Genomic DNA, 59699 nt, shown 5'->3' on the forward strand with positions numbered 1-59699 from the left:
AAAAAAAAAAAAAGAGAAAAAGCATAAGAACCTGAGGTGGCCTGATCTAAGAAGGTGTTTATATGTAGATTTAAAAGTTGGGCTGGACTGTTGCCATTTTGTGTATTTTTCAATGGAAAAGTTCTGACTCGGAGAGAGAAAAAAAAAAGCCCCGCACCCCCAGCCTGATCCACCGCAGCACAACACTGGAGCAGCTTTGGAAGAACATTTACTGGTCCACACACAAGTTTTGCTGAGCAACTTCAATGACGAAATGGCAGGCACATGTCATCTGCTCTGTCACCGCATATGCCTGCTTCCCCCACAGGGCCAGAGAGCAGCCCAGCTCCTGGCAACCACCCCTGGCCTATCCCTGAGCACTGCAAGGCTCTACCCATCGGCATAAGGTCGTGGCTCGGCACTTCTTTTCCCCTCACTGCCATGGCAAAAGCAATGCTGTTGGGTCGCCAGATGCTGCACGCTGGTCCAGCTCCCCCCCGGCGCCCACTGTAGCAGCACAGGGCAGCGGGGATGCTCACAGAAGGGGTTTATGGAGCAGACATGTGGCCCGTGGGACAGATGCTTTGGCAAGGATTGTTGGAACAAATTTGGGGTGAGCACAATGTGGTGGCCTGGGAGGGGTTTGAGCAGCACAGAGGTGAACGGCTGCTTTCTGCCCATCCCGGGGGTGCTCACTCCTTGGGAAAAATGTACATAGCAGCACCAATCAAACAGTTGTGCTAACTGTGGCTGGAAAAACCCTTGGAAAGTGCATGTCTGTCCTCAGGTTCTCCATGAAAGTAAGCAAACAGCAGTCAGTTGATTCCCAGCCAGAAAAGGAAACAAAGGTGTAGCCTTGGACAATGGTCCCTGATCTCTCATGAGTTTATACCAACCACCTCCGCAGATGTACATTTTGCTCTGCCACTGTTTCCACTTGTGCAGTCTGGTTTTAGGGCCTTGGCTAGGATTCTTTCCTCTGTAGACATGCAGCTAAAAAAAAATTAAAAATCAGTGTAACATCTCAAGCCAGAGAAATCTTTTAACAAAATTGTTGTTAAACATGAAATTCTTGTTAAATGCTCATGACCCTGTGGCTTGGGCAAGACGACACTCTCCTGACTGCTAACAGAGTCACTGGCAAGGTTTCTTTCCTTCACCCTGGGCAGTCCCCAGGTTCTTTAGTCCTGGCTGCAAGTGAAACCCCAGCATGACCTACCGCCTTCACAAAAAGGACAGCAAATAGCCCATGGTTTACACTGACTTGTGCTGCTGTCCTTTAGGCAGAGGCATCTTTACTGGAGGGGAACAGTTTAATTTTTACATTCATGCCATTTAACAATAGCTTTTTCAGGATACGAAGCCGAAGGCAAGGAGGGAAAGAAAAGGAGAGTTTCTGTGAAGACCTTCCCAACATTTTTTCTCTTTCTAGGCCATAACAATAACTCTTCTCCTAGTCTAAGCAAAATATTATTCTTCCCCCACCCTCCTCCAAGATAAATCAATTCATGTTTTTTTGGGAACCTCTTTGTACAACAGGCTTGCTGAAAACTGCAAACATGCTATAAAGTACAAATCCTTTTTTTCTTTGGCTTAGCGGACAATCTCTGAAGGTGGCATCTGGCTGACAAAGCAGAGATCGGAATAATCCAGCAGCCCCACCTCTTCTCCCACATCAAAGTGAGTTCCACCTCCTGTAAATTTAGCAGTGAAGTCAGGGTAAGATGTTGCTTACCTCCATATAACCCAAAATACATTCCCAGGCACAGAAAAGTCAGGATAGGGTAGACAGAAGGGAGGTTCCCCAAACAAAGGATGTTGCAAGTGTGGCTTGAGAATTTTCCTGCCAAACCAAAGTGAGATACATCTGTTTGGGTCCCTCTTCATTACAACAGTAGTTGTGTTAATACAATGGTTGCTCACGTGTCTACAAGCTCTCCCCAGGTGGGGAGGGTTAAGGTTATAACAGTGCAGGAAATCCCCACGTGCACACACACGGGTGTTTAGCAGCACTTCTATATATGAAGAAGTGAATCCTCCAAGGAGGTGAAAGGGAATTTAAGAACATGGGCCCTGTAAGAGTGTCCTGGTTCCGGCTGGGATAGAGTTAATTTTCTTCCTAGTAGCTAGCATAGTGCTGTGTTTTGGATTTAGTACTACAAGAATGTTGATAACACACTGATGTTCTTAGTTGTTGCCAAGTAGTGCTCAGACTATTCAAGGACTTTTTGAGCTTCTCCTGCTTGGCCAGGTGCATAACAAGCTGGGAGGCAGCACAGCCAGGACAGCTAACCCAAACTGACCAAAGAGCTATTCCATACCATATAATGTCATGCTCGGGGTGGGGGGTCGGTCAGTCGGTTGCGGGGAGAGTGATCGCTGCTCAGGGACTGCTCGCGGCTCGGGGAGTGATCGTGGCTGGGGACGGGCTGGGCATCGGTCAGCGGGTGGTGAGCAATTGCATTGTGCATCATTCGTTTTGTATATTCTGTTACCATTCTCATTATTACTATTATTATTATTTTCTCTTATTAACCTGTCTTTATCTCAGCCCACGGCTCTAACCTTTCTTCTCCTTCCCGATTCTCTCCCCCATCCCACTGAGGGAGGGGGGAGTGAGCGAGCGGCTGCGCGGTGCTTCGTTGCCGGGTGGGTTAAAACATGCCAAAAAAAAATCGGTCAGCGGGTGGTGAGCAATTGCATTGTGCATCATTCGTTTTGTATATTCTGTTACCATTCTCATTATTACTATTATTATTATTTTCTCTTATTAACCTGTCTTTATCTCAGCCCACGGCTCTAACCTTTCTTCTCCTTCCCGATTCTCTCCCCCATCCCACTGAGGGAGGGGGGAGTGAGCGAGCGGCTGCGTGGTGCTTAGTTGCCAGCTGGGTTAAACCATGACAAAGAGATACCCCTAAAATAAGGGGTAGCTCATTGTTGGTGGTAAGAGCTTTCAGAGGCTCTCAGGATTGCTTTCCGACCTGGAAAGTAATATATCCAAAGATGCAGTTTAGTTCACTGCAACTTTGTTCACATGCAAGATAATTTTTGAAGGGTCCAAGAGAGCCATAGCAAACGTCTTACAGCTATTTATTACTCCCTGAAGAGCTTTGGTGGGAAGCATCTTCAGCAACGTTGTTCTAGTTGTTGGAGTCCTGTATTTCCCCAAACGTACTTCTCAGAACAGGCCATAAAGTCTGAGGTGGTGGTTTGTGGGAATACCCCAGCATTTCTGTGTAAAGTGGTATTTAAAGCCCTGCATCCTCATATTCCCTCTTGATGCCAGCTCATTTAACTGTCACTGGCTCCCACCCACAGCTGAATTTAAGAGACCAACCCTATGTTGCATCACTTGCCATTTTCTTCTTCCCATTATAACTTTTTCAAACCCATGAACCCTTCCCTGCATAGCTCTGAGCCTTGTAATTTTCAGGTTAAGGAGATACAACAGCTTTCTCACACCTGTGCTGTGCCGTACCTAGTTCTTTGCACCTGACAGATACCTGCATCCACTATAGAGAATTCATAGGATAAAGTCTGGAGTCTTTTTTTGAAGGCTCCTTATATGAGACACCTGTCCCCATAAACAGCTTTCTACTCTAAGGCCTTTGGGGGTGTGGGAAGAGTACTTCCATGAAAGCCAAGCTTGTAGTTTGATGTAAACTATGATGTGGTGAAACCTCAGGTTGTAAAAAAAAAAAAAAAAAAATTTAAATTGCCACACCTTGAATTTTCAAATTCCGTTAAAAGCTTTCTGTAACTGAAGCTAGAAATGTTTTTTCCCCAGCTATAAAGCAGCACACAATTTAGACTGTTTAAAAATCCTTCATGTTCATTGTCATGTAGTTTTTGAATGCTGGGCCTTAAACACAACTAGTTTTAGGGGCTCAGGAGCTTTGCCATCCTTTGCTTTCATTGGTGTCCCACAGGCAGGCATATTTGGGTACAGCATCTATCCTTCTTATCACAGACATTATACATTATGCATGTATCATTGCAGGTGGTCACCCTTCCATGTACACCAGATCCTTGTGGCTGTCCAGAACAAACATTTCTTTTACTTTAATGTATTCTTGCTCATCTCTGCAAAGCACAGGCATGCTGCTTTCAAAGCCACACCACTGCTTCTGGTGCCTGCACTGGACAGAGGATTTGGTCAGGGCTTACTAGTGGAGATACTAGTGATTTTGCCATCCAGGAGTATTATGAATAACTGAAAAAGTGTAAAAATAACTTTAGGTTGGGATATGAATATTATTGCAGAGAAACAGTCTATAATTTTTGAGAAATTAAGTTTCCTAGGAATTGACCTTCCTCAGGAGTGGAAATAAGACTTAAGCTGTGTTAGGTTCTACAACAGGGACACCCTCATCTTGACACACAGACTGAAGCACTGGGTCAAGAGAGATCTCAATGTTCAAGAAGTGCAAATCTCTGCACCAAGGGTGGAATGACCCCAGGCATCAATGCCAGCTGGGACTGACCAGCTGAGCAGGTGACCTGGTGAAAAGGGCCTGGGGGTTACAGTGGAAACCAAGTGAAACTTGAACCAACAGCACCTTTACATTGCGAATTGGGGAAATGGCATAATGGGCTATGTTAGGAGAAGCATGGCCAGCAGACCAAGGGAAGTCATTGCTCCTGTTTGGCAGGGAGTAACACTGCACTGCAGTGCTGTGACCTGAACGTTCCCAATTCAAGAAGAGGGATGCCAAGAAGATGGAGAGGATCCAGCAGAGAGCTACCAAGGCAGTGAGAAACCTAGAGCACATAAGCTGTAAGAAGAGGTTGAAGGACACGGGCTTGTTTGGCCTGGTGAAGAGGAGGCATGTTATACAACCTACAAGTACTTGAAAACAAGCCCCAGAGATGACAGAACCAAACTTGTCACAGTAGTGATATATGTGGTAAAGCAAGGAGCAACAGGGCAACAGCATCATGCTGAGGTTTGGGAGATTCAGGTTGGGCATTAGGAAAAAATTTTTTACCAGGACGGTGATGCCATGCTAGAAATGGCTACCCAGAGAGGTCAGAGATGCCTCATCCTTAACACTTTTGAGGACTTGGCTAGAAAAAACAGCACAGTAACTTGATATTTCCTATTCTGTGCACAGTGCAAATGGCGGCATCTCCAGTGCAACCGAGACAGTTGTTGACAGCGACAACATTTCAAGGTGCAAACTGAACATGGGTGCAAACTGAAACATAAAAGTTGAGGAAACATAAAACATGAGGAAAAACTTCTTTACTCTAAGGGTGACAGAGCACTGGAACAAGCTGCCCAGGGAGGTTGTGGAGTCTCCTTCTCTGGAGATATTCAAAGCCCGCCTGGACGAAGTCCTGTGTAGAATGCTCTAGGAGAGCCTGCTTTAGCAGGGGGGTTGGACTAGATGATCTCCCGAGGTCCCTTCCAACCCTTGCGATTCTGTGATTCTGTGAAGGGTGTTTCTGTGTTTGCTCCCCTTTAGTACCATACAATTTCTACAGGATTTTAAAAGCTCCTTGGCATAAAGTGAAAGAACAAATCAGTTTAGGTTCATGGGGATAGAAAGATAAAGTCTGAGCTAACTCTAGCTGAAGACTAGGAAATATTTTCTTGTTGAAGGCAATCTCATCCACTAGTTGGGGATTCAAACCCCACATGGCCCTGCCTAGCTACAAGAAGCAGACCAGAGCAACACTTGTTCCAACTAACATTAACATTAACTTAGTTTGGCCAGTGACACTAGAACAAGATTTTTTGACCTTCTGTTGCGGTTTAAGCCAGCAGGCAGCTGAACACCACACAGCTGCTCGCTCACTTCCCCCCTCCCTCAGTGGGATGGGGGAGAGAATTGGGAAAAAATGGTAAAACCCATGGGTTCAGATAAAGACAGTCAAATAAAACAGCAGAGGAAAAGAGCAACAACAACAACAATAATAACGTAATAGAATATACAGAATATACAAAACAAGTGATGCACAATGCAATTGCTCACCACCCACTGGCTGATGCCCAACCTGTCCCTGAGCAGCGATTACTCTTCCCCTGCCAACTCCCCCCCAAGCATGTTATCATATGGTCTGGAATACCCCTTGGCCAGTTGGGGTCAGCTGTCCTGGCTGTGCCCCCTCCCAGCTTCTTGTGCACCTGGCAGAGCATGGGAAGCTGAAAGAGTCCTTGACTAGTCCAAGCACTACATCAGGGCATTATCAACATTCTTCTAATACTAAATCCAAACCACAGCACTATGCCAGCCACTAGGAAGAAGATTAACTCTATCCCTGCCAAAACCAGGACACCTTCCAGTAGCACGAAGAAAGATCCTTTTCTTACTCTCTAGCACAAAGCTTGGCTTCACAGCAAAGCAGATAGTTTTCCACAGTTTTTGAATGCTTCTATACTTCTATGTTGTTGTTTTAATTAAGCCAACAGCTCTGCCTCTGTGAATTTTCATACAACCATTAGCTGAAAGGAAAAATACATGTTGAAGAAAAAAAAACAACACTAACTTACAGACTTTACTGAATTGGGTCTTAAAATCATCACTACAAAAGAGCTTCCCCGTATCTATTTTCAGAATCTACTGTACTTTTGTTTGAGCTTTGATTTTTCACAACGCTGACAGCTTCCTTTACCATACTTTTATCCTTTTGTCCTCTCCTTTCAGTATAACTCTCACATTACAGCTGTAACAGTCACCATCAGTCAGACTGGGCCAGCTTTGAAAATTCCTTTAATCAACTCACTAATCAGGAGCTTTTAAGTGAGCCCCACATCAAGGAGGAGTCTGGATCTCTTAAAGGACTTTGAGTCTTGCCTAGCTGATGAATGAGCAATGCAGTCAATTGTGAAGAAGGTCTCAGATAAGGAGGAAACCTAACCTTGTTCGTTAGCTGTTTTCCCCTGCTATAATCAACAGGTGGCTTCCAGACAGATTCACATCTTGGACCCTCACTGCAAATGGTTGCATAATGTGTCACCTGGTTTTCTCATTACAGTTACCAGGTTAATGTTGGTTACCATGTTCAGTAGGTAAAAATATTAGAGGTTATGATTAATTAAAACACTAGGACCTGGATGTATAGATTCATCTTGGTTTATGTGCCTTCATTCTTTTAATTGGGTGGGGTTTTTTCTTAAAGATAGATATTAAAATCAGGGAGGAAAGGGTAGAAGGTTAACAACGTACTGTAGAAGTCTTTGTTTGAAATTCTGGAGCATCTTTTGTAATTAATATGATAACTTAGAGATCATTTTTAGTCTGCTGCTTTTTTTTAACAGGTGGGCTTTAGAGATGCTAGCTCACCTGGGAACCTAGGAATAAACAAGCGATGGGTTAAAGAAGAGCCCATGGAGACTGAGCCTGTATTTTGAAACATATTTAGAAACTTAGTTCCTACTTAGGCAAGGGGAACAGGAAAGGACCTGGACTTGTGCATAGCAGTTAATAGATGGGTAAATTTTGTACTGCATCTGTCACTTGGTAAATGCTGAACAAAATGAAAGGAGGGAACAGCCCAGTTTTAAGGAATCATGAAAGAACATCATATTGAAATAATTTACTTGTTATGCCTCCAGGGCAGAATAACACAGTAATCTGCTATTCTAGCAGCAGCAATGAAGTTGGAGGCAGTTTGTTCACAAGATAAAAACCATGTTTCTTCCGTCATTGATGTAAAATTTAAAGAATATCTCCTAAAACACCCATGTCTTAGAAATTTTGCTGTATTGACCAGACTCAGTTATAGTTCTGTGAAAATATATGAACTAGTTAGCAGTGATTACTCATACAGGAGTTAGTTTTCTCCTTACAAAACTGAGGTGCCTGCTAGCCTGCAGAGCCCAAGCACAGAGTCCAGGTAAAAGGTAACTGAGTAAGTGGAGGTAAATATTTTAAGAATCACCAAAGACCTCGTTATGTAGGAAAACTTTACCCTGGAGTCTTCCTTTCAAGATGTTTGAGGCCTTAAGAAGCCTACTTGCCATCGTGAGCCACATATAAAAATTGGGATATTTATTCCTAAAGCATGTAGACACTTTAAGAAAAAATCATATAATCCCACCTGGGGACAGAATTACCCTTTAGTACTGCATAACTAAGCCTCTGCATACACAAAAGTACAGAGGCAATAACAACCTGAACACTGTGCTCAAATCTCATTCTCCGTATAAATGTTATGGTTCAGAACGTACTGCAGGAAAAGATCAACAAGTTTTACCTGTTCTTGATGAGTTTACTGGATTCCTGCACCCAAAGGTAATTTATTGTTGCTCACCTGTCAGATCAATGAAAGGCTCTTGGCACCAGTAAACTCTGTTACGAACTTGGAGCCCTTCAAAACAACCAGTCTTCCCTGGCATCCTCTAGAAGAGCAGTGGGTAAATTAGTTTCACCTGTGCCACTTCAAAAACCAGAGGGTCATAGCTCCATTCTACCCTAAAATATCCACCTCAGGTTATTCTCCAGTGACGACAATCCATGCCGCTTCCTCAGCAAAGTACTGATGTGGTAGTTTGTTCTTTAATACTTAAAAAAAGCTTCTTAAAAGGACGATAGTTGCACCACATGGAATTTTTTCAGTGTCTGCTAGGAGCCCACACGCATGTGAAATGAATGTATAGGGCTGTATGCCACATGGAGAAAAAAAAAAAGGGTCATAGCAACTCTGTTTTGGAACAGTGTAAAAGTTTAGTAACAAAACAATCCCTGTTCCTAGCCATACGCACTTATCCCTGTGGAGCTGGAGGCAGTGATAGCAGTGTCAATCAAATCTTTTCACTAAAGAGTTCACAGTTATATGACTGTATACCAACTTGAAAATCTGCTGTGTGGTTTGTTTGGGGTTTTTTTAATAGTCCTTTCTGGTTTCAGCCAACAGATCTCTTTGGATCTGCTCTTTACTGATGTCCTGTAGCAGCAATGGACGCTGTGGAACCCTCATGAGCATAAAGAACATGTGGGTGTGAGGCCATCCTTGCTGAAAGAAATACAAAAGGGAAGATCTGCGTAACTTACGGTTATAGAATGGACAGGCATAAGCTAAGACTGAAATGTGTTGGTTTAGTGGTTTTTTTCATAATATATGGTTTGTTCTTACTATTAAAAAAAATAAATCATAGGTTTTCCAAATGTATAGGTAATCCATCCACACTGCAGCTCAACATGCCTGAACTCAGCTGTATAAACCAGCTTGATGAAGACAGTCCTGCAGCCCAGACCCAACCTCAGACTAAGGCTACAAAAATCATGCAGTTGGATCTCAGCCATGTGACCAAAGACCTGGGGAAATTTTTCAAGAGATCAGAAAGGCCACAAGGATATTGATAAATCTGTCATCTACCACCACTTTTTTACAGTTTGGATGGACTGTAATTTTGGTGATTTCTGTCTGCCTGACTTTGGCCACTGAATAGTTGAAGACATTTGCAGGAGAGCGAAGCTTAGAAGTGCTGTGCTGCCTTTCCAAGGCGGCAATTGGCAGATGCACAATGTACCAGCTTATTTTCTGGAAACACTGATTATATATATATTGACAGGAATTGAAAGTACCTTCTTCAGATAAAGTGCTTTCTTTCACTTTTTCCTGGTAAATTATTTTTGATAGCTATTAAACAAAGTTGATATCAAAGAGCATCAATGCTCTGGGCAGCACTACCTGCATCCGTGAGCATTTGGACTGCTATAAGCACAGCAGGTTCAGGAGTTGGTTGGGTGTTAACTCCACTTTCAAGGTCAAATAACTATCAGCTACTTTTTTTTTTTTTTGCGATTTATTACTTCTGACAGACAAATGTAGATTAAATATATTCAGCAACTCCCACACATTGTAGGATCTTTCTCATGCTCAAGGACACCCTTTTGCCAGGAGAGCTTTCATATCACCTGGGTTGTTTCTAGAAAGGTGTGAAATCTACTCAGGGACACTAAATTCCAATACCTCTCTATATATACATGTGTGTGTTTGTGCATGTCTGTATAAATTTATGTACATTGGATATAAAAAGAATGTCCCCAGGACTGGGGGAAAAGTCAAGCATTGAAAGTTAGGAAGGACCAGCAGTAAAATTATATTTTTAAGTCTGTCCTCTCATGTTTCCAGCATGTGCTGTTCACTGGAACAGAGAGGAAGAGTTTAATCTTGAAATCAGATCACAGTCTTAATGGCAGTCTAATGTCTATATCCATAAGACTTCACCGTACTTTATAAGTAACTCAGCCTGTGTTGGCAACAGCAATTTCTGACCCTGCCTTACTGCTCACGAACACTTCATCTGGTTGAAAGGCTTAGATGCCAGCTGCATATTGGTAGCAGACTGTCGTTCTAAAAATTAGTGTGCTTTTTTCCTCAGCAATATTAGAAACCACACAGGGTAATTACGGCAGTTCTGCAACTCAGGCAGAACGCGGAACCTGCCTGAGCCATTCCCTCACTTGCAAGTGACATACCAATTAGAAATTTCATCTGGCTAGAGGCTTTAATTTATTACATTTCAACATTATGCTGAAGCTGTAACTTCATTTCACACTGCACAGGCCCATCCCGTGCCAAGACAGGGCCAGATGCACAGATAAATGCTGAAGAGAACTTACTTTGGCAACCCATCCTCACAATCCTGGAAGGAGGCATTTAGGTGCCAAGTTTAGATAAAAGCTTCTGCTGCATTTTAAATGTTGCCATTAAAACATGTCTGCAGTGCATTTACAACCACAAAGTCAAGTCCCATGCCAAAAGTTAACTGTAGAAAAGTGGGAACGTGATATATTTACAGCATTACTTTTAAATGCTCCCTGCATGGACAAGAGCAGCAGTGACTCGTCTACCTACCAGCTAAGCAAATTCAGCTGGCACCTAAAAAAATACAAATATAGAAAAAAAAACAAGACCCTGTTTCTAACTCACATTAGAAAGGAGAATTAGAAGGGTAAACAGCTCAAGTAAACTAGAAGAGCTGGTTTTTCTAGCCCGGTTTGGGCAATGAACCCCTTGTTAGAAACAAACCCTTTGTATTTCAGAATAACTTTCTCATAATGATAATAACAATCATACATGGAAGCACAGCCTTCCAAAACATATTTCTGCCAGAATCAGAAAAACCATACAAGAAAATGGATTCTTTTAACATGTGAAATGCTGAAGAAGTTAATGCTCATCTAGGCTGGTTTTGAACATTTCCAGAGGGAAAAAATTTTGCGTTGGCTGCACCGGAGATGTGTCAGCGCGTCAGAGCAACCCTCTGGCTCTCCAGACAGCCAGCAACAGTTTTCCCGCAAGGCGGGCGCCTGTACGTGTGTGCAGACACGCGGGCGTGTGTTTGGGGGGCTGACGAAGGTTGCCTAAAAGCAACACTGTCTTTATAGGCAGCCTCAGCACAGAAATCTGCACTGAAATATCACTTTGGTGATTCACTGCCCGCAAGGGTGAGACCCTGCCAGTGCTTCCACCGTGCTGCTCTCCCCTGGGAACAGGTTTCAGGCAGGTCTGCCTACCAGGGAGGACAGGATCCAACTGGGGTTTTTTTAAGAACTGTCTGGAGATCCTGACTGCAAACTGCTCCCAATTCATGCTCAGAGCATTTAAGGCTTTGTGCAAACGTAGCTGCTTTAATGACAATACTAAAAACATCTTGCAAGCATTCAAGAAAACTACATTTCTAGCTTGGCCAGAGTGGAAGAAGACAGCTTAATTAAAATGACTAGATTTTCAGACAGAGTGCATAGCATTTTGTATTTCAGCTCTATAGTTTCATAGCTCTGCAGAAATTATTTTGCAGAAGCTGAGATCTGCCCAGATTTCTTCTCGGGATGGTGTGTTTCCTTTCACAGGGAATGCTCACCTTGGTGTTTATGCTACTAAAATCATTCCTCATACTTTTATTTCACCTGTGCTGTATATTCTTTTCCAGTTGTAAACTAAAAAGGCAAATGAAGAAAACTGTTCCAGCAAGGCCTGTAGCATATCCAGCTATCTAAGAAGTTTGAACTGTATTCGTTTCAGTGGCCCAACTGCTTTCTTGTTAGTCTCAGTACAGTATCAGAGTTGGCCAAGTCAAATGTCTAAGCTCATCTTCAACTTTTCATGTAGATCAAGCAGTGCTCTGAGAGGACACATGCAAAATCTTGCTAAGATAAAGGAGATAGATGAAACAAGACAGACTGGACGAAAAACAAGTTAATCACTAATCTGATAAAATATATATTGCAGTTGTTAGGGTCTAGTAAAACATATACTAGAATACATAAACTGAAATAATCTCTGGAGATAACTAGTTATCTCCAGCACAAGTGGCGAGGTTCAAAAGGACCAGAGGGTGATTAAGCATAAGGCGTATTGTTAGAGAGGGTAAAAAGCAGGCCAGGAATTTATAAACCAGTCACACCAACCTAATCTCTGGTGTGATATATGGAGGTCCCTTCCGACGATAAATAAGGACAGAGACTGGGATTGCCTAATACACTGCCTGCTAAGGATTTACTAGGTGATCTCACAATGGCTTTTGTCACCCACATTTGAAAAATGCTTCTCCCTTTGAAATTAAGCTGGAGGAATGGTGAGTGAGTAGGCTCCCTGATTTGCCATCACCACCGTGTCTTCACACAAGCTCAACCAGAGAAGACTGACTTTGAGCAAAAAAATGTCCTGTGATTTAAGGTGGGAGTTAATTGACTCGGAATTGAGCCGAAAGAGAAAAAAACAGATGGATGAAACCAAAGTGAGATTGCCTCAAGGTATTATGAACCATCGGTTAATTGCACTTTGACTCTGTAGGTAAAGAATGCCCCTCCAGTCTGATCCGATTGCTGACTAGTTTTCAACCAGTTGTAAATTGCAAGTAGTTGCAATGCTTCCTTAGGGAGGTTATTCAAGACATGATCATTCAGCAGTTTTACGGAGCACTTGGAAGTCTGAAGCTTGCATTGAGGGATGTTTACTGTGGACAACAAAGTAAAGACAGGGAGCCACAACAGCACCATACAGGACAGGGAAATCCTGTGTTTCAACCTGGATGTCATTGCTGGCTCAGAGTGTGGTTTTGCAGTAGTTTAAACCAATTTAAATTGTTGCTGTTTCCTCCCTCGTGACTATACTTTGCCTTCTCTTGCATCAATTCTGGTATTTATTCAACACCTCCTTCTCTATTTTCACCTTCTTTCTGTGGCTTCTTTAAGCCTGGGTAGCTCTCCAGAGAGCTTGCCTGGGTGTCAGGCACATGTGGCATTATGCCAGTGCAGGCACGCATGGCCAGGGGCAGGCTGAGGCTCTGCCCACAGACAGGCTGGAGGGTTCAGTCTGGCATGTCACCAGCCTTGGCTATGGCTCTGACATGCATGACCTGATGGGCACCTTACTCATCAGAGGAGGAAGACTCCTGCCGCGGTCCTCAGGAGAAATCAAGACCACAATGACAGTAACTGGGTCTCCTAGCTATCCTCTTTCTTGCTGTTACTTCATGTAATTGATTTATATGTGCCTTTCAGTGAAGTTCCCAAGTCTCGTTACAGGTCTCCAGCCAGTCTCATCGCTGGCCAGTTTGTGGTACCACACCTGCAGGTCAGGGCTTTCAAGGAACGAGCCAGGTCCCATGAAATGCAGTGTTAGCTGATCAGAAGGCAAGCACTCCAGGAAAAGAATATCTCAGTGTTTGCATGCATGTCTATCATACCATGCCACCATGCTCTCTTCATGTGATGAGCCAGGAAAGTGGGTCATAACCTTATATGTTAGGGTCTGGAAAGAGGTTCTCCCTCCCTCTTTTCTTTAGAGGGCCAGAGGAGTCACCCTTTTCAAGTCTTCTCTGGCTTGAACCTGTTTGACTCAGGTCCCAGACCTGTACTTTCTCCCTAGTGAGATAAGAAAAACCAGAAGCCTTGTTGCTTTCATTGTTTCATGATCAAGGATGATGTTAATTGCCCCAAAAGTAATTAATTTCAGGAAGCATTCTCTTAGATTGCCCACTGAGTCAGGAACACAACCACTAAACAAGTCGTAAAGATACCTATCATAGCCCATTATTTCATTAATCTTGGAAGAGCTGCAGTAGCATGTATTACGTGCAACCCACAAACATAAGCTGTTTCAACACTACCTGGTAACTTAAAGCCACGGTTCTGAAACGCTGGCCAAAGCAAGCTCCTCCTTTGGGATTATCGAGGACTTGCATGGCGGAAAGTTGAAGCATCAGACCTCCAAGAGGGTACAGCACCCCAGCCACAGGTGTGCCATGCACTGGTAACCCCTAGTCAGAGCAGCCATCCCACAAAAGCCAACAGGATTTAGTGAAGGAGCTAACTGAGTATTTTGAGGCTTGAGCAAAGTGGAGATGCCCGAGTCAAAAGCTGACCTTGTCAAGGAGGGACCTCATTAGCTATTGCCAGGACTCACTAGGGTAATTTCTGTGAAGAAACGGGGACCAACATTTTGATCTTTATTAAAAGAAAGGGTTGTGTAATAGGCTGTGTGTTTTCCCCTCGCCTATACCTGCCAGTCAGGAGAAAAGCTGCAATTCTGTGCCCAAAGTACCACTAACTAGTGCTACCATGCCTCCCTGGTGTCCCCTCGGTCTTCTTAGAGGAAGAAAACTGAAAAAGCACCCAAGGGGAGCCTGCCCCAGCTGTGCAGGTTTCAGCCATTCCAGATGTGGGATGGGAATAGGGGGACAGGTCTCCAAGTGCTGCTGCTCAGGAGGGTGCTCTCCTTGCTCCATGGCCACCTGAGTGCAGGGGATTTAAAAGCTCGAGGTGGGGTCATGTTTACATATTAGCTCTGTGCACCAGGAGTTGCCTAACATGGTTTCACTCCCCTGAGTCCTTTGTCTATAGCTGGGATTTAGGTCTGCAGAGCACGGCGTATCTACACCTGACGAGCGATATCTGATTGCTCGTAGAAATAAAAGGCTGTTGGAGCTATTTTGTTTACAGCTGGCCAGCTGAACTCTAGACAGGAAAGACACACCCATCCTCAGTTTTGGTTTAGATGGGATTACTCTGGTTTTTCACATGCAATTTCCACTGAAGGTCTCTCCTGCACTTTACTGCAGCCACAGCTTACATATGAGAAATCAATGCATCCCTGTGAATTCACAGCTGTAAACTAAATCCCCCCACAGCAGGAGAGCATTGCCTCCCCCTGCCAGCCCCAGCCCATGCCTGGCACAGCCCTTCATTGCTGCTGGGACCAACCCACTGGGTTTGCTTGAAGCCAGCCCAGTGGAGCAACCAGGAGAAGGCGTTGGCCTCCGCCTGGGAAGTGCCACCAGGGAGTGTGCGGTGACTCACCCGGCATTGCTTCCACTGCCACACCTGGCAGTCTGAGGGCTTATCAGGAGGGTCAATAAGTTTTAGTAGAGTTTAGAGATGAAAGGATCCAGCCTCGGCCCTGGGACCTTGCGTCTGTTGCCGCCTTCCCTATGACGGCCACAGCAGCGACAACGGCGCAAAAGCAAAGCCGGGTGCAGGGACTGAGGGCGGAGGAGAGCAAAGAGGACCACGCCAAGGCCTCCTGCCCTGCTGCGCCCTGTCTCCCCAGGCGTCGCGCTGCGGAAGGGGCACAGCTCCAAGGACTGCTCCTGAGAGACAGGATCACCCCCAAACCGACACCGCACATGACAGGCGCTCAAGGGAGGGGGACACCAGAGGCACCCCCAGCCAGTCTGGGCTGCAGCCACCCCTCCCCAGCATGCCAGAAGGAGGGGGAAGAGAGGTGACCCTCTGCTCCTATCCCCACCGGTTTTAGCACAAGCAGTTCTGTACCCCCGACTCCACTCAACCCTGCATAATTTTCCCTACTTGCTGGGCACGCGCTCCCACACTGCCACTGCAGAGCAGATCCCCAATAATATTAGCCCTGGAAGGGAAAGCACAGTGATTTCTCTTAGAAGCCAAATCTCAGTAGCATTGGGTAAGAAACCACCATTTCAGAAACCCTGAAAAAGGTTCCAATTAAGATTTACAAGAAAAGAAAAATCATCACATTTTGGGGCGGCAAAAAAAAATGCTGTATTTTGGACTGAACAGAATATTTTCCTACTTCTAGCTTTCCAGCTTTTTCGGCTTCTGTGTTACCAGAAGCAAAGGGAAGTGGAAGACACAAAAAAATAAAAAGGACCAGAGATGCGCAAAAGTCCCTAGGGACCTCAGAGGTAACACACCCCAGGGGTGGGAGAGCCGCAGTTAAACCTCTGCGGCTCAGGTACCCTAGAGCACGTACCAGCGTGTCCCTCCATGATGCAGGGTGATGGTGCTATAAATATTTAGGCCCAAGATAACAAAAGAAATCAAAACAGGACTAAATGCCTCCAGGCTGCTGGCAGGAGGGACTGGGAAGTCCAGGTCCTGTTCCAGTGAACCTTTCTCGTGAAGGTGTGACCTAACACTGCCGCCGGGAGCAATTCGCCAGGAGCAATTAATCAGAATTCCTGTGCTGCTGAGTAGCAAATTTCCAGAGGTAACAGCTTTTTTCCCATTAAATCCTTTGGTTAATAAAGTACCACTAACCCCACCTTTCCTTAAATGAGTCCTAATTTCTTCGGTAGGGTGGGCCCATGTGTGCTTTCCTCATTGCCAACGCATTAATCACTTTTCCAGGAATTTTGCAAAGGGACATGTAGCCACATACGGCAGTTTTAGGGAATATGAGCTGCACCCAAGAGTGTTTTGACATCAAGGTTAGGAGTCCTGACATAACAGAATCAAACTATTAAAGGCATTTAGGGTGCGGATGCAACGTGAAACATATTTAGGAAATAAAACCTGACAGGCTCCCACATAACAAAATAAGAGTATTGGTTTGGGATCTCACAGGGTCTCTGATTCTGATAGGAAGGCATCCAAGTAAAACAAGAGGAATTATGACAATAAAATCAACGTTTACTGACCAAAAGTTAAGAACTGTCTGCAGTGTGGTGTGCAAATACCCCTATTCCAACTGTGAAAACTATCATTAAAAAAATAGAAGAAAGGAAAAAATGCATTCTGCCCAATGGGATAAATGCAATTTTAACTGAATACTCTTATTCCTTTTCATTATACAACACCTTTGATAGGTGAAACTCCTCCATGACAGTTTGACAATCCTTTCAGGTGGTATTGAGCACTTGAGACTTTGTGGGGAATGAGAAAAAAGTGTTGAGGCCACAGCTGCTGCTGTTCTAACGTGCTCCTGTTTCCTACAATACAAGCACGTACAAATGAGGAATTAAGCCAGAAAAAGATACTTTTGACCCTGGCACTCTAATCAACTTGCAATATTACTGCTGAGGAAGTAAAAGCAGTTTAACTACAAACTTCCTCCCACATACCAACAACTAGGCTTTTAAAGGCGTTGTTTCAGTGCCTTGTAGCAGTTCTGTAAGAGTCACTTTGGCCAGGGAAACCAATACAGGGTAAAAAAGAGAGAGTGGGAGAGGAGAGATCGGAAAATAAAAGCAGGATGATGAGGAGCAATACGGGACCAGGTAGACAGCAATTCCAGGTTCATATACCATAGGTGAGTTAGCTGAAGCCAATGGGCCTCTTCCTTGGAGGACGCCTTTTAGCTCAAGTGAAGACACCTGGCTGCGCTGTGGGAGCCTGAAGACCCAGGAGAAGACACTGGTCTGGCAGCCCTGAATGCCGCAGTGACTCCCCAGATGAATTCATGAGCTTATGGCCACACACAGCCTATGGGGGTGCCCCAGCCAGAGCACTTCAGTGGTATGAATCCTACCAACATCTTCTCTTTCTTTTGCTTTTTTCTGTTGTTTTTGGGGAGTGTGGTTTTGGTTTGATTTGGCTTGGTTCTAGGTTTTTTTAGTTTTCTCTTATGCCAGGTGCCTGGAAAACACCTTGACATTGTAATTTCAAATTCAGCAAGCTGGTTCAAGCCAATTGTTGCCTCCATTTTTCACGTAGTTTTGTGAATGACTGTATGTGAACAGGCTGAGCTGGACTTTGTTACGTTTTCCAATGCAGACTCAGGCTGCTGGTACCAAGCCAAGTGCCAAACATCCTAGAAGGCAAGAAACGGGCTTCTGAAACTGTTTTGGTGAGCTCTACAAAGATAGCAACTCTTTAGGGCAAGACTCCCTTCCCCAGTCTTCTTGTTGAGTGAGGAGACAACAAATGAATGGCCCAGGGCCACCTTTCCTTTCAGTTGCACAGAATTTGGGGAATTTTGGTTAATATGGGGTCTGTAAACTTTGGTTCTGAGGAGAATAAAGTGCCAGGCAAAGGAAAGAAATAACTACAGCCAGCATGACTTGGGCAGAAGGCCCCTTAACCAGGCAGACCATGGCTGGGTACTCCACATCAAGTTTATAGAGCAGGATTCCCATTTCCCATGGAGTAGAGCCTGGGGGAGAAGGGAGAGAAGAGGATGGAGGATGGGGAGGTGGGCTTTCCTCTTTCCCAGTCGGAGGCAAGTTCACTTGGGCTCAAACCATGGGAAGGGGTAGCCAAACAGAGAGTTACTGGGAAGGGCATCACTACCCAGCACAAGTGCTGCAATGTCTTCAGCTGGATAGAGAAAAAAGATAAATAAATCACATTTCAGATCCCAGGAGTGTTGTAAAAAAAAATGCAAGCAGGAAACAGTGGAAGGCTACAGGGAAGCTGCCTTATTAGCACTTCACAGTTGTGAGAGGAGAGCTTGAGGCTGGGCCCATCACCAACATACCTGAGGGGAATGTATTTATTGTGCTTAAACAATATTACTCAAGGAGGTCACCCGGGACAGATGACCTGGGAAGAAGTGAAGCAATAAAATGAAAACCTCACATTCCATTAAGAGATCTGCCTCTGCAATTGTTTTCTCTATGCCTCAGACTGAACTACGTTTCTGTATTGATGCCAAGTAGCTTTTCCTATATCATACACCTTTAGGTTTAGCCAGACAAAAGGGAAGTCATAAATTTGAGCATATAGAACAAGGGGATAAAATGCAGAAGTTTTATATTACTGTCCCATCAGCCTGAGAAAACATATGAGAACTTTGCTCAACCAGTGATCAAGAAACACACTGAGAAGCATTAATTCCCCTCAAGTGTTTTCTTGAGAAACAGCTTCTCTTATCTTAGCCCCAAAGTTACGTCTGTTCCTTGCAAATTTCTGCCTTAATCCCAGCAGAGGGATGGATATGCTTTCAGTAGTGAAAAATTATTTGCAGTGATAACAAACCTATTGTAAGTGAAATGACGGATGGAACTGCCAACCTCAAAGGGAGGAAATTCACAGAACTCAAAATTGCCCATTTTAATGGTTTTTGTGCATCTCTCACTCCAGCAATTTATTCCACATTAACACCGACAATGGGGTCACAACAGGTTCGAGGCATGCTTGCACCAACACCTGAACAAGGTTTTGTGTTGTAAAACCTGTTTTCTCTCTGGATTACAGGAGCAAACATAGTCTGCACAAGCAAAGTTTCTAAAACTGATGGGAGATTAAGACCGTTCTTATATGCAGCCCAACAACAGATTTATCTAGCTAGCCCCTGCCTCTTCTGGTTGAAACATCTGGGTTATAACGTCCCATGAGGAAGGCTGCGTGTCGGAACCGCAGCCAAAATTTTAGCCAGATAGGCACAAGCAGGTGCTGAGTGAGAGTCATGGATGTGATCTGCATCAGGTGAGTGTTACTAGTGCTGTTGCCAGAGCAAACTTGATAGAAGCTAGTGTACTGCCCTGGCGGTATCAGAGAGAGAGAGAGTGCTGCTGGGCCAGTCCCAGCACACTTCAGCTTCTCGGGGCTCCGCACAGGTAGTTCAAAAGACCAAAAAGAGCAGGATAAGGCCCTTTACAATTCTGCATGCACACACAACCTGTCCTGAAAAACCTCTCTGCAAAAAAAGAGCCCTTCTCGGTGAAGGGCAACCCATTGGTTCTGTTTACCTCAATAGGAAACTGTTCCCAAAGTTGGTCTCCATTTGTTGCAAGGAACTGACTTGCCAGGCAGGGCTTTTGGTATTGATTCTGCCATCCTGTTAAAATCACATTCCTACACAGCCTTTCCAAGGAGATCTATCATTTTAATACAGAAAAGCTACAATTCCAATTTTCACTCTCCTAAGATTTGTGTGAAACAAAGCACGGAGTAAAATGACTGTGGTTTGCATGGGGCACTGTACATGTTTGAAAGCAGACTTTATCTTCAATGTTTAAAATTGATATATATTTAATTTGCCATTTTTGCTGTACTTGAGAGAATGTAATGGGACCCTCCTAGGGCTAATTTAATACAGTTTTGTGAACAAAGCATCTGCTTCACATCTCCAAGCAAATGAGTTTAAAGTCTTTTACAGAGTGGATTGCATTAACCTTTCTAATTATTTTTCTCCTGAGAAAGCACTTCCAGATTTCTCCTGACAAAACATATTTTACTCCTGAAGCATATTTACCACCGATAATTAAAACCAAAATGGAGCAAACACACACACGCTCTTGTAAAACAGGCAGCCCAACAGCAGAACTGGAAACACTGAAGAGCCTCACGGCTCCATACAGCCTTGGAGCTGCCTGTAACTACGGCTGATAAGAAATTCCACCCAGCACAATATGTGTGCTAGCTACAGATTAACCAAAACAACCAAACCTCTTGACGTTAGGGTCTGGCACCAGGAATGTGTTTAGTCCTCTCATTTAGAAAGTCCTGTGTTTGCATTAAAAGCAGATGCTCGACTTGCTCCAGCAGAGCACTGTCTGCGCATTCCAGCGTGGCAGAGGAACAGTATTTATCACCAAAACAACCCCAGGAATATCCATGGGATCTTTAAATGACTGAAACCAGAGTGTGTGTCCTCCCTCTCTCCCCCTACCCCGAATTGTATACAACTCTGTTTTATGTTACTCCACAGAGCAGCTAAGCCATTGGAGCGGTGTCTCCCTATGATAAATACCAGCGCAGATATTGGGAACATGTTCACAAAAGCGCAATGAGCTGAAGCGACGGGGCAGTGAGTCACCCAGTGGCTGCTCCCTTTGAAGGGATATGGAAACCGGAGACGGCAAACCAGAAAGGATCACCTTTCCTCTGCCTCTGTCAGTGCCATTCACATACCACTTGAATTTTTAGCTCAAGTTTACAAAAGAAAAAATTCTTTCACAATGGCCACATTCAGCTGAGAAACAATGGAAAATTGCTGATTTGTTTCTATTATAAAACACACAGAATTATTCTGGACTCGGCACAATAACACTGAATTGTCTTTCAACTTGGTATAATTATAACTGGCCATTCATGTGCTGAACTTACATCAAAGAGAAATTTATTTTGAGTAATAGCACATAATTCATCCTAACGTATGTAATTAGAAATGAAATGCAAAATCTGCCCAGGCATCACATCGAGGGAAAATGGGAAGCACAGACTTTTGAATTCATACTTTGTAGGAACTGCTTAATAACACAACTGGTAAAGATTAATCATCCATCACAGCACAACAGATCAGGTAATATTGAACAACCAAACAAAAATCAAGCTGCTCAGCACAAAGGAAACCCATTATAAACACAGTGGAAATTATACATGCCAAAGCTAAATTAATTCCTGGTATAACTCCACTATTAAGGGAGGGGGGGAAAAGAAAAAAACCATAAAAAATGCACTTGGGCCTCTGTTCCTGCGGTGCCTGGTATTCCCAAAGACAGGCTGAAGCTCTGCCTCGGCCAGAGGTGGCCACCCAGCCTGCCAGGACCACAGCCCTAGCATAGCACCCCTCTTGCTCCCCAGCTGCGCATTGGGGATGGCAGGAGCAACAGGACAGACTGACAGCAAGGGCATGCTGGAGCCCTCCACCCACCCCCTCAGCAGGACCATGGGGGACACCACGATGGGGAGGGTTAGGGTGGCCACAGCCCAGCACCACCCAGCACCCGCCTGGCTGCAGGACCCTCCAGCATTCCATGTGGGGTCTCAGCTGAACCACTGGCAACCGCTCGGGCTACAAACATCTCCTGCGTCCACAAGCAGCGGTGGGGTTGAGGCTCTCCAGAGGCCCTGGATCAGTACTGTTGCTGCTTTTCGCATGTTATGGCTAGCCAGGTGAAACAACATCTTCATTTCTCCAGCAAAGCCCTCCACACCCTAAGCCTTTTTCCACCCCACAGTACTGCTCACTGGCAAGACAGCTCCCCCTCACCTACTATTTGCACATAGTTGCCATGATCTTTTAGGTAAGCATTAAAAGATACAAGAACCATGCTACTGTGTACCAGGCAGCAAACAAAAATAATAAATAATCCAAAGGGAAGATGCTGACAAGAAAACCACTCTGTAAAATGGAAAGAGCAAGTGGAATGCAAATGAGCAAGAAGCAAAAAGGCTTTCAACTGTCGAAGCGCAGTCTTATGAAAAAAAAAAGCTGCCTGTATAATATGGTGAATTATCTGCTTCAAATAAAATAAATGAAGTAGAAATGTCACTATAATAAAACCTCTATATCATGTAGCACATGGAGAACAGGCACGATTCTTGGCTAATGACTGGCTACCCTCCTAAGTACATTTGTCCCTCCTATTTTGAGCTGGTGTGCCACTGAAGCTTTTGTGACTGGTTTATAGTCTCATAATTCTGATTGTATTAGGTAGATTTACCACATACCTTTGAAAGGCTACATTTAAATCCTTTTCTCCTGATTGTTTATTGTTTATCAATGTATTCTTTGGTTCTGCTTTGCTGTCATTCGAATCAACAGTGAAATTTGGCTTCAAGAAGAAAGAGGGGGGATCTTTATCTACCCTGAGACACACACGTTACCTTACCTAGGCAGCCAGTCAAGGGACTACAGTGAACAGAAAGGTCTCCCTTCAGTTTTCAATGCTTTTTTACCACAGGAGAGGAGCCACACAAGGGAAATACAATGGTGATGAAACACTGAAGAGATCCTGGTCAGACAAAGACCACTTTTCTTAAATTTCTCAGGTAAAGAAAGCTTCTCTGAAGTATCTTTTCCCCAACTGGTTTTCCCCCCACCTGGCTTGACTCTTCTGTACTCTTCCCATTCCCCAGCACTGACTTTGTTTGCTCCCAGGACTTCTCACCAGTTTAAGCTGAAATAATACTTTGTGGAGGGCACACAGCTCTGATCACCTCCATTTCTTGTAGTTGGAAAGAGAGGGCAAGAGCAGAGGATTTTTTGGAGGCTGTGGTGACTGGAGATATGGAGCGAAGAGCTCCGAAGAACCAAAAGCAACTAGTCATAGTAAGTGAAAAGGTGGGCTTAGAACATTTGTCAGCCCCTAGTAAATATCTCAACTTATTTTGGAGGTAACTAAGAGTTGCTGTGGATTACCAAGCATTCTGTAGCACTTGAAAGACCCTTCAGGGTTTTTTTAGTTTGTTTTGGTTTTTTAAAAGTTGCCTTCTAAAGTTACCTGTGCTCTTCCTCTCTACTCAGATGACCAAATAAATGTCAGCAGGCCATAATCCTATTCTTTGGAAGACAGATAGCGAAGAGCCAGCTGCATTGGTTTTAACCAGCTGGGAAATTCTCCATCAGTGGGGTTAATCTCACGTGCTTTGCTCTTCCTTCCCCACATGAGCTTCAGCATATTTTAAAAGGGCTACAGGGTTGTATTTGTGTATATGTATGTGTGCATATTTATTTTTATACACACTTTAAAAAAACCCCAACTTTCATATGTATGTGGACAGATATAACCTAAAAGGTTATATAGTAATCGTGGTTATTGCCAATAAATGTTAAAAATGATCCACTGGTTGTCCGTAACCACGATATCAAAGCCACACATGCAAGAGGCTCCTTTACCTACCACTGCCAATGAAATTGCTATTTATAGAAAACATGTTTGTTTATGTGCTCATGATAAAGACTGAGTAATAAATGCCTCAGGGTTATTTGAGGTTCACACACACAAAAAAATTAAAGTGCTTACACAGCTGCTCCTGGACTTCTTCCCTTCTATTTGGCAGTCAGAGGTAATCCTGGGCTCTGAAAGAGCTTGTCTTGTTTAACATTAAAGTTAAGCAATGCAAATGGCTAACAAGGCCCTACAGTAGGTCGTAATGCTAAGATACACGCGGTACTGAGGAACTGCCTCTCTCCTTACTTGCAAGGGTAATTAAGCAATTGCAGACAGGGATATACAGGGCTTGGTTTTCATGACACGAGTCCCACAGAAATAAGGAGGATTGTCCATTGCCATGATATGTTTCAACAGGTTAAGGAAATCTTTAAGTCTCCATTACCCAAATCATGACACAGCAGCTTCAATTTCCATGGATGTCTCCCAGTCTGCAGCGGCTGCATAGTGCTGGATTGGCAAAGGGAAGGTAAATAATGGGCCATACCCCACCACTTTACAGCTCTCGGGACATGTGGGACCACAGTCGTGCTTTCAGCTGATAACGAGAGCGAGCACGAGATGAGCTAATGCTCTTTAGCCTGCCATATGAGGACAGGCTGAGAAAACTGGGTTTGTTCAGCTTTGAGAAAAGGAGGCTTAGAGGGGATCACCATGTACCGCTACCTAAGGGGTGGCTACTAAGAAGATGGACACTCCCTTTTTACAAGGAGTCACATGGAGAGGGGGAAGGGACGCAAGTTGCTCTTGGGGAGATTCTGATTGGACATCAGAGGGAAATTTTTCACAATGAGAACAGTCAACCATTGGAATATTCTCCCCAGGGGAGTGGTTGACTCCGCCACATTGGACACTTTTAAGACTCAGCTGGACAGGGTGATGGGCCATCTTGTCTAGACTGTGCTCTTGCCTAGAAAGGTTGGACCAGATGATTCTTGAGGTCCCTTCCAACCTTGGATTCTATGATTCTATGAAATTTACTGCTCAATTGCTGCCTGCCCTGGACACAGCAAAGTCCTCTGGCTGCACAATGCTCTTTTGCCAGTAAAACTTCCCAACGCATGAAGATCTTCCCCAACAGTTCTAGAAACACCAAAAAACCCATGACAATACTAGAAGTCCCAGTGCCTAACCCAGGAGAGAAAGGCTAGACATCCCTCCACCCGTCCCACCAGGAGGCTCCCAGACCTTGCATTAGAGGACCAGAGCACAACACACTGTCCACACATCCCCTGGGTGCATCCACAAGCCCAAGCATTACCAAACTCTCCAAATATCTCTTTGATCCCTCATCGGAGCAACTTGAGCCTCATGTCCACATCATAGCTGAGAGCTGCAGTTAATGGGGTTTTAGGTAAAAGGGTTACACTTAGTTACACTTGCTGGTTACACTTGCTCTTAGACGGAAAGACCCAGTGCAGGGGCTGATCTCCAGGAGAGAGCAGGCCTATCCCATCTGGAGATAGATACACCTTCCTCCCACACAGTACCTAAATACCTCAAGGGCAGGCTTTAAGATGTCCCCAGTTCATACCTTTTGCCATTTTTTTTCTGGTGGAGATTTACGCACTACTGCAAGTCTGTTCATTACATAGGACTTGATTTTACTGGAAGGATAGACAAAAAATGTCACTGGCATCAGTTTTCCCGTGTTGCACAGATGTGCAACAGGAATTTAAAGCATTTCGTAAGCCTCAGCTGTTAAGAGCAGTTAGGCATTGCATCTGTACCCAAAAAACCCTCCTGCATTGTGCAAAAACCTCATCAAATTCTTGGACTATTATTCCAAAAACACTGGCATATCTCTCCAAATAAAAATGAAACTGCAAAGATACACCTTTATTAATTAGACTAAATATATTTCCTGTGGTGCTGCAATTTAGCCTATGGCCGTCCATCATTTCCCATTGTTTCTTTATATTCTATGTCTGTTTGTAGCAACTACTGCTTCACTTTGTATTTAAACTATAAATGCATTTGGGCACAGACCACCTTTATTTTCCCTGTTTGTAACTGGGCCTTGTAACAAAGCATTTCTGGTAACAGAAGGAACAAGTGGTTTTCCTCTTAGTGGATTCTGCTATTGAAACAAAGATTTTTTTTTTCTTACAAATCTAGTGGAAACAATTTTAAGGGCTCTCCTCCTCCTGAATTCTATTCAGCCCTTGTTCTGATATCTCTGTGATGTCTGACAAGCCAGATTATATATAATAGCACCTTGATACACAGCAAATCTCTAAATGTGATTAGATTAGAGCATCCTAATGTCTTTGGGAGCTGATACCATCAAACATTCACTAACCACCTACTTTTCTACATTGTTTATAGGTATTTCAAACAGCACTGAGCTTAATGTAGATCCATAAAGGATTCCAGTTGGTAATTTCCCTCCATCGTGAAAAATGAACATTTTTTTCTCTATCGTTTATCAGTATTTGCAGTTTGCCTTATCATCTATGTGAAGAAGTCTGTGATATGTTGGGGGAACTCCCACAGGCCTAAAAGATTTTAGGTAGAATCTCACTCTATAATTTCCCCTTATCATGTGGCAATACACAGGGTATGAATAGCCTGAGCAGAGTGCATTGACTAGCAAATTCCTGGGAAGAAAAAATTAGCATCTTCCTTCCAGGAGTGGAGCAGGAATGTAAATCATTAGCATTCAGACCACAAACCCATCAAATTAATAATCTGTGAACGTCAAAGACAGCTATTTATATATGTGATGCAGTATAAGGAAAATAACCACCAACCTGGAATGAAAGCTGACACGCTGGTCTACATCAGGGAATGTAGTTTTTCATCACAGTGGTCACCAGGTTCCTGCTCTTCAGCTTAAATATATACTGAATACCTTACATCAGAAACAGAGATGTGCAGTACAACAAATGTTCAGGATCCATGTCAAGATCACACAAGAAAAAAAAACTAGGCAGTAAGAGAAGACACAGCATCATCGTGTTCTGTACAAATGCCAAGGGCTGCAAAATGTTCCAGGTGTCCCGTGGAAATACGGAGACATGCTATTGATAGTTAAAGTTTACTCAGTTTGAAAACTCTAGTTTGCTTAGAGTTTGAAAACCACACCTTGAGATGTAAAAGTGAGGAAGGGAAAGGGTGGTGGGAGGGAGGAAAGAACATTTTGTCATCTGTACTATATCTTAAAGAAGATATTCTCACCCCAGATCACTGAGTATTTTAATATGTCAGGTCAAAGTAGCATGACATCTTCTGGTACCAGATAAACACAAGCTAAGTCCTAGCAGGATTTTTTTTTGATGTTGCTATTTAAGGTCAATTAAAATGCGTCTACTGACTTCATTGAAAGCTGATTCCCATCTCAATACATGCAGAGCAGATAGACAGAAGACTGGAGGAACACAGGCAGAATTAAATTTGCTGCTCTGAGTAGAGCCTGGAAAGCACTTCACTGCCACTGCCCAAGCCCCACTGAAACACCTTGGTAGAGGCTGGGAGGATTTTAGAGATACCAGAAAGATTTTCTGGGTTGTTCCTGGCAAGATAAGCAGAAATATTACAGTAAAGCTTTCTGTGGCTGCCTCTGGACGCTTAGATCCTTTCCTCTTCTCTGCCTTTTTCATATCCTAGCCATGCTAATGAGCACCAAAATTTAGGGAAGAAAAAGTGACTGTGAGAGGAAGCAGTGCACTAAAAATGCTCATTCACAGAGGAGAATTTCCAATACAGAACCCTGGGCATTTCCAAGAATGGCTTTTATTTTTCTGGAAGAAAAGTATATTGTGTGTAGCCTCTCTCTCCTTAACACTGTACATTCAGGCTAGCAGTCGTTTTCTGCTCCTCTCTTCCCTCTTTAATTCTCCCTTCCCAGGCATACATGTTATTCTGTACAGTCACCGTTGTCAGGCTGATGCCCCAAACCCATGGATTAATAAAAGTTGGAAATTGCCCTCTTCATTTGACACTATAGAACAATTTAGGTGGATAGAAATGCTATCTTATCAACTACAATCAACGCCGAGCTGAGTTAGCCTTCTGCACCTACAGCCAAGTACATGTGATCTCTGAGAAATGGCTCCCGTGGGGGTTTATAGCCAACACCTCACCCATGAGCTGGCGAATGTAGTAGGAGAAAGCTGTGAGAGAAAAGCAGTAGCCACCCAGTTCCTCAAACATCACATCCCAAAGCTCACTTTCATTTCTTCAAACACCAGCCAGCCTTTTAAAGCTTATTTTATGTACCCTGCTGGGAGCAGGGCCTGAGGTTTTTGTGGCTGTAGGCTGTGCAGTATGTAAACAAGAAAGCTGGTATGTGCATGGATACAATCTCCAGAAACAGAAGAGGCTTGAGGCACATTTTTCCCAGAAGAAATCTGCAGTTATCAGCTTTGAAGACAAAGTTTCTTTATCAACTGTCTACTCAGGCAGCTTGATGCAAACAGATAGGGTTAGAGATACACCACAGCCCAGGTGTCTTTCAAAAGCACGTGCCCCTGCCAGATACAGGTCCCCATTTGTGTTAAACCCCATGGTCAGTACTGTGCAGAGGGCAGATCAGCCAACTGTTTCCTTCAGGCCTTAGAAATTGTGAATCTTGAATTCTGTGCCAATGCCCCTGGCCCCGCAAAGGGTTTGGACGGCCCAGGCTGTGGATGGGCTTGCAGGAGTTACGTTATCTGAACTACACAGCAGTCTCAGTACACATGCCCACAGCAGATCTGATGATAGCCTGAACACCCAGCTCACCGGCAGAATCTAATCTCAAATCCTTCTGATGATAGAAGTTCACACTCAAAAGTTATTTACTTTTTCAAGGCTTCCTACTGCGTTCCTCTCCTTTACGTTGCTATTTATTTAATAAACCACGAACTTTTGTGTGTTTGAAAGATGTATTTGCCAACACACTGACTTCACAATGTAGCATCTGATTGAAAATAAGATTTCCCATAAAGTGCTCACAGAAAAATTGTTACCATGTCAAGAGAAAACAGCAGCAGACTGTTATCAGTTTTGTGTGAAATAACAAAATGAGCATCCATAATAACTTCATGTCCTATTTTTGGCTGGGACAGAATTAATTTTCTTCCTAGTAGCTGGCATAGCGTGCTTTGGACCTAGCATGAGAAGAATGTTGGTAACACCCTGATGTTTTAGTTGTTGCTAAGCAGTGCTTACACTAGGCAAGGACTTTTCAGCTTCCCCTGCTCTGCCAGGGACACAAGAAGCTGGGAGGGGGCACAGCCAGAACAGCTGACCCCAACTGACCAAAGGGATATTCCATATCATACAACATCACGCTCAGCATATAAACTGGGGGCAGGGTGGGGGTGGGGGGGTTGGCCAGGGGGGCAGTGATCGCTGCTCAGGGCCTGGCTGGACATCACTTGTTTTTTGTGCATTTTATTTCTCCCTCCCTCCCTCTCTCTCTCTCTCTCTCGTTTTCCTTTTCATTACATTATTTATTTATCTAACTTTAACTTTTCAATTATTAAACTGTTCTTATCTGAACCCATGAGTTTTCTTACTTTTGCTCTTCTGATTCTCTCCCCCATCCCACCAGGAGTGGGGGGGAGGGGAGGGGGGAAGGTGAGCAAGCAGCTGTGTGGGGCTTGGCTCTTGACTGGGGCTGAACCAGCAACATGGGGCATTAAGGGATTGAGATGATAACAGATTAACCAGAGCTGATAAAGGAATTTGTATCTGTTAACAGTTGGGGGTCACAGTAGTGATTCGTCTGTTCTTGATCTTAGTTTATCCGCTCTGCACCACACTTTTTCTTTTGCTCTACATGTTAAAGACTGGTGTTGGTTTTTGTGGTTTGCTGTGCTCTGCAGTGATTAGTGATGTTTTGCCTGGGAAGATTTGTTATTAAAACACTGGCCTTGAGCTTTATCTGTTATTTAAGCTTTGTACTGAAGCCATTACTGTACTTTGGGTACCACCTCGTGGAGACAATTAGCAATTATACTTCTTCCTCTGAGGTTTTTTGTGGAGGAAATACAGAATGGAACCTTTGCTACCTTCCTGTGTGATGTTTCCTCCTTCATTACGATAACATTTCAGTATCTTGAACATCCTAGGACAGTTAAGATACTTGAATTGGTATTTCTTGGGAATATTGTTCTGGTTTTGTCTAAGGTTAATAAGCAATTTAAGAATATTGTCTAGAGATCTGCCCCAAGGCTGGGTAGTTATAAGTGGCAGGGTGTGTAGGATAGCATGGGCAAATGCTTAGGATGGTGGGCACCTCCAGTGTTTTGGAACTTCACCCCTAAACAAGTGCAGAATCCTGAAAAAATTAGTAGAATATTTGGGAAAAGTATGCTGTTACCCTAGGGCAATTCTAGGGGGACACAAATCACTGCAACTTGCTGGGGCTTGGTCCATGCCTACCGAGCCCTACTCAGTACTATTCAGTACCCTCAAGGGGAAGAGAAGGTCTCTGGATCTGATGACCGTGCAACAGGCTCTGCAGCTACTCCAACCCTGACCACAGGTATTGAAGCTACTCCGAACCCCATGACAGGCATTGCAGCTGAACCAGAGAACCAACCTGTGCTGGTATTGGTTGCCCCTGTACTCAAGAAGAAATCTTGGAAGCAAAAGTCAACTCATTTAGAAAGGGATGACGAGAAAGCAGGGCTGTCACAAGGAGAGGAGGAGGAAGAGGCAGAACTCGTAAACAAGATGGAAACCACCTGATCCCTATTCTTGAGTGAGCTGCAAGACATGCAAAAAGATTTCATCCTGGCGAGCACATTGTCACCTGGCTGCTCCAATGTTGGCATAATGAGAGCAGTGGCCTGGAATTAGAGGGTAAGGAAGCCAAAGAGCTGGGATCCCTTTCTAGGGAAGGGGGCATTGACAAAGCAATTGGAAAGGGGGCACAAGCCCTCAGCCTTTGGAGGTGACTACTGTCAGCTATGAAAGAAAGATCTCCCTTCAAGGGAAACGTTATCACCCAGGCAAATGGACCACCATGGGGAGACATATCCAGTACCTGAGGGAATTAGCCATGCTGGAGGTGATTTATGGTAACCTGAACAATGAGCAGCTACCCAAAGATACAGGTGAAGTCCAATGAATGTGACCCATGTGGTGGAAGTTGTTACAGAGCACACCAGCATCATACACCAGTTCATTAGCAATACTGACCTGAAAAGGTGAAGAGGCACCAATGATGGATGAAGTGGCTTGCTGACTCCAGGAATACAAAGAAAGTACCTCTTCCTCCCTCATCTTGGCTGTGGAGAAGCTGTCCTGGGAGTTCAAACAACTCAGGGAGGATAGGTTCTGCTCTCCACCTGTATGGACCAGTGTCTCAGCGATTAGAAGTCAGTATTCTTCTGCTCAAGAGAGAGGATACACACCACGGGGCATCCTATGGTTTTACCTGCGTAACCACAGAAAGGATATGAGGAAGTGGGATGGAAAGTTTACCTCAACCCTAGAGGCATAGGTACGTGAGTTCCAAGGAAAAACAATCACTCAAGGGAGTTCTTCCAGGAAAACTGCTGCTCCAGTTTCCAGTGGGCAGTACCCCAGACAGAGTAGAAGAGCTGATCCTACTTCCAACCTCAGTAAAGGGACTTCTGATTCATATTCACAAGAAGTGAGTAACAAATACTATGACTAGGACCAGAGGGGCCCTGCCTCCACCAAGGTGGAAGAAGAAGACAACAAGATTTACTGGACTGTGTAGATTTGATGGCCTGGCATGTCAGATGCACAGGAGTATAAGGCTCTACTCTCTACTGGACACTGGTGCACAGTGTACCCTAATGCCACCAACCAATACAGGGGCCAGACCCATCTGTATTTCTGGAGTGACAGGGGATCTCAACAGCTAACGGTATCGGAGGCTGAAGTGAGCCTAACTGGGAATGAGTGGCAAAAGCACCACATTGTGACTGGCCGAGGGGTTCTGTGCATCCTTGGCATAGGCTGCCTCAGGAGAGGGTATTTCAAGGACCCAAAAAGGTCCTGGTGGGATTTTGGTGTAGCTGCCTTGGAGACAAAGGAAATTAAGCAGCTGTCCACCTTGCCCAGTCTCTTGAAGGACCCCTCTATTCTGGGGTTGAAGAACAAGTGCCGATTGCCACCACAGCAGTACACCAGCGGTAATATCGCACCAACCAAGACTCCCTGATTCCCATCCGTAAGCTGATTCATTGACTGGAGAGTCAAGGAGTACTCAGCAAGACTCGCTCACCTTTTAACAGTCCCATATGGCCAGTGAGAAAGTCTAATGGGGAGTGGAGACTGACAGTAGACTATTGGGACCTGAATGAAGTCACGCCGCTGCTGACTGCTGCTGTGCTCGACATGCCAGAACTTCAATACAAACTGGAGTCAAAAGGAGCCAAATGGTATGCTACAGTTGATATTGCTAATGCATTTTTCTCAAACCCTTTGGCAGCAGAGTGCAGGCCACAGTTTGCTTTCACTTGCAGGGGCATTCAGTACACTTGGAATCAACTGCCCCAGGGATGGAAACACAGCCCTACCATTTGCCATGGACTGATTCAGACAGCACTGGAACAGGGTGACGCTCCAGAACACCTGCAACATATTGATGACATCATTGTGTGGGGCAACACATCAGAAGTCATTTTTGAAAAAGGGAAGAAAATAGACCAAACCCTTCTGGGAGCTGGTTTTGCCATAAAACAAAGTAACATCAAGGGACCTGCACAGAAGATCCATTTTTTAGGAATAAAATGGAAAGATGGATGTCATCAAATCCCAATGGATGTGACCAACAAAATAACAGCTATGTCTCCACCAACTAGTAAAAAGGAACACAAACTTCCTTAGGCATTGTGGGGTTTTGGAGAATGCATATTCCAAATTACAGTCTGATAATAAGTGCTCTCTACCAAGTGACCTGTAAGAAGAACAATTTCAAATGGGGCCCTGAGCAACAACAGTGCTTGGTTGCCAACTGGGGCTAAAACACGACACTTCCCCGTGTACAAATAAATACTGTGGTGAATAGAGACATCTGCCAGGTCCACAGTCCGTTTCTTATCCTACAATTCTTATCTGAATGAGGAAAAACAAACAAACAAAAAACCCCACCTTCTGAAAAGCTGCAGCTTTGACTTCTACTGAAAGAAATAAGGCTGAAATAGAAAATGTCTTAAATTACTTTCTCCATTACAGTCGGTGGAAAACTAGTCCTCAAAAGTAAGTGTAGAGAACAGAGATATTACTACTTTCCCTATGCCTTCAAAGGACACAAACTCTTTTAATTACAAGAAAGGATGGAAAAGGCTGGAAATGAACTATTTCCACCTGACACCACTTCTGATTCACTGTTGTATGCACTGGTAATGCAGGATAATAAACATCAGCCATGCTGAAAAGTGAATCAAAACCCTGGATGACAGAAACAGATTTTTAAGAGAATGAAGCAATCAACTATCTGGGAAATTCACACATACGAGGTGTCCAAGTCCCTTTGGACCTCAGGAAAGTCAGGAGTTAAAGGCACGAGAAGACTGACAGAGGGACGGCTGTATGTCACAAGCTAAATCTTCCCTAAGATATTTTGCTTTTAACAGCAGCTGAGTTCCTAACATAACATCTCTCACTGGCTACCAAGCCACTTCAATACAGTTATCAATTATTAGTGACATAAAAGGCATCAATTACCGATCCAGAAAATCAGCTTCGTCTTCCTTGGCCTCTGCATGAAGTCAGTGAGGCAGATGTGGAGCACACATTGCACACTGGCACACAGAGGCAAATACATTTACTCAGCTGATACCACAAAGCCCAGACTCTGGATGCTCCGAAGACCAGCAGAATTTAGCATCTCCAGCTCTTGCATTGCCACCTCGTGGCTAATGCGCGTATAAAGTCACTTTGCGGTGGGGAGAAGGTGAGGTGACGTTGCCTTGTACTGCGTAACAAGCACAGAAATGCTGGCATAAATCAAAGCAGAATTTTAACTTTAGTTGCATTTAGTAATGATATTTGACGTGAAAACTTCAGTAACGCACCATCCCCGTCCCCCCCCAAAGTTGTGATGTGTCAGTCGTGCAGTCCTCACTTTGCCTGGCACTCTTGCTGGGGAGGGGGGGCACAAAAGGCAATGTTGCCACTAATAAGTAACCACAAAATTAATCCGATTAAGTAATCCTTCTGGGAAATTCTTGCAATAGTTGCCAAGGCCTCTGGGAGATTTGAAATTCAATAGTTATAGAGACAATTGTGGTTTACAGGAAATGTTACCTTCTTTTTGAATTAGACCCTACAATACTGTAGTGGTTGAATTTGATTGTGTCCACATCTACTTGAGAATAAGGAAAGGCAGAGGATCTATCCACCCAACGAAGAACAAGGAGGAAAACATAGGTGAAGGGCTGCCTACCACTGGCAGGGACATCAGTCACTGACCAGAGAGCTGTGTGGGCACTCACCACTCTCCACAGAGGCCTCTCATATTACCTTTTTATATTGACTTTATGGCAGTTCCCTGAACTCTCCAAGTAATTTTCTTCGAACGACCAAGGTGGTTATATACCTGCACTGGCAAGCAGAGGGAGTTTCAGCTTTCACATATGTTTTTACAGTCTGAAAGCAGAATGTTTTCTTCCTTCCCTTCAGTCTCAGCACCATCCCAAATCCAAAATCAGACAGCCAGGATAAAAAGCTCATCCTTGAACAACTTGTTTGGAAAAAATAACATTCTTGTTCTCATTCTCTCATTATTAGCTCTTGTTAGTTCTTGTTCTAATTTATGTTATTCATGTAATTTATCCATGTTATTGTCATGAAAATAATTATCCTTTTGTGGCTATGCTATTTATCACAAGGAAGGCTAAGCCTTTATTATCAGTTCTGTATTTTTTCATGCAAATGCTTGCAAAATGCCTGCAAAACCCATTTGCTTACAAGGCTAAGAAAAATTGCTTTATGATTTATAGGAAGACGATCACACACAAAACTTGATGACTTATAATAACAATGCTAAGCACCTTAATCATCCCTACCTAAAGGTATCCACATTTCCTCTCCTTAGGCTTAGCCTGTCTTCTAAAAGGATTAAGTCCTGAACACTTCCTGCTTTCCCTGGTTATGTTACTGGTTTCCCATAAAAGAAGATTACCCTAGGCTTTGTCTTACTCTTTTAAGTGAATGGTGCTTAGAACAAGTAATTTGACAGTTGCACTATGGAAGCGTGGTGAAACAGTTGTAAAAATTTTCTCAGTAGTGCCACAAGCAAATATTTTGCTAAGAAGTGATACCAACCTCTGAGCTTCGAGGGAAAAAAAAGCTCTCTGTGCATATACATGTTGTGTGATTACCTAAACCTCAGGGTCTTTAACATACTATGACACTTCTTGTTAATTATACATTATATCCATACACATAAAAATATACACAATTCAGTGATTAAAAAGGCCAGCATCTGACATGTACAAACTTCATCTCTGATCGGCAAGTTCTAGCATTGTGAAGTGAGTCAGATGCAGTCTAACAACGTTGGCTGGAAGAAAATTAGTCCTTTCAGCAGTCTAGCATTCTGTGCGAACTTCTCCTGCACAAGTTCGTGCTCCATCTTTTCCAGGGGTGATGGGCATGCACTTAAAAGATCAGACTGGGATGCAGTTACAATTGTGATTACATTTCTGATGGTTTCATGGGTTTCTGGATGACCATGGGGAAGTTGCTGCAGTTAAAATGGGAGATGGACAGCATTCTTCAAAGAGTTTCTTTATCTTACTCAAAAATTAAGCCTGTGCATGCATGACTTTGCAGAGAATGGAGAAATTTTGGACTTAGGATACTATCATGTTATTTTCACATATAGCATTTAGCTCTGTAAAGGTCCTCTTACAGGGTGCCTGTAGCATGGCTTAGTCACACCTACATCGTATAATGAGTGGCATGTCCTTGGGAATTCCAGCCACAATTCATGCCCTCGCTGCATGCATACACACTCACACACGCACTGCTCTGCTGCCCTGTATGAAAATCTTCTTTCTGCTGCTGCCTTCCCAGTTTCCACGCTAAGCACAGAGCCTACACATGCCCTCATACCAGAATACAAAGGGAAAGGGTGAAATGAAGAACAGAGGTTTGTCCAAGACTCACACGTACCTTGTGCGAGGGAAACAAATACATGCCCATTCACAGCAACATCCACTCCAACATGGGTACCAAGTACAATCATGGCATGGGCCTTGCCATTTGGTTTGTGATGGTATGGTCTTACCATCTCCAAAGGGAACACAGTCAGAGGACACATGTTGAGAACTGCAAACAAATTTATTTGTTTTAAAGTGACATAACCTTCCATTTAATCCCATGCAAAACACTTAGATGATCTCACTCTAAAGAGGCTGCGTAAAAGGAGTAATTGCTGAAAGCTAACAAGCCACAAATAATAGCATTCACACAATGATTTTTAAAAATCCAGGGGATTTTCATAGTTGATTCTGGGTTTGGGGTTGTCCTAGGAAATCCCAGTATTGAAACTGCAGTTGAGGGAGTCTAAAGGCAAGGACAAAAGCAGCTGTCAGCACCATAATCTGCAGCCCCCTGGCTCATTTAGAGCAAAATTATTTAGCCTGCAAAAATACAAAAGCACATTCTACATTAATTGGTCTGGTGTTTCAAGGATGGAGATCAAATTTAAGTCTAAAACACTATCAACATGGCACAAAGACCGATCAAAAAAAGGTATGCGCCTATCAGAGGACATATAAAGAGGCTCATGAATAAGAAACAAAATTAAACAATATAACACACCAGAGAAAAAGGGGAGAAGGAAGGGGGAAGCCACAAAAGCACCAAATACCCCTGGATGGAGAGATACAAGGAAACAGGGAACTAGTGACTTTTCAGCTAAAAAAAATGATAGGCTAAAAAAATAGATATAGTGAAAAAGAAGAAGATCAAATGAAATAAAATAAATGGGAGGGAGGGTGGGAAATCACAATAAAGGAAAAAGAAAAATCCTTATTCAAATGCTCTGGCTAATCCAAGAGAAGAAAGGCTGCAGAGTGAATGAGGACTGCAGAAAACAACCACTGCCTTCATGGCTACAGGCACTGCACAGTTAGGCATGACTACCCCTTAGAGGTACATCGAAAGCAAATGCCTTTCCCACCTTTAAGCCACAGACAGAAGCAAATCCCTGTAGAACACAGCAGAAGCAATAACAAGAAAAGAGGTGGCAGGGGGAATGGTATGAGGTGTGCTTCTGAAAAGGAGTGGACACAACCAGAGAGGCCACCATCGCAAGGTGATTATACCACCATCACTGAATATACTGGGGGGCCTGGGAGCATTGGATCCTAAAGCTCCTGTTGATGTTGTGGAGGTTTATGAGGTTCACCATCAGCAGCAGCCACAGACTGCCCCTCTGAAATGAAAGGAGAAGCACAGGCGACATGAGTAAGGAACAACTGGCAGAAATGAGCGCTATAACTGAATTAACTAGTTCATTGCAAAGGGAAGGTTGCTAACAAGATGCAGCATCTCAGAGATTTCAAAGAAGTAATTTGGTACAATCATTGTATCTTTTCCGCTTCCAAGTTGGTGTGAGCTGTCCCTGTTCCAACAGACTGTTCCTCACCACCTACGTAATCAAAATGCTCATGGTCTGGGTTTCACAGTTAGCACAAGCCATGATCTCACTTGGTTTAGTTTCTTCCACTCCGCCTCTGACATGGTCATATTTCAGAGCCAGTCGTAATTGTAGTTAAAAATTAATATGACTTGCCCTTTTCATATTTGCTGTTATCTTATTTGGACATCATTACCTGAAGGATCTTCAGTTTGTTCTCTGGATTGCTGATAAGAAAAGAAAAAAAGACAGTGAGTGACAAACGTATAACACACACCATTAAACAGTATGAAAGACTTTTCCAAATAATTTTCTGATTTATTATTTCTATTTTTATATTAGCTGACAAGCTTTTTTTTTATAAACTAAATCATCTAGGATGTATGTTAATAATGTGCTAAAAAGCCTCTAAAAATCAAGCTCATTGAAAATAATTTGTGTTAGTGGGCTGTTTTGGTAAAAGAAAAAATAAATCTACTTCACTAACTCTCTCATATCAATAAAACTATGGTCTCAGTTCTACAGAGATCATGTGTAAGAATGAAAACCAGTGGTAGATGAAAACCAGTAGTAGTCTCAATGCGCTCCATCTATTAAATACAGCTGTGTTAATGCAGTATCAGATTTGTGACACAACTTATGGCCAGTGACATATAAACATATTCAGACTTAGATTTCCTGCGGCAACCCCGTTTGACTGCTTGAAACTGAATATCACTTTCTTATTGGAAAGGAGAGGCCTTGAATGCAATACATTTCCATGTTTTAATGTTTAATGCCACTTTGGGGAGAAGTTGTCATGCTTTTTGGCTCACAGACCACCATGCACCCTGTGTTGCTAGTGAGAATTTTGCAGCTTTAGGAAATTATGAATTCAGAAGAGAGCAAGCTGTGGCACTGCCTGCCTTGCACTGCTTGTTTGGCATCGCTGTTCTTGGGCCAATGCACCTAAGAGGCTTCTTACCTTGCAATGGCATATGTGTCATGCTGGGTATTTTACATCCAATCCTGTTCTGATCTACCCAGCCTCAAGAAAAGTATTAAAAATGTCTTTACTCACAAAAAAAAAAATGTTATTCTTAGCTTAGATTAGGTGATGAACCAGTAAAACACTTGTGAGTCATCCTATGTTTTTAATACTGTTGCAAACTGGAGTGAATTTATGAAGTTAATTCAGGAAGAGACAGTATGAACAAAAGGAAGAGTAAGCAAGGATTATCTGCAGTCAGTGACCCCTACCAGCACAAAGGGATCTAACCATCCACTCCAGCTAGGCACTCACCTGAACCTACAGCAAGTAAGAGCTTTCCATAGTCTTTTGCTTTTACTAACAGTTAAATGTGCTACAGAATAGCAACTTCAGCTGAGGGTGAGAGCGGTGCATGGGAGAACATTATCAGGCCTTTCACAAGATAATGGTTATTTTTTTTGTTTTCTAATGTGCAACAGCTAGATATTCTCTTCTTGTCAGTATCATTTGGATAGTGAATAATCTAAACTTTTCTCATTCTGTACAGTATTTTCTCTTTTTGTTCTCCCCATTGTATTATCACCTCTACACATTACTTCTAAGACAAAACATACAAAGATTTTAACAATGTTCTTAAAGTCCTTACCACTGTCTCAAAGGTAAGAGCTGCCCCTGCTAGGGTATTTAGACTGTAAGACAGGCAAGCAGGTAGACCCTGGATTTCTAGAGGGCCGTACAGATGCCTTTAGCAGAGCATGAGCTGTTCAGAAAGAGTATGTGGCTTCACAAAGAGGGAGGAACTGCCACAGCCAGTGCTGTCCCTATGTAGGTGGACAGGAGAGCAGAGCCTACTTTTGGAGGCAGGAGGGCAGGGTGGGCCCCATGAAGCTCCATCTAAAGGCTGTGTGCCTTGGTAGGCAGGACCTTCCCCACTTGCTGAAGGACATGAAGGACAACTTGTGAGCATGACCTTTCATCCCTGTCCCCTTCCCCTTCAGAGTGGGAGCAGCCATCTCTACACCCATGAGAAGTACCCTTCCCTTGGCACTCAGCCTACCTCCGGTGGTACAAACAAGGTGGAAGCTGGCAATGCAGAATAAGGCCCAGCCTGAAACTGTGAAGAGTGTGCAGTTCCTCCCCAGCAAAGGGAAAAGTACAAGGTTTTTAGGAAAATGTCCTCTGGAAGGGGACAAAGGAACAGCAAGCCTTGAACCATGACACACGTCTCTAATATCACCTACATTTCCATCTCGGCGAGGCCAGATGACTTTTGCTATATTCTTTGCTCGGATCAGTTTCAGACAGTCATGGCAGGGCTCACGTGTAGTGATGAGTTCAGCATTACACAGGTCTCTCTCAGAACTGGAAAAATACAATATTGTCACAATTACAAACAAGACGTGTTTGCAGGAGGAATCATTTCTCTTGGAACCTAGAGGGGGTTCTCCTCTTTTTTTTCTCTTCTATCACTGGCCAAGGGAGGTGAGTAAAGGTTTTCCAGCCCATGATAAGCAAATACTTGCAGTACGGTCCATGAGCTTGCCAGCTCAGGAAATGGATCCACCTACTTTTTGGGTATGCACAGCACCGTAAAGACTGATATTCTGGTTTATGAAATGCCTGTCCAGGGATCATTTCACCACCAAACCATAATGACCTAAGTATGAGAGCAGATGACAGCAGAGCACTCAGTCAACACACTGCCCACTAAGCAGTTGTCAGAAGAGGGACCATCAGCTAGGGCCATGTGCACATGCATTTGCAACAGCACTGTCAGTCTGCAGAGAAATTTCCCATAGCCAGGAAACTTCATGAAACTCAGTTTGCCTGCGTTAAAGGAGGCAGTTCAAGTTGATCACTCAGCTGTGATGCCCTGCATTTCCAATGGCAAAGTAATACCAGAGCCCACACAGAAGCAATAGCTCTGCTGCTGGCTACTCCTGCCTCCAGCACATGTGAAGACCCCTGTCCGTGACTGCCCACGAGGTCAGAGAGAGGGGACTAGCAGGAACCTCTGAGACTCTGCCACACGTTTGCTGGGTGTATTAGAATATAAAATCACATGGACCTTGATCTCTGTAAAAAACAATTGTACTCAATGCTTTATAAGACTAAATTCCTTCCCATGCTATGTAACATTACTTCTCCTTTCTACGCTTTGGAAACTCCCATGGTAGATTAGTCAGAGAGCTATTTCTTCATTAATGAAGCACCCAACACCAAGACTTTTTTCGTCCAATTCCTTCAAAATATTTAATGAGTTCCTACCTCATAATAATTGCATTAGCTTCTGCACATACAATTGCATGCTCGTCAAAATCAACATCTCCCCTCTTGCAAAATAAATTGTTCATTGCCCCTTTTGGATATCCACTGTAGCCCAGCGCATCCTAGAAAGAAACAACAGAGAAAGAAATGATTGAGTGTGGATCCTAATCGTATATTTGTATGACGTGAACTTTCAGAAAATCATGAATTTTTTTTTTCAAAAGGATAATTTGTCTCTGTTTCCAAAAATACATTTTCCTATGAACATGAAAAACAATGGTTATAAAATTCATCACAGGAAAAGTTGATTAGGAAATAAAAATTAACACAAAAGAGGCTGCTAAACACAAAGTCACCGAAAAGATTTGGAAAATGTTAGCTACATTTTCTTAGCTGTGTCCATTTTGGAATCATATAAAATAAAAATAAGCATGGAATTTTAATATGATAATAGTAACAATGTCATCAGGCACATCAGCTCATTACTTTAAAGTTTAGCAAACATGGGACTTCATCTCTTCTAACTGCTTACTATATATTAAATAATCCATCAACTTAATGTTCTGGGACAGAGGGAATATAAACTTTTTTTTCACAAAATGTTGGTTTATATTACTGCAACTCCCACATTTTTAAGAGAGTTCATACGATGCAAGTTAACTTCCTCATCTACATGCGTAAACACAAGCCTAGTAAACTTAAAGTGCATTTCTTACGGCAGAAATGGGCTTTTAAAAACATTTCTGTGCCTCATAACATATTATATAGCAATCTTACAAGTGTTATTTTCATATGACAATAGATCAAAATTAGGCATTTTTATAAGAAGAGCACAATTTCCTAGTCCACATAAACTTATACTTACAATGTTGTCTTCCTTGTAAATCAACGTCCCCACTCCATTATTATTGTCTGAGGATAAACAGTCAAATAATCAGTTATAAATTCATACAGCATTAAAATATTACAACGAACCTGCTGGTCAAAAGGTATGACATTGTTACTCATGCCTGCTGGTCCAGAGAGATGCAGAACAAATCTGTTGGGACAAAATTTGCTGTTCCTTGCTCAGCTGCCTCCAGAAAATGTTGAACCAGGTAAACTGCTGACAGGAAGACTAACCAGGCTAATCAATGCAGTTACCTCCAGTCCTCGTAGCTCTCTGTCTCCTCTAGTCCATCCCAATTGCCTTATCTAGTGCTCTTGCATAGAAGTACCAAAACCATTGGCCTTCCCCACTGCTGAGACTAGCATGTCTTACATCGTTGCAGCTCAGGAGGAGTTTAAAAACTGTTTTCTTTTCCTGAACAGCAAGTTCTGTTAGATCTTACTCAAGGCACAGGCACATGCAATGGCATCTACTGCCCAAGATCTCTCCCTCTGTCTTCCCCCTGCAAAAGGAAACAACCCCCAAAAATTGTCTTTTGTGAAAAAGGGAAAGTAAAACTAGAAACTTTCCACTTTCTGGTGACCCAGGGGAGCTGGTGCAGGCGTGATGCTGACGGTGAGTCCTGATCTGTGATAAAGTGGAAAACGCCTGTTGTGCTGCTGAGCGAACCCTATTCTTAACCTGTACAGGTGCAACTGAACAAAAGAAACCCAGCCTAATATCTTTGGTGTAAACAAGGACAACCAACCAGACTAATGGACAAGATGAGAAAGTAAGAGATAATTCTGTCCGGTTTTGTTTTCTTTTTACCTGTTTTAGCAGTGTTTCAGTTTTGCAAATCTTTAATGCAAGAATAGGAAAGCTCTCCAAAAATGGAACTGCCTGCCTGCCATTTGATACCACAGAGAAACTCTCCCCAACCAGAGACTCTTGCAATCAGCCTAAGGAGTTAGAAATCCCCTCCTGGTGAGGAAGACAGGAGAAACACATTCCTCCAGTTTGGCTAGCAGTATGGAAAGAGCCCAACTAAGTACCTCTGCACTGTGTTTCTTTGGGTCTTACTCAGCCCTGGGGCTTGCACTGGAGCAACTCTACCTTCAGCAAAGGAACCTCTATTTGGTAGTAACGATACACTCTGTTTTTTCTTAGGGAGATTTTTGCCTCATTTGCACTACCAGCCTTCTTCAGATAACCTGCACACATGTTGTAAAACAATGATGCTACACGAATTAATTTTGTAACACAGGAAATGCCACCATGATACTAAAGTTGACTAACTATGTAGAGTTTAATGAATTAGCTAACAGAATGCAATGTTAGCAATTAAAGATTTTTTTCAGTACATCTCCAGGAATACGACTAACAATTATGTAGGATTTTTCTACACTGTGTGAATTACTGAGCTAAACTTAGTAATATTAATTTACTTACCACTTCTGGACGCTAATAAATCACAGAGCTGTAATGCATGGGTGTATTTAGGATTATTCTTTACAGTGGATTCCTTCTCTTCTAAGATTATTATTTCTTCATCTTTGCAACTTGCCAGAGTTTTAAAACAAATCTTTGCTGTATTGAGATTTTCTTTGTATTTTTTCAGTTCGTTGTCTTTCAGGTGTTGCAAGTTAAGGCACTTTAAAAGATCCACATCAATTTTCCCATCCAATACAGATGTAATTTTGATTAGATTATCATCAGAAGATGCTCTTTTATTTGAATTAAGTATCTGCATCTTTTTTTGATTGTCTATGGTTGGTACATATACTGCTGCAACAACATAGCTTTCTGTGAAGATGGCTAGATCATACCCCTGGTTCTTTTCTGCCATTTTCATTTCAAAATTTGGCCAGTAATATACTTGTGAGACTTGTGCTGAATAAAGAAAATAGATATACAAGATTAATATTAAATAGGAAATATACTAGTACTCATTTTTCCCATTAATAAATGTAAAAATACTACTCTAAGAAAGCTGCAGCTTTCCCCCCATTAGTAAAATAACATATTGAAATTTTTATTTACTAACACATTATTTTCACAGGAAAAAAGGAAACTCTATATACAATTTATGACTTTTTTTTTTTCCCAGGTGGTTAAACTTTTGTCTCTACTTATATTTACCAAATGGTACAAATTTCCAAAACAAGGAGAGATACAGGAAGTTATTGAAGTTACTGTAGAGGAAAAATATGTATATCAATTAGGGACCTAAAACCCCCAGAAAATTCAACAGGTAGGTAGGGCGTTACCATTTGTGAAGTACTACAGATTAACTTTTCTGCAAAAAATCTACCTACTACCCTTGTTATCCTGAACATTAATACCTGAGGTACATTTCTCATCTGATGACTTAAATGGGAATGGCTGATTTCTTTTTGTTTATTATATTGGGTTGATCATCTATGCATTATTTTTTCAGGATTTCCACATCCCTTGGGACCACTCCTTTAATTTTTTTTCTCATTTAATAAATGTCTCTACAAGTTCTGGTGGCTCCTTCTTTGTTTAATGATTCGCACTCTTCATGATTCATGTGTTAGTAAATACCAACAATTTGTACAATGACATTATGAATCACATCTTAATATTCTCTAATAATCACAGCTACCTATTGGATAAGATATTGAGCTCCATCAGTTTCTGACAGTGATCTGAATGATTCATATAGAACCAACTGAGGAAAAATGCAGAGAGCAAAATGGAAGAAAGTAAAGAGGAAGAGAAATGGCTGGCATGACTAGCTCAACAGCCTGTGAGTATGCCACATGTGCAATCTTAGTCTAGGAGATATTTCAGTTCTGACACTGACCTTGAACCAGTAGTTTTGCACAATTATTGCAAGGCATCCGAGACATGTAAACTTCACAGCCTTTCAGTGCATTAGGAAACCTTAACAGCACTTTTGGCACAGCATGCAGTTCCCCTGTTGAGCAGTCCATGGCAATAATCCTTTTTGGCTTGCTGGCTTCACAGACAACAATTCCAGTTTTGCAATACTGCATAGAAATACACAAATAAATGCACATGTATACAAATGAATGTATAACCATTCACTGAATGAGAGTCCCTCCAGATTATGTGTATGTAAAGTAACAGAAACCAAAAGATCCCAAAGAAAAAGAATGGCATTTCTTGCAAACGGGTTGTTGCAGTCTAGAAATGTGCTGATTCCTATGGATTTTCAGTCAGTTCCAGTGCATCTACAGCACATAACTCAATTGTTGTATTCTAGCTCAACAGCACAAGTACTTTGACTGCCATCCAGAAAGGGGTAAGAGGCAGACATTCGAAAAGTCTGTAAGTCTGTAAAATCAAAAAAAATGTAGGGAGATGAATATCCCAACAGCTGATGTAGCAGACTACCAAAAGAGGACAAAGGAGTGACAAGGTGTAGTTTCAAACAAATGCCAACGCTACTCAAAGGATACTCACAGTAGGAACCATCAGACATCTATGTAGCTTCAAAAACTCAAACAGCTTTGATTTATCAAAAATTTTTAGAGTCTAAGCATACAATAGATTAAAATCCTAACTGCGGGACTGTGGCCCACAAGCGACCCACACTGGGGCAGGGACACTCCTGAGGGACCACAGCCAGCTGACAACTCATTCCAGGACAGGGACAGTAGGAAGCATGGAGGAGCAAAGGAAAACTGGAAAAAAGCACAGAGGAGCTGCAGACAAATCATCATGCACACAGCCACAACGTCCTGCACCACCATCGCCTCACTGAAGGAATTGGGACCGACCAAGAGTAACCTACGGTGAAAACAAGGGAAGTTCAGACTAGAAAGATGGGATGGTATGTGGCTTAAGCTGAACCTGAAAAAGATGGATGGAGGATGTTTAAACTCCTTATGTTTTCTTTCTTTCCCTCCATATCCAATTCAGCAAACATAAGTTTGTATTTATTGGCAATAAATTCAATTAAGTAAAAAGTCCCCAAATTAAGATCATTTTTCCCACAACACCAAGTCAGTAATTTTTGAATCAAGATCCTATCGGACACTATGGCTTGATAACAATGAATATGCTTGAGCTGACTTAACTCACGGATTTCAGTGGTTCGCCTGGTGAGTTTTCCATATGTAGTGCTAAGAAGATGCACAAGTCTTCTTTCTTCAGGTGAGGAATAGGAGGATCTAGAAAGAAACAATGGAAAGAAAAGTTAATCAAAACAGTCTTGGAGAAAAAAGTAGGGGATATCCTAAAATTAGCAAATAATTACTGGTAATGAGATAGAAAGGATAATTTGCTAGCTCTCTAGTCCTAGGTGAAAACTTGGGGAAAAGGGTTATAATTTCTGTGCATGTTGAACTAAAAAATTTTTTCTTAATCATGTATCAGACTTCGACTGGCCAGTTACTCTGCAAATAGCCTTATCTTTGCACTTTATTCATCAGCATATTCATTTATGCCTGCAAGTTCTCTGAGGCAAACAGTAATGACTGTCGCAGGAGCTTTTGCTTGACAGAGTGCAGAGGTATCCTGGATCTCTTGTTTTCTGGGGGTTTTACGCTATCTACCCTTTTCTGATGGCATAAGGAATGATTTCTACTGACTTCAAGAGGGACGAAACAGTATGTGAATATCCAATATCTGGAATGGCCAACTCCATTCCCCCATGTCATACTATTCTTCAAAATTTTATCTTCCAACTATCATAGTACAAAACCTTCCCTTTCATGTTATATTTTCTGCTAAGATTCCAATAACATTAGGTAAGACTGAAAAAAAAATATACAATTACTTTTACTTAAAGTAAAATTAAAATGAAGACAAATATGCTGCCAGAGAGATATGTCAGAAGTTTGTGCATCAGCTCTCTGTGCTGTCTTATATCCAGCTCACTGCTTTCACGAAAATTACATTTATTCAACCCTGTTTAAGGAAATGAAATTAGGGAAACCAAAACCTATGATAGTGAAAAGTTTACTGAATTTATTTCACTTTGCCTTCATCATGGCTTTCTTCTGCTCCTCCATTGTCATTTGAATCACTGGGTACTGGAAGACAGAAAAGAAAAAGGTCTGATTAGGAATATCACACAAGAAGAGATTACATGAAGTGTAGCAGTGTATCAGCTCTCCTCCTCTCATTATCAACACTGACAGACTATCCACTGTGAGTTGGTCAACATCTCAGAAGCCACGATTGGTTTGGAACAATGTTTGACAGTCAGGACATCAAAGTCCAGGCTCTGATACTTTATTCAGATAGAAACTATATTAAAATTAATGGGAATTTCCCAGACATAGAACAGTTAACTAAATCTCACGTAGAAATAAATATGGCTCCCTAGTGGTGGTGGTGACAAGGGGCTTGGGGTTCTGTTGTTGGGTTTTTTTTTAAGTTTGAGTTCTGCCTTTTTAACCTACAATCCATAATGCTTTCCTCACATACAGAATGGCCAATACCTACAGTGTCTCCTCTCTCCCTTTGCTTTCAGACTCAGGACTGCCTCTTCTTGTCTTTGATACTGAGTTTCTGCTTGTTCATTCCTGCCACCCTGCCATCCTCCTTATATGAACTTCATCATTCTGGTTCTCACTCTTCCCATCAGTTTGATTACATTCTACTGCAAATATATACTGTTCTCCTTGATTTTAAAATAATCTATCCCTTACTCCTCTTCAGTTACGTAGTTTTCCCCAACTCACTTGTCCATCATATCTTCACACTCCATGATGTGGTCAGCCACATTTTTGGAGTTTCTAATTTCAGTTTTACTCCAATTCTTGATTTGATTTCAAATACCTATTCTCCCTCAGTAAGGGCAATCAGGCTTCAGTTTATAAATCATTAAGACTTCAAAATTTTAGTTCAGTTCTAAGTTTGGTTTTGCTTAAACCAAGCAAAAAGCATACAAGACTTTGTGTATTCTCAAAATGTTGTGCAAACTTCTGTTACTTTTTACTAGTGGTCTAGTCTAAAGAAAATTGTAAGTTATTTGAGAAAATTTCAGTATTAATGACATTATTCTGTGGTAGGAGACCCGACTCCCCAGCTGGTATAACTCAGAAGAGTGTAAAGCCAGTGGCATGAGGAGAAGACTCAAGCCCAGTATCTCCAAGGATTTGGATATGTCCATTTAAGGCTAGAAGAAGTGTTGGAGCCAGTTCTGTTTAACAACTCTATCAAAGACCTGGACGAGGGGATTGAGTGTACCCTCAGCAAGCTTGCAAATGACACTAAGCTGGGTGGAAGTGTTGATCTGCTCAAGGGGAGGAGGGCTCTATAGAGGGATCTGGACAGGCTGGATCAATAAGTTGAGGCCAACTGGATGAGGTTCCACCAGACCAAGCGCCAGGTCCTGCACTTGGGTCACAACAACCCCATGCAATGCTACAGGCTTGGGGAAGAGTGGCTGGAAAGCTGCCCGGCAGAAAAGGACCTGGGGGTGTTGGTCAACAGCAGGCTGAATATGAGCCAGCAGTGTGCCCAAGTGGCTAAGAAGACCAATGGCATCCTGGCTTGTATCAGAAATAGTGTGGACAGCAGGACTGCGGAAGTCATCCTTCCCCTGTTCTTGGCATTGGTGAGGCGCACCTCAAATACTGTGTCCAGTTTCGGGTCCCTCACTACAGGAAGGACATTGAGGTGCTGCAGCATGTCCAGAGAAGGGCAACAAAGCTGGTGGGGGTTCTGGAGCACAAGTCTTATGAGGAATGGCTGAGGGAACTCGGATTGTTTAGCCTGGAGAAATGGAGGCTGAGGGGAGACCCTATCACTCTCTAAAACTACTTGAAAAGAGGTTGTAGTAAGGTGGGTGTCAGTCTCTTTTCCCAAGTAACAAGTGATAGGACAAGAAGAAATGGCCTCAAGTTGCACCAGGGGAGGTTTAGATTAGATACTAGGAAAAATTTCTTCACTGAAAGGGTTATCAGGCACTGGAATGGGCTACTCAGGGAAGTGGTCAAGTCACCATCTCTGAAGGTATTTAAAAGACAGGTAGACAAAGTGCTTAGAGACATGGTTTGGTAGTGGACAGGTACAGTTGGACTCAATGATCTTAAAGGTCTTTTCCAACCAAATGATTCTATGATTCTATGAAATTCACAGAAAGGGCCTGAAATAAGAAAACTGTCATGAAGGATGCTGATTAGTCATTTGGGCAAAACAAAAAATAATTAATGACTACGAGAGAGAGCAGAAACCATTAACCCCAGAAACTTGCTATGTCATTCCTCTGTCTTTTCAGCTGTAACCATTTACAGGGTCTGGCCACTTAGAGACCTCAAAGGCAACCTTTCTGTATAATTCTGTCTTCTGCATATTCAGAAGTATTGTGGCAGAAGTGGAATCTGCAGGGTACACATATTTATAACATATAGTTCCAAAGGAAGTTTGGAATGAGCAGAACCAATTTAAGTGTAACTCAATTAAACTTACATTAATTAGATGCAATTTATAAACAGATTTTATTGCATTTATTACATGCTGTAACAGAAAAATACTTAGTAATATACCGTGCTTCTAAGTTTAAACACCAAATAATACCAAAAGAAACCAAATGGAGCAGTACTAAAGGACAAGGAAATTAATCTTAATCATACCTTCTGTAAGTTGAGTTTTGCACAGTTTCCACTGGAAAAAACAAACAAACAAACAAAACCAATTCAATAAATTTATTTAAAGCATAAGTGAAACTTATTTAATAATTTCCACAATTTGTCTGCTCAAATCTGCCATTATATCTGTCAATCAGCTATTAATCAATCTACTGTGAGGATTTGTTGGACCACTGGACAAACAGGTCCTCAAAGTCATTCTTGTCTATTCCAGTTTTAAAGGTCTCGTTCTATAGAGGAAGATAAAAGTCAATTACATAGCCCACTCTCTTCCAAGCATTTATCCAGTTCATCGGATTGTTTAGCCTGGAGAAATGGAGGCTGAGGGGAGACCCTATCACTCTCTAAAACTACTTGAAAAGAGGTTGTAGTAAGGTGGGTGTCAGTCTCTTTTCCCAAGTAACAAATAGTGTGGACAGCAGGACTGCGGAAGTCATCCTTCCCCTGTTCTTGGCATTGGTGAGGCGCACCTCAAATACTGTGTCCAGTTTCGGGTCCCTCACTACAGGAAGGACATTGAGGTGCTGCAGCATGTCCAGAGAAGGGCAACAAAGCTGGTGGGGGTTCTGGAGCACAAGTCTTATGAGGAATGGCTGAGGGAACTCGGATTGTTTAACAGCAGGACTGCGGAAGTCATCCTTCCCCTGTTCTTGGCATTGGTGAGGCGCACCTCAAATACTGTGTCCAGTTTCGGGTCCCTCACTACAGGAAGGACATTGAGGTGCTGCAGCATGTCCAGAGAAGGGCAACAAAGCTGGTGGGGGTTCTGGAGCACAAGTCTTATGAGGAATGGCTGAGGGAACTCGGATTGTTTAGCCTGGAGAAATGGAGGCTGAGGGGAGACCCTATCACTCTCTAAAACTACTTGAAAAGAGGTTGTAGTAAGGTGGGTGTCAGTCTCTTTTCCCAAGTAACAAGTGATAGGACAAGAAGAAATGGCCTCAAGTTGCACCAGGGGAGGTTTAGATTAGATACTAGGAAAAATTTCTTCACTGAAAGGGTTATCAGGCACTGGAATGGGCTACTCAGGGAAGTGGTCAAGTCACCATCTCTGAAGGTATTTAAAAGACAGGTAGACAAAGTGCTTAGAGACATGGTTTGGTAGTGGACAGGTACAGTTGGACTCAATGATCTTAAAGGTCTTTTCCAACCAAATGATTCTATGATTCTATGAAATTCACAGAAAGGGCCTGAAATAAGAAAACTGTCATGAAGGATGCTGATTAGTCATTTGGGCAAAACAAAAAATAATTAATGACTACGAGAGAGAGCAGAAACCATTAACCCCAGAAACTTGCTATGTCATTCCTCTGTCTTTTCAGCTGTAACCATTTACAGGGTCTGGCCACTTAGAGACCTCAAAGGCAACCTTTCTGTATAATTCTGTCTTCTGCATATTCAGAAGTATTGTGGCAGAAGTGGAATCTGCAGGGTACACATATTTATAACATATAGTTCCAAAGGAAGTTTGGAATGAGCAGAACCAATTTAAGTGTAACTCAATTAAACTTACATTAATTAGATGCAATTTATAAACAGATTTTATTGCATTTATTACATGCTGTAACAGAAAAATACTTAGTAATATACCGTGCTTCTAAGTTTAAACACCAAATAATACCAAAAGAAACCAAATGGAGCAGTACTAAAGGACAAGGAAATTAATCTTAATCATACCTTCTGTAAGTTGAGTTTTGCACAGTTTCCACTGGAAAAAACAAACAAACAAACAAAACCAATTCAATAAATTTATTTAAAGCATAAGTGAAACTTATTTAATAATTTCCACAATTTGTCTGCTCAAATCTGCCATTATATCTGTCAATCAGCTATTAATCAATCTACTGTGAGGATTTGTTGGACCACTGGACAAACAGGTCCTCAAAGTCATTCTTGTCTATTCCAGTTTTAAAGGTCTCGTTCTATAGAGGAAGATAAAAGTCAATTACATAGCCCACTCTCTTCCAAGCATTTATCCAGTTCATCAGTAGTCTTGTGTGTCCCATTTCCCTCTTTTCCTAACTCAGACTGCTTTACCTCCATCATATGCATCTGATGGATCTTAAAAAGTGAAGCAATACTTTTCTACATCATCTGCTTCCACTTCTGACATGCCTTCTACGTGCTGAATTATTTTTTATGACATCCAGGAATGACTAGCTCCCAAAACTACTGATGGAGTTCAAAATAATGATGGAAAAGCTCTGATGTGCATATTCAGGTGAGTATATATTTACTTATCATCAAATGGTTCAAGAACACTTGATGTATTTTAATCAACTTTCCATCTAAGGAAAATGTGCATCTTAAAAACAACAGGAAAAAAAAATAAACAAGGCAAACCAAAAGGATGACACATATCAAAGCAAACTATTCTATGCTTTTATTATATAAATGTACAAAAAATTTTTTGAGTAATACAACACTGAGTCTACTCTTCAATATGCAAACCCACCTCATGATAGTCAAAATTTTTCTTCAAATCATCTAGATGACCCTAAAAGAAAAAGGAAACTTAAAAGCAATCAAATAAACCAGGCACTCTCGGAATCACTGAGGTTGGGAGCCACCTCTGGAAGTCTCCAGTCCAGACCCGCTGCCCAAGGCAGGGTGAACTAAAGCAGATCATCTGGGGTCGTGTCCACTCAGATTTCTAGTATCTCCAAGGATGGAGGCTCTGCAACCTCTGGGAAATCTGTTTCAGTGCTTGTCAACCTCACAGCAAAAAGGCCTTTTCTTATGTGTTAGTGGAATTTCCTGTATTTCAAGTTGTGCCCATTGCCCCTTGTCCTATCACTGGGCACCACTGAGAAGAGTCTGGCTCCGTCTTCTTTTCACCCTCCCATTAGGTATTTATACATATGCATAACCACCCACCTGAGCTTTCTCTTCTCCAGGCTGATCAGTCCAGCTCTCTCAGCCTCTCCTCGTATGAGAAATGCTCCCATCACTTAATCATCTTCAAGGCCTTTAGCAGGACTCGCTCTCATATGTTCATCTCTCTCGTACTGGGGAGGCCAGAACTGGACACAATATTCCAAGCACAGCCTCACCAGTGCTGAGCAGAAGGATCACCTCTCTCAACCTGCTGGCAATGCCCTGCCTAACGCAGTCCAGGAGGCTGTTGGTCTTTGCCTCAAGGGCACATTGCTGCATTCCAGCCAACTTACCCAACAAGGCTTCTAGGTCCTTTTCTGCAAAGCTGATTTCCAGTCCGTCAGCCCCAGCCTGTACTAGGGCATAGGACTGTTCCTCCCCAGGTGCACAGGCTTTGCACTTCTCTTTGTTGAACTTCATTAGATTCCCGTTTTGCCATTTCTCCAACCCATCAAGGTCCCTCTGAATCAACCATCTGGTGTACAAACCACTCCTCTCAGGTTTTTTTTTCATCTACATACTTCCTGAGGGGGCACTCTGACTCATCATCCATGTAATTAATGACAATATCAAACAGTTTTGGTTCCACTATCCACCCCAGGGGTACACCCCTATGGACTGGCCTCTAGCTGGACTTTGTGCTGCTGATCACAACCCTCTGAGTCTGGCAGTTCAGGTAGTTGTCAATCCACCTCGCTGTCCAATTATCTAGTCCACATTTCATCAGTTTGTCTATGAGCATGCTGTGGAAGATAGTGTTGAAAGTCTTGTTAAAGTCAAGATGAAAAACATCCACTGCTATCTGCTCATCCAGGAAGCTGGTCATCTCATCATAAAAGGATGTCAGGTTAGTCAGGCATGTTTTCCCCTTCATAAATCCATGCTAACTACTCCCAATTGCCTTCTTGAGGGGTCCCATGGTCTCGTGTACATCCAACTTCTTTAAATATTCCATAACCAGATTCTACTCCAATGAGGGTAAATCATTGCTCCATGTCTTCCCACTGGTCTCAGGCCATGGGATCCCTGAGGGCAACTCTTGGCAGTAAAAACCAAGGCAAAGATGACTTTGAATACCTTGGACACGTTTGTCTTTATAGGGGTAGAATTTAATCTGGAACATGGACATTAACTGGATACTTGGGCCTGAACCAAGACTGAGACCTTTTCCTTCAGAAAGATTTTTCCAAAGCCATACACAAATTATTTGATTTAAATTACATCCAAGTAAATCTTATTAAGTAACTAAGGGACTTCCCTGAAAAGAATAATACTCCCTTGCAAACTCAGAAAATACTTATTCTTTCCACTGAACAGAGGGTTGTACCTTGTGATGGAGCCAAAAATACCTTATTTGGCACAGACCTGTAAACAGTGAAGCCAAACTCATCAGACACTTCAAATATAAGAAAGTGAGACTTAGAAAGAAGACTGTTGCATTTGCCCTGAGGGATTAAAAGCTAAGTGTGTGCAATGCAGTACAGAGGTACTCCTTCATATTGGAGGTCTTAATGAAGCATGCCACAGCTCCCCTCAGCATCTATGCCCAGGTTTCTCTCATATAGCAACCAAGACACTTATCCAGATCTCACCATCATAATAGTTCAGGCACAGCCAGAGTAAGCACTCAGATACAAAATCAGGGAGCACTCCAGATGTCTGTCATATAGATACAGCTAAACAAGAGGCTGGACTTTCCCAGTGCAAGATCCTAAGCATAACTTGTTCCTTTCCTGACTTTAGAAGTATCTGAGTATAAAGATTTCCAAGGCAGAAAGCAAGCCATAAAATTTCAGCTGTATATGAGTACAAAGAATGAAGCGTCTCATAGGTAATAATGTCCTGTAGTTCCTTTCCTACACAGAAGGATTAGAAGTGATGTGCTTGTCTGCAAGTCAACTATAAATAAACTGACCCCCCTTTTACATTATGAAAATAAATAAATAAAATTATATAAACATACTTCACCATGTTGTCTGGAAGATTCTTTTACACAATGAATTGTCTTGATTTTCATGTACTTCAAAAAGTTCTGACACTTATGACAGGGAGGTTTGGTGCAGTAAAGAACATCACTCTCTTCTATTTTGATCTTTGATCTGAAAAATATACGTATATGCACAATTCATTCATTTTCTGCAAAGCTAAAACTAAGCTTAATGTTTGCATTTCTTCAAAATAAATTTAGTATTTTCACTGAAGATTATTATTTCTAATTAGATTACTCTCTATCTCCTCATCCAAGTTTCCTGCTTCATCTAGATTTTCCCTTCAAATGTCTGATTTTTGTTGCTTCCTCTACTTCTGTGTATGTAAAAGTGCTAGTACTCTGAGCCATATAGTTTTACAGACTAACGATTCTCCAACTATTGACACATAAAGTCTTAAGGGACCTGGCTGACTTGACACTGATCTTGATAGCCTAAGGATCACCAAAAAAGACTGCCAGGCAGAATGCTGCAAACTGTGCCTTTCAAAAACTGTTTAGAGCTTCATCACAATGAAATCCAGTGATTGTTTTGGCAGTGTGGGAATACAAGGTAGTACCACAACTTTCTGGGGGTGGAGGAGAGGAAACACACACATTAAATTGTTGATTGTAAGCTCAGAGCTGTAAAATGTTAGGTCTTTGAAACTGGATTAACAGGTGAAGAACAGATGGAAAGGTGAAAGAGAAAATCCATGGCTAGTCACTGACTTCTTCACACTGCACACATAAAGAATGCCTGTGGAGTCACTCCATTACTAGATTTGTAACAATAACCTGTATAGGAGAACATTTGCTTCAGCATGGAGAACAAATTCCCGTTTTGCAAGTCCAGCCTTTTGGTTTTTTCTCCCCGCAGAGGGCAAGTTTGCATATAATATGCCAATGGGGTATCCATTATAGCCTGCCCCAAACTGCCAAAAAAACAAATGAAATAAAATAATCAAAATCTACCAGACCCTTCCAAACATCAGCAACATTTTAACCATATACTAATACAGCTTCAAATCCTAAGTATATGCTGTCTATATATTTCTAGATACATACAATTTCTAAGTTTTCATGGCTATTTCTATCAGGTTTTTAATCAGCTTTAACAGTTTGCCAGAAGCATCTTACTACCTCATCATGCTACTCCTTTTAACACAGCTAAGAGCTAATTTTGATTTTGCATCCAGTGAGGTCATTGCTCTTAATCAATTTCATCACCACCTTTTTGTCTCTCTACCTTTGCAAGGAACTTAGGATTCTCCTTGTCAGTGAGCTCAGGGATTTTTTTTTCTAAAGTTAAATGATAAAATACTGTCATTACTATTAGCATATTTATTACAGGTGAAGGTGTTCACGAAAGAAATTAATCTCCGTTAACTTCTTTACATGGCTACATCTGAACTAGTTACCCTAGACTCCCTTTATATTCAAGGGAGAAAACCAGGTCCACCTGGCCTATTCCAGACTCTGGATTGGGATGAATGACACTCTAGATCTCCAACTATAAAGGGGAGTCAGGGCCAATAGCTCAGAGGGAGGCAAATATGGTGCACGTATCTACATGGGGTCAAATCAACCGCACCCCTTGGAGCACTGAAGAGAAATTTTGCAAGTGTTGAAGAACTCAATCTACTTACAAAATATCCATCCTGACTGTAGAGAACACACCCCACACCTCGGTCTGGATCATCTTTTAGAAGAGAAAGATTTTCATGTCACTTAAACCCCATACTTTTTTCATACTTAAAAACATATTTTACAGATCAACAGGTATTGCTTTAATAATACAGAAATGGAAGCCCTAAGTGACTGCTTATATGTTGAAAGAACCCATCCATGCATATATATTATCCAAGTCTAGACAGACACCCATACACAGTAACATGAGGCATAGCTACTATCAAGTACAGCAAATATCAGATTTCAGTAGAACACAACTTAAAATCCAACTCAAGGTACACTTGATCTTTGATTGGTGATTGCAGAGTATTAACTCAATACAAAATCCCAATAACAGGATATAAAAGGTTATAAGATCTTCCATTGATGAGATTTGCTATAAGTCCACCTGGGTATATTAACAATATACTACGAGTGTTTACATTTGAACACACACATACATGTATATATAAAACATTGTTCCCTCCCCCCAAAATGGATTAAGTGATAAAATATTATTTTCTATATTCCTATAATATGTGTTTCCATCTTCTGCTTTTGGTTTAAGTTCAGTATTGCAACAAAAATTATAAACAATAATATTCAGCATTAACATAGCAAATACATCAATGAAAAATATTTTAGCAACTCCGTTAGGAAAGCATGCCAGTTTCTCTGATACCCACATATGTTGTGAAATATTTACTCTTTGCTGTAGCTGAATGAATCAACAACAATAATAAAAATAAATATACAAGAATCCATTCTTTATATCTGGTTACTATTCTTTATATACTCTCAACATAACTTACCAGATCTTGCTGCTAAAAAATAGCAAAGCTGCAAAGCATGCCGATGAACATTTTCCTCAGGTCCTTTTTCCTCAAGCTGGGAACATTCCAGTAAAAACTCATAGCAACGTAAAGCATTTTCCATCCGCTTGACACATGTATCTTTGCTGCTACGTATGTTAAACAGCGAACAATATTTTTCAAATTCTCCAGTTTGATAATTGAGCAACTTAAAATTGCTGTTCAGCTGTCCCTTACATCTTATTTTTTTTGCAATCATTTTCACAGTTTCAAAGCTGGTAATGGGTAAGGCCACACTGCTACTTATATGACTTCTAAGAAACATAAGGTCAGCTTGTTGAGTATCTTCCTCAACCACTGAATCGTCTCCTTTTTTTTCTGGAGCCACTGGCCAGTAATAGACAGAAGAAACTGAACCTAGAGACAAATGCTGAAAGTCACTTAAAATGTCATACAGTTGGGTAGGACATTCAATTCACAAGTTTTTTGTTTAAAACAGAGGGCCAGCTTTCTGTTGCATTGCAATTTTGCGGACACTCTAGAGTCCAAAGCCTATATAGTTACCCACAGAGCTTAAACCACTCCCATTGCAATGGGTTCTGAACTGAATACAGACCTATGGCAACAACTGGTACTTCATTTCTATAAGTCTCCCACAGAGTGCCAATCCTTTCCCAAGCAAACAGTCATGCTTATTTCTAAGAGACTATCTGCACAAAAAAGGATTTCTTGACTAAGGAGGGATTTATTGGACTGAGCCCTGTACAACATTTTCCTAGACATGATGCTTAGTGGGGTCATTTATGAACTTCTTGTTCAGGCAGAACTGCAGTTAACACAGATTGATTAAAAATGTATTATATACCTTGTATGAGGAACGTGGTACAAGTCGTGCATGGTTTCCTGGACAAATACACAGTGCTGCCACGCAAAGAAGAAGGAAGACACCGAATGATTTGCTGTACAGCATGCAACCCACATGTGGAGAAACTCATAGCTACTATTTTGTGTACTTTGTCCGATTCACATATTACAATCCCAGTCTTATTGAACTGAAGAGGAAAAAAAGAAAGCTTATTTTTCACAGCAGACTTGATTTTACAAGCATGCATGCTTTATACAGATTCAAAAATACACTATAGGTTTTACCAAATTGTATGACACATAACTCGTCTTCAGTCCCGCAATCTTTCATCACAACTTCTCTTCATGAAAAGTTAATGTAAATTTAGTATGTATTGATTTTTTTCTGTGCATTAGTTCTCAAGAAATCCAGTGCTGCTCCAATCAAGAGACACATGAAACCAAAACTGGAATCAATCGGAAAGACTAAAGTATAGATTTCTAAAACACTCTCAAGACGTATTTTTTTTTAGCCAAATTTCTCCAAGAATATGCAGACACACACACACATATATATAGCTGGGTTCTTTATAAACACTATATTAGCTGTGGTAGGAAAAAGACAATGCTATTGAAGTTAATAATAAATGCCCAGGTTCTTTAAAACTTCTGTACATTCATGTAATGGCGGGTGTTTTAGTGCCCCCTGTTGCTACAATAGTGCAAAAAGTAAATTATACTGTCACTGGATACAGCCCCCATACAAGTCTAGTAGATGCACTATACGGTAAGAAATTTGAATGACAGAGTAATGTAGATTTCAGATGGAAAGCTGGAGGTTATCCAATCCACCCCCCTGCACTCAGTAACAGTTTTTGTCTTCTCTGTCACAGAAGTAGTTGGAATAATCTATTCTAGGTGATCATCTACCTATTCAACTGTTCTCCAGTTCAGTAACACCTACAGGGAACATTTCACTGATCACAGGACCACTCTGCCTGCTCCGACGGATATCTGCATGGGAACTGAATACCTTGTGCCATTTTTCAGAAAAGAACAGCAGCTTTGGGATTCACTAGCATCTTTCAAAAAGACTGCAAATATGTATTTCTTTAAATTTCTCAAAGAAATAATAGCATTAAGCAAAGCAAGGTTGAAGAAAGTAGTATCAGTGATGTCAACAGAGATCTATGACTGACCATCTGACCAAAAGGCAAAAGGATGAAGTGCCTTTTTTTTTTTAATCCTTTAAGCAACCATCTGATGCATTCAAGGACCTTTCGATAAAGGTAGATTAAATATTGGACATAGCAGCTAGAAAAGTAGTATGTTCAGGATACACCTGCAGCTCTGGAAACATGCCATAGCCTATTTTCATCACAGCAATGAGAAAACAGGTATTTTACATTTGATTCTAACACAGAAGAAGCAAACATAAATCTGAAAATGGAAAGTAATTCCAATAAAAATCATGATGATGTGGTACATAGGAAAGGGTGTTGTAAGAATAGAATGATGATACTGATTTCAGAAAGACACATATCAACAAATTTAAGGAACTGTTAGAAAGCCTCTTGGAAAAATAATCCAAGGACTATAAGAGTCTGACTTAGTAGAAGAGAAACAGGAGGAAAATATCCTGATGTAAAGGAAAAGTCAGTAACACCATGAGACCACTTTGGTTGTACCAACTGTTCTTTATCAAAACCAGAATCAGAAAAAAAGAAAGGAAGTAAAGGCAGTATGAAAAATGAGCACAAAGCAATAGTGTAGCATATAAAGAATAAACTACTGAAAAAATACAGGCGCTTCCACTAGCAAGGGATACAAAAGGCAAAAAGAAAAGGATATTTATAGACTCACAGGGAGAAAATGAAAGGAGGCATAGTTACATTATGCAACAGGAAAGGAGAGCAAACAGGAATACGGAAAAGGCTGCAGAGCAACAACATGAAACCAAAACCAAGCAAAGCAAGATGCTGCTTTGGAAGCAGAAACTGAACAAGCAAATACAATATATAAACATGTGCTAACCACATAAAAGTCAGGAGACTATTGTGAACTACACTTCAACAGACCAATAACACAACGTTACTATTGACCACCACATATGACAGAGGTTCACAGGAATTGTATGGCTGTAGTTACTCAACCTGAAGGAGTGTCACATCAGGTTTTCACCCTATTCTAAGAAAAATGCAAGCATACTGGAGAATCTAGGGAAGGAACCTTAGAGGTTTAAACAAAAAAACCAACCAACCAAACAAAAAAAAAAACCAAAAAACCCCAAACAAACAACAAAAATCTAGGAGAAAGACTGAATCTTGACATAAGAAGGTTGAGAAATCACTCCTATAAAATGGTTTGAAGATCAGGTTAGACATCTGATAAGGGTGGTGCAACCAGACTGTCCTGGTTTCAGCTGGGACAGAGTTATTTTTCTTCCTAGTAGCTGGTATAGTGCTGTGTTTTGGATTTAGTACTAGAAGAATGTTGATAACACACTGATGTTT

The 59699-nt window shown here is 42.1% G+C and overlaps 1 protein-coding gene across 1 annotated transcript; it reads right to left on the reverse strand.

Moving 5' to 3' along the window:
• Positions 1–37039: 37039 nt before the first annotated feature.
• Positions 37040–46831, reverse strand: LOC118452266 (cytidine and dCMP deaminase domain-containing protein 1-like). Its single transcript, XM_035894015.1, has 10 exons — positions 46825–46831; positions 46402–46452; positions 45500–45588; positions 44256–44442; positions 42878–43318; positions 41423–41469; positions 40558–40679; positions 39531–39651; positions 37516–37546; positions 37040–37115 (listed from the first exon to the last, which is right to left on the reverse strand). The coding sequence occupies exons 1-10, from the start codon at positions 46829–46831 to the stop codon at positions 37048–37050; spliced, it is 1164 nt and encodes a 387-aa protein (XP_035749908.1). The 3' UTR covers positions 37040–37047.
• Between the last annotated feature and the right edge of the window lie 12868 nt (positions 46832–59699).

The sequence above is a fragment of the Egretta garzetta genome, unplaced genomic scaffold (genome assembly GCF_000687185.1).
Source record: "Egretta garzetta isolate BGI_Z169 unplaced genomic scaffold, ASM68718v1 scaffold180, whole genome shotgun sequence".
NCBI classification, from domain to species: domain Eukaryota; kingdom Metazoa; phylum Chordata; class Aves; order Pelecaniformes; family Ardeidae; genus Egretta; species Egretta garzetta.

What these genes read in the sequence shown, in the direction of transcription:
- LOC118452266 (XM_035894015.1), bottom strand. An exon ending in AGAAGAAAGCCATGATGAAG is followed by an intron (nt 45,589 to 46,401) that starts GCAAAGTGAAAT and finishes GTTTCTTTCTAG; the next exon opens with ATCCTCCTATTCCTCACCTG. An exon ending in GGCCTCGCCGAGATGGAAAT is followed by an intron (nt 37,547 to 39,530) that starts GTAGGTGATATT and finishes TTTTCTTATCAG; the next exon opens with CAATCCAGAGAACAAACTGA.